The following is a 64,527-nucleotide window of genomic DNA, read 5'->3' as shown; positions in this document are numbered from 1 at the left end:
AGCAAGCGCCCGCAGTATGCGTCGCGCTCTCGACATGTAAAGGCGGGGTGTCGCTACTCTTGAGAAAGGTTCTCGAAATTGAACCGAAACATGTCGAACGCTATATCGACTTAATACGTGAGTAACCCGCTTAAAATATTTTTAAATATGTATGAGTCTCACGGGAGTTTTATAGTTAAAGTACTGACGATATCCCACAGTCGACTTCTGTGATACCCACGGGAAGAAAAGGGCTGGTGAAATTATTACCCAGTCACCACTTGGGATAGACGAGGTATTTAAAAAACTATTTTAATAAATACATATGTATAATAAACACAAAATTCAGCACCAAAAACCCGGGGTGTCCTTATCTAGTTCCGTAACTCACGTGTGAGTGTTTTATGGGACACATTCTCTCACACTAAGTTGCCCTTGAAGCTGCATGAATACAACCGCAAAATTAAATACCTGATAGTAAGAACGATATACTTAATACGGGACTGACAAAGCCCATACAAAAAAGCGTACCGCTGAAATGTATGGGCTTTTAGGCTTAAAACCAGATGGCGCTGTTTCGCAGCCTGGAAGTGACTAAAATCATATTTTTGCGTGTTTTTATTTTTCATAAGAACAAATGACATATTTCTTTTTTTTAATATCATGATATCACATCAATACACATTTTGAAAAAAATAAATTTGTAGACATCATCAGTGTAGTTATGATAGTTTATTCATTTCATTTATGCAGTATTGCATTGTCATGTACATAACAAATAATAATAACAATACTTACAATATAAAACTTAATAATAACTATACAAAACTAAAATACGAGTATAACTATTTATTCTCCATGGACATCTGAAATAAGTTAAATACAATATAAAACTTAATAATAACCAAAAACTTGAAAATAACTATACAAAACTAAAATATAACTAATTATACCTACTAACTAACTTAAAAATAAACTTATAATAAATAAAAATAATACTAAAAGTTAAATAATAGGTACTAAATAGAAGAGAGGAAAAAAAAAACAATCGCAAAAAGAAAACCCCGTCCAGTGAGTCTTCATGCGGCAACGACCCCAAGACGCTGGCCGCATTACCTCTCTGAATTGCCAGAGAAATACGCTGGGAGAGGTAAGCGCTAAATACATAGGTAGGTAAGTAACATCTAAACACCCAGTTGCTGAGAGTACGTCGACAATCGAATCACTGCCGCAGAAAAGACATGTATATGAATTTTAAGTGGCTGTACGTCGACAAGCGGAGCATTGTCAGCGAAAGGGCTAAATTAGATCAGTGACGTTTAGTTGGTGCCGTTGGTGGAATAAAAACAATATTAAAAAAATCTTTCCAATCGTGACTGAGAAACAAGCGTTCACTATTCTCTTCTCATTTTTTTGTGCTCATTTTTTTCGAGATTGTCTGAATTTTTTATCTTACCATTAAAATGACCTAAAATATTCTTCAGTTACGTCACGTTTTACAAGATTTTTTTTTTCACGTGTATGCGAGTGGTTACTACAAATTCCATTTACATTTTTGGTACCATAATTGAATCTACCAGTGACTCCGAGCTCGAAGAAACCAAAAATATCAGGATCTGTGAGAATCAGTTCTTCGATCTTTATTTTAGAAAAAGCCCGGCTCCTTGTCAAACAATTTACAAAGGGGTGACAGTAATTGAAAGTAACGGCCCAGCCACGATATTGGTCTAAGCGCGACAGCGGTGAGCGGCAGCCATACGTGCGAATGAAAAGTCCCATCGCTGTGTCTCACTCTAATGTATGGCCGCCGCTCACCGCTGTCGCGCTTAGACCAATGTCGTGGCACTCGTGGCTAAGCCGTAACGTTATTGTGCAGGCCACCGCTATCCATTAACTTCGCGTCCCGCTACTGGGCCACACTTCGACTTCGAACCTCTTAAAATCATAATGACATCTAAAGGATATTCTTAAAATATCGTGCATTTCGGTCGCGCTTGGCTGCAGCTGTATTGGTGCGAGCTAGACGGGCGACAACTAAAAAGAGCTCAACAGCTAGACCAGCAGTCGAGCATATTCCACCGTCTCCATACTCTCTATTCTACCAACGGACTTTTAGACACACGGCCAGTTTCCATCCTTACTTTTTTTAGACTACGTCGGTGGCGAACAAGCATACGGTCCACCTAATGGAAAGCGGTCACCGTAACCTATGGATGCCTGCAACTCAAGAAGTGTCACATGCGCGTTGCCAACCCATTAGAAAAAACCTGTACACTCCCTTTTGCTGTGATAAGTACACAGCAAAAAGGAGTGTACAAGTTCCAAGGAGGGTTCGGGTTGCCGACGACTCAAAGGACAATAGACGGAACAAATTTAGTTCCGTAGATACTTCCGTCACCAACACACCGCACCCTCATTGAGCTCTGGCAGCCTTACTCGCCGGCAGAACACAACACTATCAGTAGGGTTTAGTGCTATTTGGCTGCGGTCTTCTGTAAGGCGGAGATACTTCCCCAGTTGGGCTCTGCTCTAGAATCGAGCGAGATGATATCCGCTATACTGTGCCCTACCACACAAAGCGGAGTATCATTCACTATGACAAGATAATAATTATATAAATTTATTTATATATGTATGTAGTCCATTTGCTCACTTTGATTGAAATTGGTCGATTGAAAACACTCCGTTGGGTCGTAATTTAATTTATCGCCACTCGTTCTGGACTTCCTCTTCTCCGCACATATATTTTATGGAATCTAAATGAAAATTTCAAAAATTGGACTTTTTCATAAATTTTGACCACTGGAGAATTGTATTTCTTCGGGCGAGACTTTCAACAAGATCACTTTCCAATGTAACATAACTAAAAAAAGTAAATGTGAAGTGATTTTGCGCAACAAAAATTGTTAAAATATTATTTTTCAGAAGTCAACTAAAAATCTGGTACGATCCAGATCGTCACTAATTTGAAAAAAACTTGTATCTTCTTCTGTCAATGAAGAGAAAAATGTAGTATGTGTGAAATGAAATGCATGAGCCGTGGCAAATGCCGGGATAAACCAAGGAGAATGATGATTAGTCTTATTTCTAGAGCCATAAGAGCGTGTCATATATCTGACACACTTCTTTCTGTACCTATAACATATAAAATGAAAATGGAATGTTTTAATTTTCATAAATCTTAGCCACTACCATGAGAGTCAACCCGCGGCAAGAGTAACATGAGTCACGATTTTATAGCATGTTCAATTTATTCACGATGCAAGTTCAAGTGATAGTTTATCTCCAAATAAGTGTTACTTTTCCGATACATATAACTTTATACCTATGCATAATGTACAGCGGGGCAATTTTGGCTGCGGGACAAATGCAACTGATCCATTGCCTGCCGTATTGTACAATGTTTGCATTATTATTTAGAGTGTCCACTGGTTATGTATGGCACGCGTGTTCAGTGGATACATGTGGTTTTTATTTTTTTTTCTTAGTTAGGTTGACATTTACTTACAGTTATAACTTACTAATAAACATTTAATATATTAATGTTTAACATTTTAATATACATAATATATAATTTACTAATGGATAAGCACATTAATAGGTATTATATAGGTATTATTTTATGCTATAAAGTGTCTTGCCAATTAATAGCTGTTTTACTTTGCGACGGAATGTGTTGAAGTTGGTCTCAGTTTTTATTACTTTTGGCAGTTTGTTGTAAAGTTTTTGCCCTATAATTTTAGGACACTTTTTAGCAACTTGTTATCTGCATTTGCTTTGTCTTAAGTCGTCAGGATATCTCGTTGGTCGTTTACTTACATCACCAATACGATCGAATTCATTTGGATTATTCCTTACATACATTATAATTTCTAGGATATATGTCGATACAGATGTCAATATTTCTAACTTTTTAAAAAGTTCTCTGCAGCTAGCATCGTACTTTGCGTTTGCTAATATTCGAATTGCTCGTTTTTGCATTTTTAATACACGTTCACATTCCGTTGCGTTTCCCCACAGTATAATCCCATAAGACAAAATTGAATGTATGTATGAAAAGTATGCTTCCTTTAGGTGGTGATTTGATATGAGAGGTTTCAATTGTTTGAGTATATATATGCCTTTTGCTAGTTTTCCACATACTGAGTTTATATGATTTTTCCATGATAATGTTAGATCGAGGTTGAAACCAAGTAGTTTCACATGCTGTACTGTGTCAATAGTTATGCCATTTGATAAAGGTACGATTATTTTCTTAGCGTCTTTTAGTCTAGTGTCAAATTTCATAATATTCGTCTTTTCAGGGTTAAGCTTAAGTCCATTAATTCTAAACCGCCACTCTAATTTCTGTAGAATTATGCTTACTTTATTAGTTAACTTATCATCACATTCATCATTTACAATAATTGTCGTGTCGTCAGCATATAATATAATTTCTCCGTCAATGTCAAGTTTGTCAATGTCATTTAAAAATATGGAAAATTGGGTGTTTCCCAACGATGATCCTTGTGGCACGTGTCAGCCGTGATTGTGACCTATAGTGCTTGCCATTTTCTTTTATTTCTACAGTTTGTTCTCTCTCTGACAGGAACGATTCTAGTAAATGAGCACCGTGATCCGTAATGCCATATATTTTTAGTTTTTCTCCTTACGTCTATGTATTGACGATTTTCATTTGAGTAATACTTAAATGTATTCATACTCGTATGTATTGTTTCTATAAGTGTGATTCTGTAATTGGCTTTCCATCTCTTATTCATTAGTTTTATATTGTGATAATAGCTGTTGGATCTCCATAACCTAAATAAATATTGTAACTACTTGAAACTGTACATTATTTGTTTACCTTTATTTAAGTACCTAATACCTAAAAGTACAGAGTGTAGGTTTTCGTCTCCGTTACTTCCTTCGACATTCATTCATACCTTTCTCGTATCATGTAGCATATTATTAAAACGTGAAAGACTCGTAGTAGGATCTGTTTTAACACTGGCTGGGCCATGACGGGCTGTGGCTATGGCAGTGACACCAGCTGACCTCCATTAATTATAGGACAGTTGCAATTTGCAGGTGACAGGCCATTACGACTGAACGCGGGACTTACTTAATTTAAATATTTTATGTAATATCGCTCGCAGACGTTTCTGCATGATAAAAAACAAACGCAGGACTTATTATTTTTTTCTAGGTACGGTTAATAAGTTCATAATTATGGAGAAGTGGAGGGTAACATATTGCGATTTAGTACTGACGCAAACTCTATATGGCCCCTAAGAACCAGCTCAGGCCGCGGTGGCCCAGTCTTTTAGCTGTACCTCTTGCGCGTACATTTTCTTGCAGACACTCCCCAATTTTCCGAGCCCTCAGGGATATTAACGCGTTCCTGACATCAGCTCCTGACTAAGGTATGTGTTTGATAGACTGATAGTAGATGGGTGAATGTGTGTCGTGATTGTTTGAGATACTGTGAGACGATGGATAAGTGAAAATAAAATGCTGTGACTGTTCATCGCATTTTTTGACATGTATTGTATAAAGTCTTTTTAGGGTTCCGTAGTCAACTAGGAACCCTTATAGTTTCGCCATGTCTGTCTGTCCGTCCGTCCGTCCGTCCGTCCGCGGATAATCTCAGTAACCGTTAGCACTAGAAAGCTGAAATTTGGTACCAATATGTATATCAATCACGCCAACAAAGTGCAAAAATAAAAAATGGAAAAAAATGTTTTATTAGGGTACCCCCTCTACATGTAAAGTGGGGGCTGATATTTTTTTTCATTCCAACCCCAACGTGTGACATATTGTTGGATAGGTATTAAAAAATGAATAAGGGTTTACTAAGACCGTTTTTTGATAATATTAATATTTTCGTAAATAATCGCTCCTAAAGGAAAAAAAGTGCGTCCCCCCCTCTAACTTTTGAACCATATGTTTAAAAAATATGAAAAAAATCACAAAAGTAGAACTTTATAAAGACTTTCTAGGAAAATTGTTTTGAACTTGATAGGTTTAGTAGTTTTTGAGAAAAATACGGAAAACTACGGAACCCTACACTGAGCGTGGCCCGACACGCTCTTGGTCGGTTTTTTTGTTTCCAATTGTATATTGTGTAGGTATTTACATGAATTAATCATAATTACTGTAATTATTCTCACAAAGCATGTTTAAATTTGCCGCTTTGGTGCAAACTGTAATGCTGTGACAAATTATATGAATAAAAAATAAAATATTAATGGCTACATGCCCATCATTAGTTCTTAATAATTATGTTACCTACCTACGCGATAGCGTGGTCTCACGAAAATGACATTGTGTGGAGAAATTGAATAGCGCTCTCAAAGGGCTGAGTGGACCCTCGGAGCTGAGCGTCTGGCGGGGCGTGCATCTGGGTGAGCGTGTGTCTGGGTATGCAGCGTCGACTCAGGCCCCGTAGCCGAATGGCATTTCTGCGATGCGAAACGCCGCAGAAATGTAGTCTGGCTCAGTCACGCAACAGCGATAGAGATAGATAGCTACGAAAGAGATATTATCGTGAGCGTTTATGCATTCGGCTATGCACACAGGACACTTTGTGCGAGCTTCAATTGTTTGACGTCCCGCTCCGCTGCACGCCCAATATCAGCGTGCGTTACACTGACACTCAATTGGTTACGCGTTTGCCTTTGCACTACTACAAGAGATTCTATCAGAAAACAAATTGTGATATATGATGAAAAACAAAACTAGATCTAGACTAAACTGACCTCCAACGTTTCAGGGACGGCGTTGTCCCCGTGGTCTCGGAGAAGACAAGATATTGAGTCTTCTCCGAGACCACGGGGACAACGCCGTCCCTGAAAAGTTGGAGGTCAGTTTCAGTAGTCATACGCGATCAAGTCCCGATTTAAAAAATGAATATGTGTAATAATCGTGAAAGTTTAAATCAGTGTAAAACTAGATCTCTCGAGTGGAGTTACTTAAACAAAACTTCGCTGGTCAGAAAATGCCCTCGAGACGATGGATAAATGAAAATAAAATGCTGTGACTGTTCATCGCATTTTTTGACATGTATTGTATAAAGTCTTTTTAGGGTTCCGTAGTCAACTAGGAACCCTTATAGTTTCGCCATGTCTGTCTGTCCGTCCGTCCGTCCGTCCGTCCGTCCGTCCGTCCGTCCGTCCGTCCGTCCGCGGTACCAATATGTATATCAATCACGCCAACAAAGTGCAAAAATAAAAAATGGAAAAAAATGTTTTATTAGGGTACCCCCTCTACATGTAAAGTGGGGGCTGATATTTTTTTTTCATTCCAACCCCAACGTGTGACATATTGTTGGATAGGTATTTAAAAATGAATAAGGGTTTACTAAGATCGTTTTTTGATATTATTAATATTTTCGGAAATAATCGCTCCTAAAGGAAAAAAAAGTGCGTCCCCCCCTCTAACTTTTGAACCACATCTTTAAAAAATATGAAAAAAATCACAAAAGTAGAACTTTATAAAGACTTTCTAGGAAAATTATTTTGAACTTGATAGGTTCAGTAGTTTTTGAGAAAAATACGGAAAACTACGGAACCCTACACTGAGCGTGGTTCGACTCGCTCTTGGCCGGTTTTTTATATACCACGTCGGTGGCAAACAGGTATACGGTCCGCCTGATGGAAAGCGGTCACCGTAACCTATGGACACCTGCAACTCAAAGGGTGTCACATGCGCGTTGCCGACCCATTAAAAACTTATAACTATTGTTCGTGAAAGTATAAGCTATACTTTTAATTTTGTCCCCGTGACCCGTGATTCTATTTACTTTTATATTTCGTACAAGAACATAGGTAGCGCTACCTACTTCAAATATTACGAACACGGTTTTATACCAAACTGTAAACAAGTGTTGATGTGGGAAAATTTTTTTAAAGTATTGGAGCGATTATTTCCGAGCGATAATTTTAGTAGCCCGTATTCAGTTTTAAATACCTATCCAACAATATATCACACGTTGAAGTTGGAATGAAAAAAAAAATCCGTCCCCACTTTACATGTAGGGAGGTACCCTAACAAAACATTTTTCACACCAACTGGTAAATGCTTACTTTGCTATTCGAAAACAGATAGCAAAATTGTAATTTATCCACAAGAGTGCAAAGTAATTGCATACAAATTTTAACTTGATGTCTTAAGCTGGTTGGTAGAATTTACCTATAAAAGACTATTTTGAATCATAAACATTGAATAAATTGATGGATTCACGTATTGAATTTACCCCCGTATTAGCACACATTGTAGGTATTATAATGTCTGCGCCATGATCGGATTGTCTTAGAATATGGCATTCGTCCAATATGGCGCCGATAAAATAATAATATGTACTATCAAACTAATTGTACGGTTTTATCGGAATATACCTGAGAATGCTGAAGACCGGGCCAAGAGGAGAAAATTGAGCAGGAAAGTGGACCCTTGCGCTAGGCCGGGAAAACGTATGTAACATATTATGTACATACATACATACATACAATCACGCCTGTTTCCCAGAGGGGTAGGCAGAGATCACGGATTTCCATTTACTACGATCCTGACAAACCACTTTCGCTTCACATATTATGTCAGTGCCAAAAATGGGCATTTTCGCGAAAATATATTCAAAACCTATTTTTTTTTCAAAAAAGGTAAATTTAATGTTTTTCCTACTCAGAATCACGAGCCCTTTCGATCCTACTAACCAGGTAAGAAAAAGCGTCCCAATTTTAATTTTTCCACTTCGTTACCATTTTTCAAAGATTTTGTACAGCGGTTACAAAGTGGAAAGTATCAAACTAATAATAAAATTAGGACCATTTTTTTGTCTCTTGTTTTTTGTCCAGGATCGACAGGGCTCGTGATTCTGAGTAGGAAAACCATAAAATTTAGCTACCTTAGAAAAAATATGTTTGGTGATTGTTCTCGCGAAAATGCCCAAATGAGACTTGCACTCGCTCCAAAAACAGCCGTAAAATAAATAAATGGGCTTACTCTTGGCCACAGACTAGCCGAAGGCAAAGACGTGGCCTACGATAGAGTAAGCTCGCCTGTACACTCTTGATTTTTATATGAGCTTGGAAATATAGCCGCCTATATTATAGAAATATAGTTGCTTCTATTACAGCTTTAAGTAAGGATTCACTATTAAAATCAAGCATGTTACACTGTCGAGGTCTTAATGAAATAATTGAATAAAATAATGAATTGTCATTTATGAAAAGGTATTGTAATTGTAATTAATAGCTAGCACAATTATAAGTTAAACAAAAGTACATTTGACCTAAGTATTTTTCTTAAAATTAATTAATGGATAATATAATTCAGCATTTTACTGTGTATCTTTAACATGTAGTACTTTCTGTGATAACCTGCCTTGACCTGTCTAATGTTTTACTTTTACCAATAAAGAAATTGAACTGAACTGAAATTAAAAGAAACGCGACTCGGTGAGCATTGTTCGAATACAGCAGTTTCAGTCCAAGCCTACTTTGCAACTTTGCGATAGCAAGGTGAGGCAATGTCATCATAAGATTTATATTCAAATTCAATAACTTCTCTCACTAATTAATTATTCTTAAAATCTGGGCAAGGTACTTAATTAATTTTCGCTGGCTCAGCGACCCATGCATCTATCCTCCGACGCTTACCTACACTTCGCCAGACTTCGCTCGTTATCTGCCGGCGTATCATGCTTCCAATTCATCATCATGTCATGTATCATGTCTGTCTGTGGCATCGTAGCTCCCGAAGGGATGAACCGATCGTAGCTCCCGAACGGAAGCCGAGTTGGTCAGGAGTGTTCTTAGCCATGTTTCATGAACATCGGTCCACTATGTCGGCGGTTTTTTCAAAATTTTAATTTTGTGGTTAGATTATTATATCACTTTTCTATGTGGATAAAGTATCCGTCACGCTTTGGCAAGTATGTTAGTGTGAGAGTGACAGATGTCTTATCCACGTGGATAAGTGATAAAATTGGAAGCACGATACGTCGGCTGGGCAGGGATACCGATATACCTACTTTATTATTTTCCTAAAATGAAAAACTTCTAAAAAATTTGTAAAAATAGAAATAATGAGCGGATGGTACAGTCGTCAACACAAGTATTTTTATAGGATCAAAGCGATTTATTTAAACCTCGAAATAAGCGGAGGAAGGCCGTACGTGACGGGACCCCTGCCGTCCTATCACTAGAACCCCTCTAAGCTGCATATTACCAGTTTTCATTTGGATAAATATTCTTAAATAGGAAAGAATTCCCCATCGACTGGTCTTGGAATCATATTTTTATCATTTTTAGTTACCGAGATACAGAGTCGACATACCTCGCTAAGTGCACTATTTTATAACCCTTTTCAATAGTATAAAACCGCAAACCCACATTTGTCTTCTATAACTTATATTAAAGCGCTTAGCAGTTGTTTATCTTCATAGTTTTATCACACGATACATAACTATAACAACGTTACTTGACATAAGTTTCATAAATTCCCATTAAAGCCGTTTAATTGCGTTATTACATTTTATAACATTCACTTTTTTAAATAAAATACTACGCTTAAACACGGCTAAAGTCCTTTAACCGTGTATTTAAAGACTTTCATTGTAATTTCGGTTACAAATACATCACTAAAACCTAGTTACTGCGCTTTACGGTGAATTTATTACTAAAAAATATTCATAATGCCACACTGAAACAGGACAAACCAGCAAAGCTACGCTAAAACCCCGCTAGTTGTAAAAGTATACCTTCCAAAGTTATTGCGCCAGTCCGACAGTCGGCCGAGCGGCTCGCGCGTAGAAGGTTGTGCGAAGGCTGTAGTGACCGGTGAATGAACATGTTCTCCTTAAAATGTTACGAAACCGAAGACCAGGTAAGTGTTAAATATCTTTTTTTTTAAGGTTTTTTTCAAGCACAACTTGCGTTTTGCTAACGTATTATCACACGTTTGCCGCGACAAGTAAATACCTAACTCATAAGTTATTCGATCAAGAGCCCAGTTAAAACTATTGTGTACAAATAAAGCGTAAACAAAAAAGTCAAGAAAATACATTGTACCATCCTATTGCTATGTAGGCATTGCCATAGCCACATACATTTTGTAAGCATTTATTTACCTTACAATGTTTTAGTACCTATGTAGGTATGGATTACTTGCGCAACATTATATTACCGTCAAGCTGATTTAATAATGCAGTCAAAAATCTAATTAATTAATGTTATTTCTTTTAGGCTTGTTACGAACTTCAGGATACAAACGATAACAGAGATCTGCGAATAAAATGAATACCGAAAAACCGACCACAAGTCATCACACCAGCAGTAAGTTTAATAAATGTAGAACAGAAGGGGATTGCTCAACTCGATCTTTACCAAGGAACATTCTATCGTTGTGTATTGGTTCAAGAATTTTTGAGATTGATACCTCAGAATTCTTTGCCTAACTTAGCCACGTCGAACGTTTCTGCTTTAATTTTCAATGCTGACGAAAATACATCAATTTTAAAACTCCCTTTTACTGGTCCAAGCTAAAACCGTTGCTGACGATCATCGAATTTGGGTTTATCCTTCGTTGTAACAAAATCGAACAACGTTTACTTCTTTAATCATTCGTAAAATGCTTCTCATCTTGATATAAGGAGAGAAGGTTTTTGACTATTCCGTCGCAGACGCATTGAAACTACAAGTGATGACTCGAAAGAAGAAGAACTCTATACCTAGCATGTAAAAATTGTAAAATGACAACATATGTATCATCCAAAATGAAGCTTTATCTTGATTTATCCGCTCCAATTCATACAAACAACAGAGAAACCTTAAATTTAAGAGAAGACTTAAATTTAACCCAGTTAATACAATTTTAAGCAATGATGCACCTGATTTTACCAGAAATTGTTAACAAAGATCTCTATATTGATTCTAGTTTAAAGAAAAAAAAAAGATGTATGATATATAAGTATTCTGCTGTACCAATTCATTCAGACCCTTCAAATCCAGAAGTTTTACATACAGAAAAGGAGGACTGACCTACACATAAGTACATATAACCATTTATCGATGTAGAACCACCGTCGATATAGAGCACTACACTCGTAATATTAATATTAATAATACAACTGTCGAAAACCAAACGCACAAAAAAAGAAAAATAAATTTTAAGAAGAACGGAATCAAGCGGAAAGAGAGAAAATTATTATGTCAAACAATCCTAAATGTATTTTGAATTTTTGAAGTATAAAATAAATAAAGATTGCTATTTTCACTTGCTTGGCGAATAATAAATGAAATCCGTGTTTCTTTTTGTAAGAACTGCCAATGTCAACCGTTTTTAATTAACCTTATATAACTCGGTAATAAAAACATTATTTTAATAGTGTATTATAGTAATAATACGAATAACTTTGGATATCCAAGAGCGACACCTTTCGCCGTGTCGGTATAGCAAATTGATTTGTTGCAATGTAAAAAGCGAATTTTATTGTTTCATATTAATGTTATGTTAGTTTTCACTAATGTTAGAATATTATATTAAGTTTAAATATTATGTTAATTTGTAACATAACTTATAACGAGGTTTTTTATGCATGCAAATAAATGGTTACAATATCATACAGTTGTCTTTTATTCATTTAACAAATTGAATTGCTCTTGAAACTTAGTGCAGGTACTGCAGGTAAACGGGACATTGCTAAAATGATAAACTCCTTTTAAAAAGAATGACAATGCTAAAACCTAGTAATCGTCGCTGGTTTGTCATATAGCGGGCTTTTAGATTAGGAATGCATACAAATTATTTCGATGTTAGTAGTCATTGCATAGCTTAAAAACGGTTACAGCATTTTTTTAGAGCATATACGATAGTATAAAATTGTTTAGTGTCTTTGCGGTTATTAAGCTATGTTTTTAGATTATTATGCAATGCTCAGTTACGATTACTATAAACACGTAAATTTACTTTGCCGTTATTAAGCCATGTTTTATGTATTATTCAATCCTAAAAAACGGCTAAAGTATACTTAACCGTGTTTTAACAGTAAAATCATACATATTTTAGGAATTATTTGCATAACTTAAACACAAAATGGCGAATTTCTAATAAATTAAACAATATTTAATTAAATTGATTTTAAATAATGTTAGCGTGAATTTAGTTTTAATTTAAGAATAAAAGAAATCTGGACTAAATCGACACATTTCCTAGAGATATGGGTTTTTATGTTTTTTGCCCATATCTCAAAACTATCATTTGTGGGTTAGATGGGTTTTAGTGATAGGACGGCAGACCCTTTCCAAACACTTTTGGCGACTCGCATTGAGCAAAGACGTTTTCTTTTTCATCACAAATTGTAATCAAGAACGTTTCTAATCTTCCTAATGAAAAGTAAGACGAGCACAAAGGCGGACCTTTATTAGCTAGATTGAAAATGACGTTTGCAGATTTTTTTTATGTTCGTTTGGATTTATGGTTTTTGTTGTATCATCAGTGATTGGGGATTTGATTGCAACGCCGCAAGTTGAAATAGTAACATTGATAAATAGGTACAATCTTAAGTATTTGATGCTAGAAAATAATTATGTTTAAGTGTACCCACACGTATTTTTATATTATGAATTTACTAACTTAATTAGCTGGCGCGATAACCCAAAACGAGTTTTGGTTTCCAACACGTAAGAGCACGGCACTTTGATCTGAGTTGAGCGGTATCGCGCCAGTTTTCGCCGACGCCGAATTCACAATAAATCAAATTGCAGCCAAATACGCGATCACTTATTATTAGGGTTCCGTATCAAAATAGTATTTTATACAATCGTGATATAATACAAAGCTTTTCAGTCGAGTACCATGTTTAGGCCACGAAGCTTGCTGAGTGGCCTAATAGTACGGTACGAGAGTGAAAAGCTTAATTATATCACTATTGTATACAATACTTTTTCTACGAGTCATCATCTTTATCATCAATGGACGGAAATATCATCATTCATGCAAGTTAAAATTAATGTTAATAGAGTGTTCACCGTTGTATCAACATCGAATTACCTAGCAACCAATTGTTTGTAATAACCGTCTCTGATAGGCCGATAACGCGACAGATAAAAAAAATGTGTTTCAGATACAGGAAAATTTGCCAGGTATCGCAAATTAGTATAGAAATTGTATGAAGTTCTATTTTTGAAATTATTACAGTTAACTAAAGTCAACTATAATGAGCTTATTATAATTGAGTCGGAACTGCCATAGAGTATCCAACACTGAAAAGTTAGCACTTATAGTTTAGTCTGTGGTGTCCTAATTTACAGATTACAGTCGACAAGTAGAAAAAGGTACAAAAGGAACCCTTATGGTGCGACTCTGTCCGTTTGTCACATTACTAAAAAATCTCGTACTTTTTATGCTGTCGATATGAAATTTGAAATAGTTATTATTAAAAATTGAGGTTAATTTCATATTAGTTTAGTGAAGTTTATAATTTTGTTACATTATAATTTATTCATTTTTGTAATTAGTACACACTAATTAAATCACTCAACTTAATAAAATTCAATCTTTGTGGGCAAGGGTCTTATTTTGCGTCCAAATATTTTTAATGCCTTTAATATTTTATGTACTATGTTGGCATGAAATAAATGTTTTTAATTCTTCTTTCATTTCGGAGCTCAGTTTTGATAAAATATACTGTCTTTCTTGAAATAGCTAACAGTACATCTAGTTTTTAGGGTTCCGTACCTCAAAGAGGAAAAACGGAACCCTTATAGGATCACTCGCGTGTCTGTCTGTCCCTCTGTCACAGCCGATTTCTCCGAAACTACTGGACCGATTTACTTGAAATTTGGCACACGTATGTAAACCTGTGGCCCAAAGACGGACATGCAGTATAATCAAATGAAATTAAACGAAATTTAATCATAAGGGGCACTTTTGGGGGGTAAAATTGAAAATTAAAAATCAAAGTTATTAGAACTATATTGTTATACATATCAAATGAAAGAACATTTTATAAGCATTTCAGATATATTTTTTTTATAGTTTTTATTTTGGTAATTTAGAAGTTATTTAAGAAAAATTACCATTCCCCCCCCTTATCTCCGAAACTACTTAGCGTAAAATTTTCAAAAAAATACACGAGATAGCCCTCTACCTGTAGATTACAGGAAAACCTATTAGAAATCTACAGTCAAGCGTAAGTCGGACTTAAGAGAAAAAAACTCAAATTGAGATTTTCACTCACTGCCGCTGCAAGTACTTACTAAATGTTTTGAAATTTTGTGAGCGCCATGGACAGGTAGAAAGAAATTCATTTCTGTTTAGAAATTGTTAAAAATTTTAATCATTTGCCAAAATGACTTAAGTTCCTACTAAAAAAGAGGCGCTTACGACTGTTTAGAACTGCACTGACCATAATATTGCCCTAATAGGTCCAAAAAATGGTGTATATATACGAAAACAAAAAAATTGTGCCACCGACAACCAAAATCTGAAGTCTATTTGCTCTATCTCTTATAGTTTCCAAAATATACGCAAAATCTTTAAAGTACAAATCTAGTGTACGTTGCTATCACATGTCGTCAGGCGCTCATGACCTTTTTGTATGGAAATGTCGAAATCCGACTCGCACTTTACCGATTTTCATAGAAAGTTGTGTTTTATTATAGTTTTGAAGGAGGTTTCTTGTTTTTAACCACCAACGCAAAAACGACGGAGTGTTATAATAATAATAGGTTTGACGTATGGAATGTTAAATTAAAGGAAGTCTAACTGTCGAAGTAGAACAGTCGCAAAAATGACCAGCTGTCAGTGATAAACTGAATTTACAAATCTCACCGCTAGGGGCGCATATGCTGCTCGGGTGACTCGGACGTGACATCACATTAGACGTTATTGACGGAATGAATTGACGCTGTCAATGATAAGTATAAGTTATTTATGAATGTGAAACGTTGCAAAACATTATTAGGTAAAAGTGTTTAAGATTTCCTGAATGCGTTCACGCTAAGTAAAACCATATTAAAACTAGTCACCCCACGACCAGGCCCCTCTGCCACTGGTGGTATTTAGATAGCCGTCTTCTTGGGCAAAGCCACCGCTCTAGAATATGCATAATTTGTTTTCGGCATCATATAATTTAAATGAGCAATTCATGTATATATGTATGTATATACATACATAGGTAGCGACAGTTAGTCCATTAATCATGGATCAGAAGTAAGAGTTTCTTGAAGTGAAAGTCGATTTTAATTTATTTACAAAAATACACTTAGGTAATTTATACAAAAAATGTGGCTTTTCGCCCGCTGGACTTCGTCGGAGGTCGGAGAGTAAAGTGTCGTCGTTCAGCGTGCCTCGCTCCGCTGCGTATTGTTCTACTTTTAAAGGATTTCGGCAATAAATAAAAATACTGGTTCAACTTCGACGAGGGTGCTACAGGCTCCGGAATGCATTAAGTGTCCATCTCAGGGCAATATATAAAACTGCCCTTTTCAAGGAACCTGACCTAGAGTAGCACATAGAATGTTTCACTTTGTTTATTTTCCCGGTTCTGATCAGGGCAGTAAAGTTTCACTGTTTCTTTGCTGCACAGGTATTAGTTTCACTGTTTCTTTGCTGCACAGGTATTGAAGTTGTGTATAAACACCACACATACATACACAAACTCACGCCTGTATTCCCAAACGAGGTACGCAAAACACATGTGTGTATGTATGTATGTATATAAATACTACCTTTTTCCCGCGGCTTCGCCCACGTACTATTTTTTTTTTAATACTACGTCGGTGGCAAACAAGCATACGGCCCGCCTGATGTAAAGCGGTCACCGTCACCTATGGACGCCTGCAACTTAGACAGTGTCACATGCGCGTTGCCACCCCATGAGAAACCTGTACATTCCCTTTTGCTGTGTTAAAAATACAGCAAAAAGGAGTGTACAAGTTCCAAGGAGGGTTCGAGTTGCCGACGACTCCAAAGGATAATAGACGGAACAAGTTAGTTCCGTAAGTCCTCCTGTCATCAGCACACCGCACCCTCGTTGAGCTCTGGCAGCCTTACTCACCGACAGGAACACAACACTATGAGTAGGGTCTAGTGCTATTTGGCTGCGGTCTTCTGTAAGGCCTGGTACTACCTCAATTGGGCTCTGCTCTAGATTCGAGCGAGACGATATCCGCTGTGCTGTGCCCTACCACACAAAGCGGAAAAGTAATCTTATTCAAACTGAACTTTGGATCCCCATTTCACCCCCTTAGGATGTGAATTTTGAAAAATACTTTCTTAGTACTCCTCTACACCATATAAGGAACATACGTGCCAAATTTTGGATCAGCGGTTTCGGCTTGCGTTGATATGTCGGTTAGTCAGTTTCTTCTTTTATAATATAATAGAGGCACTAACTTTTGCCCGCGGCTCCGCTCGCGTTAAATTAGAAAATTACGGAATGCTCCATACAAACTTCCATCCCCCATTTTAGGAACGTGGGAGGTTGGCAAGGGACAAAAAATAGTCTATGTCACTCTCCATCCCTTCAACTATCTCCACTTAAAAAATCACTTCAAATTCGTCGCTACGTTTTGCCGTGAAAGACGGACAAACAAACAGACACACACATTTTCCCATTTATAATATTAAGTATGGATTTGTATATTTCAGGGATCTCGAAAACGGCATTTAAATTAAATATGGTATAAGGGGGTTTTGGGGGAGCGTTACATTATTGACTAACAAAATGGTTAGATGTTGCATAAACAGTTGCCAAAGTGGGCGTAAGAGGAAAAATAAGTCGCTTTCATTTTTCCGACCAACGGTATGTACCTAAGTGTCCTAACTATTTTTTTAAATAACTAATAACTTAAAATACTTATATAATTTCAACAACTCCCCAAAACTAGCCCCCATGTTCGTGTGAGGAACAAAGAGATACACACACTTTCGTGATCGTCAGAATGGCGGGTGTACATCAACCAATCCTTCAGGAGTATGGAATTCAATAAATATGTATATCTATAAACGCCTGCTGAAAAAAAATATCAAGACGCGTTTTACACAAAAAGGTGATATATTTTATTTCAGCAGGCGTTTATAGATATATTTATTCAATTCCATATTACTCTTGAACGGCTCTCGTCTGAATTAGTTTGTGCTTCATACATGTGGAAGCACATTGCGAGCACTAACCTTAGGCAGTACTTTCACTCTTGAGTAGGTAGCCATTAGCTAGAACTGGAAGTGCACCCGCCGACCTGACGTCAGAATGGCGCGTGTCATAAATTTCTGAAATTTATCTGGAGTTTAAAGAGTACATTGCCCGCATTTTGGCGCACATTTGCCACACTGATAGTACTAACTCCTGAAGTATACGGCACCAGGATTTCTTGATGTACACCCGCCATTCTGACGATCACACACTTTCCCATTTATAATATTAGTATGGAAATGGATTTGCTAATCGGGTCTGAAAGAATAGGCTGCCTAAAATCAGTACAGATGGTGCTTTTTTACACACTAATGCGAGAAGTGGTTCATTTCCGGTCAGGTCAAAACTTCAGCGGGCCATCTCAGCCCTCTGTACTGAAAAACGTCGTAAGATAATAAGTGCGTAAAAAAGGAAGTTCGAAACGAGTGGCGATAAATTAAAACACGACCGATGGGAGTGTTTTAAATCGACACGAGCTGTACCGTAGTGTACTATTTCACCACATTGCGCTCACTTGATATTTCGAAAACATTGCAAAATTGAATTTTATCCACAAGAGTCCAAAGTAATTTCATACAAAGTTTAACTTGATGTCAGCTGGCTTCCAGAATTGTAATAACGCTGCTCAACTTAGACTCCAAAATTTTTAGCAAATAAAATACTATAACATTTAATGACACATGGTTTTATTACAAAATAAGTAGGTACATTCTGTCCAATTAAAACGTAGGACAGTGGTAAGGAATCATATACCGAAGTAAGCTGAATAGATAATATGAAAATAATTCTCATGAAACGTAGTAAATCGTGTTAACAGAATACATTTTATACTTATCACTTTTGGAAATAAAAATGATCTCAATCGGATCCCACCACAATAGGTAGGTATATTATTCACAAATATTTGGTCGAGGAGACATAATTAGATGGCTTCGTCTAATGAATCACAAATAATATAGGTAATGAATAAAACAATTACTAAGGTGACGGACCCAATCATGGACAGTTTAAGAAAAAAATTCGCCTGTTTTTGATATTTCACTGATAAATGTACAAATTCTACGGCTAAGCGTGTTAAATCTTGAATGTCCTATCCTTCTTTTACATTTCAAGCGTATTGCAGAATAGATACTCCTATTGGTTTCTTCATAGTTAACAAATTAAAACTAGGTGTTTTTTCTCCAATTATGGACGGCAGTTCTCCAGTAATGGATCCCCCATTATGGACAGTGAAATTAGTTTAAAATTTTACTTTTAAAGCCAACTGATACGCAATGAGTCAATTTTATACACCATAAATACAATTAGTTTGGGTTATTTTAACATAGGATTGTTTCTTGTAAATTTTGGTTTTGTGAATTGTTCCTTGTCCATTATAGGAGGTACGCAGTTTTTCGGGTCCAGTAATGGACACTCGTAAAATAACGTCATTTCTTTATATCTTTGGAGCAACAAACTAGTATGTTTTATACCTTATCTCATGCTTAATGCAGTAAGTAAAACGCATTCAAGATTACACCGTGCGTTATTTTTTTATTATTTTATACATGAACTCAACTCTCTTAGCAACATTACTAAGAATTCGTCTTGATATTTTTTTCAGTAAACTGGTGAATTTTATCTTGTCGCCAAATCCTTCAGAAATAACCGAATTAATTGAAACTTCAAAATGAAACAGCTCTACAACTCTAGTTTATGGTACATAGCCGTCAGTTTTTAGAAACTTATTTTAGATACTTATTTTTAAGGATTTGTGTTTTTTTGTCCATAATGGCATCACCGTCCATTATGGGGTATTTTACCTTATAGTAATAAACCACAGTACCTACTTCATTGCATTTATAAATAAACAAATAAATATTATAGGACATTCTTACACAGATTGACTGAGCCCCACGGTAAGCTCAAGAAGGCTTGTGTTGTGGGTACTCAGACAACGATATATATAATATACAAATACTTATATACATAGAAAACATCCATGACTCAGGAACAAATATCTGTGCTCATCACACAAATAAATGTCCTTACCGGGATTCGAACCCGGGACCGCGGCGTAGCAGGCAGGGTCACTAACTCACTACCGACTGCGCCAGACCGGTCGTCAAATATTATATTATACCCAATAAACAACATGCAACTTTAATATAATTACCCAACGCCTTAAATTATAACATATACGTTTTGACATGACTCAACAACACGCATTGCATTAATAAATTAGTAGGCGCAAAAATGCTTAAGTAGCTCAAGTTTTTAAGTCTACTTCTTGGTTACTTCTTTACAGACTCCGGCACGGCTAGAACTTTGGAAAAAGACATTGGGATTTTCTTTGAAAGAAAGTGACTATATTTGTAGTCTTCATTTCAAAGAACAGCATATAAACTTATACAAGCAGTTGACAATTAAAGGAGAACTTAAATATATTCCGCTTGAGAGAAAAACGCTGAAGGAAGAAGCTTACCCCACTGTTGATCATCAGTTTATTCCTAACCCAGATTATAATATTCATAATATTATGGATATACAGGAATCTTTTGAACCACCCCCTAATCAACCACAGCAAATCAATGCGGAATACATTCCGCTTAGCAGAAATACGCCGAAGGAAGAAGTTTACCCCACAGTTGATCATCAGTTTATTCCTAACACAGATTATAATATTCATAATATTATGGATATACAGGAATCTTTTGAAGCACACCCTAATCAACCACAGCAAATCAATGCCGAATACATTCCGCTTAGCAGAAATACGCCGAAGGAAGAAGTTTACCCCACAGTTGATCATCAGTTTATTCCTAACACAGATTATAACATTCATAATATTATGGATATACAGGAAACTTTTGAACCACACCCTAATCAACCACAGCAAATCAATGCCGAATATATTCCGCTTAGCAGAAAGACGCCGAACGAAGAAACTTACCCCACAGTTGAACTTCAGTTTATTGCTAATCCAGATTTTAACATTCATAATGATATGAATATACAGGAATCCTATGAATATGAATCACACCCTAATCAACCACAGCAAATCAATGCCGAATATATTCCGCTTAGCAGAAAGACGCCGAACGGAGAAACTTACCCCACAGTTGAACTTCAGTTTATTGCTCACCCAGATTTTAATATTCATAATGATATGAATATACAGGAATCCTATGAACCACGTCCCAATGAACCACAACAAATCAATGCCGATTATTCTAATCAATTAATGGATTGCGAAGTGATACAACATGAGCTAGCAGAACCATTGTTGAGTCAATGTCAGGACAACGACATAAAAATAAACCCAATGGATGTATTTAAAAGTAATTTTCGGACATTTTCGTTATTGCCGCCTTTTTGGCTACACGCAGAAAATTCGGATGGGGTAGAATTTATGCGAATTGATCCAACGACGCGGCAGATTAAACATCACTTACGTTTAAACGCTGATCAATCAGTCACTGTAAGTGTTTAACTGTTTATTAAGATTCCGGCTTCTTTTCCATACAAATATACAGATAGAAAATCAGTCCTTATTTCCCCACATCAGGGACGGATCACTCCGCGATTCTATCGCTACGCTACAAAGTACACCCTGGCGGCCGCGAGTTTGCGGCCTATTCAGGGGTTGGCGGCACTTTTATCGTTACTTTGCGTTGCGAGTTTTTTTAAGCATCAAATGCGATGTCCGAGCGTGGAATGACTAATAATGCTTACATTAATAAAATAAATAGGTACCATAGGATAGTCTTACTCTTCTCTTCTTCTTCTTTGTCGTATCCTCATGGCTGAGGGACGTGACGAATGTGGACACTCTTCACCAGTTGTCTCCACGCCACTCGATCCTGGTCTTACACAGCTCTACTAATAACAAGACCCGCGGAATAAGCTTGATTTAACCCTTAAATTGGCACTGTGCACTACCGTGTACGTTACTTTGTAAAAAATCCTGTCATTAATATATTAAATTTCTGATACTTTTTTTAACAAAAACTACTAAATTATTTTATTGTGAATGGTAGAAAAAATATTTGACATGGCAACAATTTCAAATTAACGTCAGTGTCAAAAATGAGTTCGACGCGGCGACGCCTGCCAGTACCTCGGGTAAGTTTTATTAAAGTTTTAAAAGTTTTTTCTATGCAAGTGGTGCTTTTTATGTTTCGATTTTTATAACAAAATGGTTGAAGAATATAAATAATGGGGCATTTTGTGTGTGTAAAGCATGATAAAAATGATAATCGTGGATAAATTGGAATGTACACCACCGTTACCGTTGCCAAGTTTGTGGTGAAGTACCTATATTTATCAACGGTAACCACCGTGTACGTTGCCAACCACACGGTAGATTACCTGATACAAACAACGGTAACCATGGTGTACATTGCCAATTTAGCTGTACTTTTCTTTTGTGTTAAAACTAACACTTTAACGTTTAATTTTGCAATTAATTCATTTCATTTACTTTTTTTATATTTCTTTGTCTGCAGTGTTTAACACAGAGTCGATCGCATAAGATTTTGGCTTTGATACCCGTAGAAAATGCATGGTCTGATGATGGTTCTGATTCGGATGAGGAAATTAACCCACAAGCACCCACAAAATTCGATTCTGATGATAGCTCTGATCCGCCTTCTCTAAATTCTTCCTTGGAGCGGTTAAATTTGCTAGACTGCTTGTCGGACGGGGATGAGGTTGACAAATATAATGAAGCACGATTTGATTCTGATAGTATGCACGCTACTTCTCTTTCACCCATTATAGAAGAAGTTCTACCCTCCCCATCTACAGTTAATTATGATGCATTGCCCACATTAAACTCGGTTCAATCCGTAGCCACACCATCTACAGTTGATCACTCGCCGCCACTAACTACAAGGGCAACACGAGCTTCATATAAACGCATTAATGCTGCACCTGCTTCTCATATGAGTACAACACCGCACTTACCTTCACCATCTCCGTCCTCCCGTGATGCTTTACCTACCCTAAACTCTGTTGAAAGTGTATCATCACCAGCTGCTCCCGAATATTCACCACATCCAAGTATAAACACACCCACAACTAGGGCTGCACAGAAACGCAAAAAACCTTTACCCACCCTAAGCTCTGTTGAAAGTGTATCATCACCAGCTGCTCCTGAATATTCACCACATCCGAGCATAAACACATCCACAACAAGGGCTGCACAGAAACGCAAAAAACCTTTACCTAAACGTGTTGCAAAAAAAACAAAATTAACAAGAATGGATCTCAACTACAAATGGTCAAAAGCTTCATTCAAACACAATAGCAGTATCGACGATGAAATGTACAAGCCACAAAAAACAGGATTAGATGCACCTTTAGATTACTTTTACCTCTTTTTTACACCAGACATTTTGTCAGATATTGTCAACCAGACAAATCAATATTCAGTGCAAGAACAAGGAAAGTCTATACAGTTTTCGATTGCTGAATTGAAAACCTTTCTTGGAATGCAAATATTGATGGGTATATTTCAAATGCCAGCCTACACAGACTACTGGGCGAGAAAAACTCGCTACCCTTTGATAGCAGATCAGATGCCCCTAAAGAGATACCAGCAAATACGTCGATACCTCCATTTTGTGGACAATAATTTCCAAAATAATGACCGATATTTCAAAATTCGACCGGTTATGGAGAAGATTCGCCAAAATTTTTTAAAGTTAGAGGAAGAGAGCCATTATTCTATAGATGAGATGATGATACCTTATAAAGGTTTTAAAGCTGGAAGCCGACGACAGTACGTCAAAAATAAACCAAAAAAGTGGGGGTTTAAGAATTTCGTACGGGCTGGAGTATCGGGGCTTATTTTTGATTTCGTAATGTATGCTGGTGATGACACATTACGAGCATACAGTTTCAACGAATCTGAAAACTCAACTGGCTTAGGCGGTAAAATAGTTATTGGTTTGTGTAAAAGTATACAAAAAAAGCCTGCTTATGTATATGCTGACAACTTCTTCACATCTCCTGAGCTAATGTACATTTTGAGGCATGAATACGGCTTATTCGGCTTAGGCACAATCAGAAGCAATAGGCTGAGAGGATGTCAAGATTTGCTGCCCTCTGACAAAGAAATGAAAAAGAAAACAAGAGGACACAGTGCTCAAGCTGTTTGCAACACAAATAAAATAGCTGTCGTAAAATGGCATGATAATAAAGCGGTAACCCTGATAAGCTCTTTCGTGGATTCTCATCCTATGGAAGCCATCAAAAGGTATTCAAAGGAGGCGAAAACCAGAGTTGATGTTCCATGCCCTCAGATAGTCAAGCTATACAATAAGCATATGGGTGGCGTGGACTTGGCTGATATGCTTATCTCACTATATCGAATACCATTAAAGACTAGGAAATGGTATTTGGGCATATTTGCTCAACTGCTCGACATGTCCATAAACAACGCTTGGATACTTCATAGAAGGGAAAACCCCAATGCGATGTCGTTGAAGAACTTTCGGTTTGAGCTTTTTGAAGGGCTTTGTAAAGCCAAGAAGATTGTCATTGACGAAAACGGAGAACCTGTGCCAGAAGAAAAGAAAATACAAAAGGCTGTGAAAGAGCGTCCTACAGACTGTGTTCGGTTCGACAATATAGGGCATTTTCCTGAGAGTGGGCAAAAAAACGTACGCTGCAGATACTGCAAGGATGGAAGAACAAAAGTTTATTGCATCAAATGCAATATGCCTCTTTGTTTTGTCGTCGGAGAAACGAAAAAACGAAATTGCTTCCGGCAGTTCCATATGAAATAATGATTTTTCATATAATTTTCCTTTTATTTTTATATAAAATATTTTACTGCATTCTTGGCAGCGGTAACCAGCATGTACATACCATAAAGTAGCTTATATGCCATAGAATTGGCAACGTGCATGGTGATGTACATAGATTTTCCAAAAAACTAATAATGCTGGATTTTTTTTAACATTTTTTTGTAGACCCTTAGACAGTACTAAATAAAGGTATTATACTGTATCACTCGTTTTTCTTATTTTTTACTCTTGCCAATTTAAGGGTTAAATTTAAACATAATTAATTACTATTTAATTGTAGGTAATTTTTCCTAATAATGAAGAATTACCGCTAAAGGAGAAAATTTATTCATATGACAAAACCTACGATTACTTAAAATCTGTTGAAAAATGGCCTATGTGCGTAGGCACTCAAATTAAAGACAATAAGTAAGTTGTTTTGCTTCACTTTAATTTACCAATTAAATTGTGACAATAGTATAATTTAACTCAACTTTATTTGGAGCGCGGCTGATTACTGATTAACTATTTTCAATTTCAGATTTTGTAAACGTGTAATTATTGGTGATGATACTTACGAAAGAAATCAACAGTTCCCAAGATGTAAATCTTGTCGAATATTGCGAAATCGTTTACAGTCCCGTAAATATACATCAACTATTTTAGAAAAAAATAGCAGCGAAACGGCGCGCTTCCAATCTGGTACAAAAATGGAAGCGTCTGAAGAAGATGGTAAATCCTATCAAAACATACTAAGTATTTGACCGAAACGATAGCGTAGTTTTAGTTCCCCGATTTAATTCCTCTGTAATACCTAATTTAATATGTCTACAGCTCAGAAAACCACTATAATAGTTTCTGTAAATTTTCACTACACCAACTGATAAAGGCTCTCAAGATTTGTTTTATTTTTAGATGTGTTTTATAATTATTTACAGAATATCCGACTGAGAGACAAAATTTCTGTGGCAAAGTCGCAGTGTGCAATAAAATCGGAAACCGTATTACAAGCAGCGATTTCAAAATTACCGGAAGAATTCCATAATGCTGTGAGAGAATGTTTTGAAGCGGCCAAAAAGAGAAATTCAAAAGGTCGTCGGTATACCTTAGAATGGATTTACGAATGCTTGCTTATACGTCTCAAAAACAGGAATACGTATGAATTTATACGTAAGAGAAATATCTTACCACTTCCTTCTACACAAACACTGAATAAATTTATCAGGAAAATCAGCTCCTCAGCATATGGATTCCAACCATCAACTTTCTTTAGTTTAAAAGAAAGATGTGAGGCGATGGACAAAGGGCAGAAACGAGGAGTGATCTTAGTTGACGAAATGAAGTTGAGTGAAGGCGTCCACTTCGATCCATCAACGATGAAATTTAATGGTTTTGTTGACTTGGGGCAACACACACCAGACAACTTAAAAAATACAACCGCGGACCATGCCTTGGTGTTTAAGTATGTGCCTTTTCAAGGTAGATGGCTTCAGGCATTAGGTTGCTTTCTGTCCAGAAATTCCTGTAAAAGCCAACCGCTTCATAAATTAATTTTGGAGTGCATAGTACTAATGGAAAACAGCGGACTTTGTGTCGATGCTGTAGTAATGGACGGTGCGCCGTGGAATCGGGGAGTCTGGAAAATTTTCGGAGTCAGTGAGGATGACATCAGCTGCGAACATCCCTGTGACAGCTCTCGTCGGCTATGGATGATTTCTGACTTTAATCATCTGATAAAATGCTTTCGAACATCGACTTTACATGATAAGATACAAGAGTTCAAGGTAAAGTTATTTATCATAGATCATACAGGAATAAGTAAGGGAAGAGCTGTAACCATACACCAGTAAATTTGACACCTTATAAAAAAAAACAAAGTACCCGCCTCGTCTCCGTGTGTGGGCCTCGAAAGGGCCTCTACGCGTTGGCTTCGGCCCCGCGCACGCCTCCCAAAGGTCCGGAACACCATTGTTCCGTGATGGGAAAGACATACAAATATAATAAATATTATAGGACATTCTTACACAGATTGGCTGAGGCCCACGGTAAGCTCAAGAAGGCTTGTGTTGTGGGTACTCAGACAACGATATATATAATATATAAATACTTATATACATAGAAAACATCCATGACTCGGGAACAAATATCTGTGCTCATCGCATAAATAAATGCCCTTACCGGGATTCGAACCCGGGACCGCGGCGCAGCAGGCAGGCAGGGTCACTACCGACTGCGCCAGACCGGTCGTCAAAAGTTATAAGAATAATTAGTTGAAATTTTGTTTGAAATAGGTACCCATGACGATATTATTTTCTTACCGAGTCAGCCAAAATCCCACTGGCTGAGAGCTTTAATCAAAAACGTCGCTCAAACCGTTTGAGTTAAGGTATATCAAAACCATCATCTTCCTCCTCCTTGCGTTAACCCAGCATTTGCCGCAACTCATGGGAGCCTGGGGTTCGCTTTGACAACTAATCCCAAGATTTGGCGTAGGCACTAGTTTTTACGAAAGCGAGTGCCATCTGAGTTCATCTGACCTTCCAACCCGAAGGGTAAACTAGACCTTACTGGATTTAGTCCGGTTTCCTCACGATGTTTTCTCAGGTATATCAAAACCAGGTACCTATGCCGAAATTGTGTCTCTCTAATAGGTCTACAAAATAGTCTGCGATGGTATAATTATGCCTATATTTTTAGGATAACTTACTATAATCATTTTTATGATAATCCCCAAGCGCAACCGGGGCGGGCCGCTAACATAACAATATTGTGAAGTTATTCTAGCCGTCTTTTTTTCAGACCCCTTACGGAATTGTTAAAAAAGACACTGGGAAGCCGTATTGGAAGAGGAGAACTACTGCCAACCGAATCTGAAAATTGCTTATAAGTTAACGCCGGCGCATTTAAAACCTAAAGGTTTTCAAACAATGAACGTTCCTTTGGCGACAGAAGTATGTACCTTACCTAAAAAATATTATTAATCCCACCAAAAATATTCTGTAAAAAACCGGCCAAGAGCGTGTCGGGTCACGCTCAGTGTAGGGTTCCGTAGTTTTCCGTATTTTTATCAAAAACTACTGAACCTATCAAGTTCAAAACAATTTTCCTAGAAAGTCCTTATAAAGTTCTACTTTTGTGATTTTTTCCATATTTTTAAACATATGGTTCAAAAGTTAGAGGGGGGGGGGGGACGCACTTTTTTTTTCCTTCAGGAGCGATTATTTCCGAAAATATTAATATTATCAAAAAACGATCTTAGTAAACCCTTATTCATTTTTAAATACCTATCCAACAATATGTCACACGTTGGGGTTGGAATGAAAAAAAATATCAGCCCCCACTTTACATGTAGGGGGGGTACCCTAATATAACAATTTTTTTTGCGCTTTGTTGGCGTGATTGATATACATATTGGTACCAAATTTCAGCTTTCTAGTGCTAACGGTTACTGAGATTATCCGCGGACGGACGGACGGACGGACGGACAGACAGACATGGCGAAACTATAAGGGTTCCTAGTTGACTACGGAACCCTAAAAAACTAGTCAAGTCTCAATTAAAAATACGGCGAAATGGTTCCAGTAAAGGATGGTACGGCAGTGTTTGCTTCGCGCTCGACTTGGCGGGGGCACTACTGTGCCCCCAGATTTAAGATGGAAGTGCAACTAAGAGTGTACCAGGAACTCTTGTTTGCCGTAAAAAAATGTCCGGTCCCATACAATCTTGGAACTGGAACACAACTTATAACTATGTTCGATTTATTTCATAGGACGTTAATTAATGTCTACAGGTATTTGGTCACGAAATTTCGGCTGCCATGGCCCATTATCAACCCAATTGCCAAGAATTGAGCGATTCAACACCATCCCAAAAGTTCATTGATTTACTAAGCAATTTGATTAAAGCTATGTCTTCCCGCGTGCCAAAAGATGCTCTATACGTCAATGAAAATTGCAGTCGAAGAAAGGTGTGATACCTAGTCAATATGCATATCTACATGTAGATTCGTCTAGATCTAGAAATTTATTTATTATAGGATGTCGTTAGACTCCTTAGTTCCTTTTAGCTTGGATCTGATGTAAGGCAGAAGCTAATATCTAGTTTTACGTTTGTGTAGAAGCGGCTACCCCATATCCTCTTAATAAGTATTTCTTTATCTATACATTTCAGTCCATACTGGATTTTTTACAATTTCTCGGAGATTGGGAAAAATTAGAAAAAAAAATACCAGTGTCGAGAAGTACGATAACCGGACTAAACGTAACATTGCGCGCAACGCTGGAAATTTTGGACATGCTTAATGCCACATGCAACTACAAATATTTGATGACAGCAAATCTGTCCCAAGATCCGTTGGAGGTAATTAATCCAAATAATATTATTAAAAAAATGTAACTAGTGTACCGTTAGGTACTTCCTGTACCTACACAGTTTAAACAATAAATATTTCTGATTTCTGAATGATTATGTGCTATATATTTAAAAATATTTTAAGCGGGTTACTCACGTATTAAGTCGATATAGCGTTGTATGCGTCGCGCTCTCGACATGTAAAGGCGGGGTCGCTACTCCTGAGAAAGATCCTCGAAAATTGGATCGAAACATGTCGAACGCTATATCGACTTAATACGTGAGTAACCCGCTTAAAATATTTTTAAATATGTGTGAGTCTCACGGGAGTTTTATTGTTAAGATTATGTGCTAGTTTGAAGCAAATTCAAAGTGGCGTGTGTCGTATCAAATCCAAAACAGCTTGTACCTAAGCTATAAGGTGGGTACTGCATGTTCTCTTTTGCAAGGAACAACAACCACAGTTTATATACTTACGCCTATTCATCTCGTCAATATCTAAAGCTAAATTTAATTACGGAGCAAAAGTAATCAAAATTTCGGTAAATTTTATTATAAATGCAAAAGTGTGTTTGTCCGTCTCTCACTTTCACGTTTAAACCTCTGGACGGGCTGGGCCGATTTCGATTAAATTCGGTATGAAAATAATCTGCGACCCGAGGTCGCCTAAGGTATATAGGTATGGGATGCCTATACTATTTTAATTGAATACTTACACATTTTTACTTGTTTCAGAGATTTTTTTCTGTCATGAGATATTCATGTGGAGGAAATGATCACCCAGATCCAAAATTATTCGGACAAGTCTACCGATTAGCGTCTTGCTTTTCACTAGTAAAACCTCCGAAAGGGTGCAATGTTTCTGGAACGGATTTACTGAAAAGCATTCTCAATGCTAAGGATTTAGTCAATAATGATTCAAACCAAGATAAACAAATGTGGCTCGAAAGCCTGGACAATTTACTGGACAATACCGAGCCTTTGGTTGACGGTTCCAGTACTGAAAAAGACCATGATTACAACGTATCTGTGACCAGTGACGCTGTACAATCGTACATTGCTGGCTACATAGTACGAAAGTTGCGTAAGATCTTAAAGTGTACTAATTGTGTTAAACTCTTACAAATGAGACCAAGTGAGGGTAAACTCTTAGTACGGAGCGATGTCATAAACAAGATGGACCTATACGGAGGATTAATTTTTCCTAGTGATGAATTATTTAATCTCACTAAAATAATAGAACAAAGTGTATTGAGAGCAATAAGCAAAACTTTGACCAATATGGAGACGATCAGTCAAATTACTGTCGAACTGCAAAAGGAGACCTTCGTTAAAGTGGGTTGTGTTGAGCATTGCAAAATATTGACAAAAAAAATTATTGATATGTATGTGGTTATGCGAGCCCACTTTCTCGCAAAATACGAGAACAAGCGCTACGATGCAGCTAAAACTAAAACAAAAATGAACCGAAAAAATGCAAAATTACTGTCATGAAGTATTAGTATCTTCAGCTCAAGTACGCCTCCCATATATTAATCTTGTTTTTCACTGATAAGCCTTCCAAATGGATGCAATTATTCCGGCAAAGATTTGCTCGAAAACATACTAATTCATATTTGTTTAAACGAGGATAAACAAGCATGGCTTGAAAGTCTGGAGAATTTACTGGCTGGACAATGCTGACTGACTGGGCACTACTGATAAAGGCCGCCACGATTGTAACGAATCGGCGAAGAAAAGCAAAACTTTGACCAATCCGGTAACAATCAGTCAGGTTACTGTTGTACTACCAAAGGAGTCCTTGATAAGTTGGTTGTGTTGGCCATTCTAAACACATAGCAAAAAAAATAAGTATGTGATTATCCTAGCCCACTTTCTTGCGAAATATGAAAATAAGTGCTACGATACAGCCAAAACCAGTAAAATAAACAGAAAATGAATGCTGAGTCATACATACATATAATTACGCCTATATCCCACAAAGGGGTAGGTATATAGGATATATATTAAAAAAAAAAACATTTATTTCAGGAAACACAGAGATGTAGATCACATGAAACTATTTAGTTTTCAGTGCCATTCTTGGCAAACAAGAGGTTTACAGAAAACGAAAGCATAGAACATGGTCTCGATTTCCTACAGGGCGCGTAGCGTAGACATGGTGCCAATCGTTCACGCTTCTTGGCGTATCATAGTTGTCCACGGCCGATGAGAAGATACAGAATTACAGAGTGAACAAAGTTATAAGTGGTGAGAGGAGCATAGCTCAAGTTGCAGCGCGAACGGGAGCGGCAGCGCGAACGGGAGCGGCAGCTCGGAGCCAGGCGAGGAGCTCACGAGGAGCCAGTGCCTCGAGCTGCCTTTGTGAGAACTATAGCCTCTTCAAAGTGTTCTTGAAAGACTTGAAAGCCCTTTAAAGAAGCATATAATATATGCTTCTTTCCATATTATGAAAAAGCTTATGAAATACTTGCATACATTTGTACGAAATGAAGAAGAGAGAGTAAAAACCTGAAAGTTTTTTGATCATGAACGAATTCATTTCACATCCTTTTGTAATTTTCAATGAGCCAATCGTTCACGTTCCAGTCGAAGTGGAAATATACCTTGACTATTAGGGCCAGTTGCACCAACCACATTTGACAGACACATCATCGTCACTCAGAAGATTTCTATGGAACTTCTCATACAATAAAATTTAACGAACGCTTTAACGGTGCCAGACGGTTTGGTGCAACCGGCCCTTATTCCTTCAAAAACATTACATAATACGCTGTTTATTAAATATAGCAGATATATGCCACTCAGCACGTAATTCGAAATTTCATTTCATTTAATAACTATATTACATTGTATGTAAGTTTTATTACTAATACCTCGTGCTGTGTCGCACTATGTGGACCGAGCACCTGTGTTGGGTATTTTCATATTTTATGCTATTGTGTGTTTATTATATTAAATTCATATACTTATATGAATAAAAACCTAAACAGAAGTTCGTGTATCATATTATTTTTAGAGATCGACACGACATAGGTACAAATAAAAGACATAGGTACAAATATAGAATATTTGTAATATATTACACTCATGTTAACGTACCTACTACAGGTCTTACAATATATATATACCCTAGAAAAGTATTGCAAATATATATATCAGCTAAAACAGGATACCTAAATATTACAATTGGCCTAACATAATATTCTTATTTGTTATACCTAAGTGAAAAATATTAAGAAATAGTTTTAGACAAAGCACTAGATGATGAGGTTTATAATTTATTAATACATAACTCAGGAAAATATCTGGAAAAAAAATCTAAAAATCTTTGCAAAAAAAAATCCCCCTCTCGGGGTTTGAACCCGGGACCTCTCGCTTCGTAGGCGGGGTTACAATCGAGAAGGCTAGAGAGATTGTCAAACCCATGTGTAGCAGTGATTGCAGCGCCACCTATCTACGGTATTAAATGTGCACTTCTGATACTTAAAGCTTTCGCTCCTTATATTTCTAAACTCCATAGTTTGACGCTTGACATGTCTGTCTGGCATCATAGCTCCCGAACGAATCAATCGATTTTGATTTAGTTTTTAATGTTTAAGATGAATTCGTCGAGATATTTTTTTGTACCACGTAGGTGGCAAACATGCATACGGTCCGCCTGATGGAAAGCGATCACTGTTACATATGGACGCCTGCCACTCAAGGAGTGGCACATGTGCGTTGCCGAGTCGACTCATTAGAAACTTGTACAAACCTATACTTAGAAGGCATCCACGACTACTTTCCTAGGTTTAAAGATTGATCAGGGCTTAAAATGGGACCAGCAAGTAGATAAACCGTGTGGTAGTCGGGGCAGTGCGTGCTTTGCCTTAGGTCGAGTTGCAAAGTCTGTGGCTCCAGAAGTAGCCCGGACATGCTATTTCGCCACTGTCCATTCATTAATACAGTACGTTGCGGAGGTCTGGTCTGGGGATGTTGTCCTGAATGGGAGAGGGTCTTTCGCTTTCAGAAACGAGCTGTCAGGATCGTTGCTCAGGTACCTCTAGACAGTAGACACTCCGGCCAAAAAACTCTTTAAAAAATAAGAATCCTTAAGCTAGGAACACACTACGCGGACGTCCGTCGTAAATCGACCGCGGACGGGGATCTGGACAATGAATATACACTTAACCGTGCAAACTATCGGTCGACGGACGTGGACGTGGCCTTGAGCGCATGGACGTCCGTTCGAAATCTGGCTCGCTGGATGTTTTGTTCCGTGCACACTGTTCGGTCGCGGTCGCGGTCGATTTACGACGGACGTCCGCGTAGTATGTTCCTAGCTTTACACTCATTACACTGCCTGCAATAGTTATCATGCAGGTAGCCATTTATGTAATAGAGAACTTGGCAGCATACAAAACCAGGGGCGGCTCACTCCGCGATTCTATCGCCGCGCTACAAGTACATGTCAGCGGCCGCGAGTTCGCGGCCCATTCATTAGCGACGACCTTCGCGCGGCGCAATAATAGTTATTTGTATAATAGTTATTTGAAGAATCATGAACTTGCGAGTTATTTATAGAATCCTGAACTTGCGAGTTTTTTAACACACGAGAAGTAAATTACATTTGCACCCGAGTGTAACACAAAACTTTTTTTCCCCTCACTGTAGCGAGGAAACTACAACGCAAGAAATGCGTTTATCACTGCTTCCAGTAGTTCCACAGGTGGTAAATGATCTTTATTACTAGATTCACCTACTTTTATCAATTTTAAAGCAGTTCATTTGAATTTATTCAAGGTCAAATTACTTTACCCACTCACTAGTGGGTAAAATGCGTTTTTACCCGCTGGTATTAAAGGACAAAACACGTGTTTCCGAGCTATTAGTGAGGGGAAAAATTCAATGTTGGCTGCTCGCGTGCGGTCCGTTTTAATGTAGGTAAGAATTTAGAATGGCGTCATTTTGTGAACATCAAAAGAGCCTTCTGTACTTGTACTATTATACATAATATATTCTGTGACAAAACTAACAACATGTGTTCCAAGTACAACATTCGAAATGCCGGAAAGTTAGTAGGTATCGACCGGAAATTGGCGAAATCCAATTTACGGTCAAATTAACACATGTGATGGACCCTGCCGTCTATAATAAATTGCCGCAATATGTGGTTGAAGCGCCTAGTGTGTCGAACTTTAAGTACCTATCGCTTAAAAAATTGGCTGGTCGAGCACCCGTTCTACACTAATGACAATTTTTTTATTACCTAATTAGAAAAATATTTTTGTGCATTTTTTATGTGAATATTGCCTAACTTTTTGTAATTTCAATCTTCTGTCTATTTATTCATTAGAAAACCCGACGTGCTGAAGGTAATTTTCTTGAGTGAAGTTATTTCAAGTTGATAAATATAGTCTTGATATTACGACCGTATCAGTATGCATATCGCGTTTGCTCGTACGAATAAAAAGTAACGTACGAAGATAAAAGTCACAAGATGCACTCCAAAATATGAATGATCTTAATCCACTTTCATGTTTAGATTCCCCGTGTGGTGATGGGTTAGGAATTTCATCATTCCCTTTTGTCCCGTGGGTGTCGTAGAAGTCGACTGTGGGATATGGGTTCAATTGTGTTGTAGGCGACGAGCTGGCAACCTGTCCTGCAATATAATAATTTCGTTAAATTTAAACCCTTAATTTCTAAAAGCGGCACTGAAACTTCAGTTTCATGTCCCCTGATTACAACATTTGGGAAAACAGGCGTGAGTTTATGTATGTATGTTTCGATTAAACTTCATGATCACAGGAACACCCACGACCTATCATTACTTCCGTATTACCAAATGACCAATTAAATGTAAATAAAAATAAAACAATAGATATCGCCCTCCGTTATATTAATTAGTTTATCCTTTAAAATCTATTAGTTAAAGTCATTGTGGCATTCAATCACGACAGAGTACTTCATGTGATACAAGGGGATGGACTCTTATCATAATAATCGACTCGAAATCAATCTAAGGGCCCATTTAGACGGTACGAGAACTCGCACACCTACGAGTTTTATTACATAGCGGTATTTGATGGCTGTGCAAAATTGCATGTAACCTCAACAACCCGCAATGTAACTATAACTGCATGCGAGATCGCACGCCGTCTAAATCAGGCCTAAGAACTAAGATCTACCACGAAATCCGATTTCAAAAACTCATTCCTTCATTTTACAGATCTGCTACTAATATAGCGAGCAATAAACACAGAAATAGGCCGGTTTCGTTTGAAGTGCTCGGCTATAGTCTGGCGAGGTCGGTCGGCAATTTTGAAACTTTTATGATCTTGGTAATGAGGCGATAAATATCGATCTGATATCTTATTTTGAATAATATTGAAATGAGAGATGAATGATTCACGGAATTATGAATTGCGAGCTGATATAAGTAGGTATTACCTATTATAGATTAAGAAAGAAACGTTTAAATAACAATACAATTAAATAAATTGCGGATATAGAGAAATTGGTGGGCGGACCGAAAATCATCGGAGTAACTAAATCCCACAGACTTCGCTGGCTCGACCACCTACTACGTTTTCACATTATCTGATCCGATATCGGATGTAGGACCGATATCCCATACATTTAAGCCGCCATCTTTGATTTTTGCCTTTGAAATCCTTCCGAGATCCGATATCGGATCGGATAATGTGAAAACGCACTAAGAATGAGAGGGATCGGACTGCTAAGAGAGTAGATTTAGGAAGACCAACTGCTGGCCGCCCGGTGGGTCACCCAGATACAGCTGGGGAGACAATGTGGTAGCAGATCTCAGTCAGCTACAAACCGATAATTGGCAGGAAGCGGAGCAGGCTTCTTTATCTAGTTAAAACTAGTAACTAAACCTACCCCGGATTCCCACGGGTTATACAAAACTATAACATGTTTGTTACTAAACTTGCCTAGCACTTTTGATACAAATAGGCGAAAACCGCATGAATATCGCGGTGAGATATGCCAAATATTCTGCTATAAAAATAAAACTCAAATTATTTTTCCACTCCATGTTTAAACGAAAGAAAAGAAATCGTTTGCTATTATCAAAAGACAGCGCTGATTTGTTATTCTTATGGCATTGTCTTACGACATATGTTCGGGAATATTTGTATCCCATTTTCTCTATGTCATCATGGAATGTGTTCGGAACAAAAGTGCGAGAAAAGATTTCAAGAATAAAATCTTACTTGAAGTTGGGGGTTGCAATCAAATCTTGGGGCAACCATTATCTGAGGATGCAAAAGGTTTATATAAACTTGTTGCGTTAGGATTAAGTAGACGATAAAATGTATTGTTTATATGTGTACAGAGCGACATCGTCACAATAGTGACAATAAAGCTCTTTAAATAAAGATTTAAAAAAAATCGCCGTCAATAGAAATAGCGAACAATGTAAACAAACTGAATGGTTGAAATATCCATCCAACACTCTTTTATTGTTTTTTTCTACTCCCGTATGTTATTCGTGAGTTACAAGGTCGTACATAGAACTTTAAAACCCTGCATAAAAGATGTCAGGACAAGTCTATCTAGTCTATACCCTAAAAACATTTTGTAGCAGTAGCACGATATAGCTGTTAAAGTTCTATAAAACATTGCTACCAACTTAACAAACCACTCACTTCATCGTAGAAAATTAAAATATTGTATGAAATCGAATTCAAATGTATGAGAACTCGATTCGACGCGGCTCTATTCGTCTTAGTGGCCAGTATTCAGAGAACCATACCATAGACAGTTTTATTTTCATGTTTGTACTCAAACTGCATATTCAAAATGGTAGGTGGTGTGTGGTCCACTAGATAGCTAAGATGACTGAAAGTAGGTATTCGTTGAATTTATAATTTTCTTTCAAAGTAAGTGCTGGGTCGTAGAAAAAGTATTGTATGCAACGGTGTTTAACTGAGTCAAAAATAGCTCGTGGCGTTTTTATTAACAATTTTCGGCTTCGCCTCAAATTGTTACCCACGCCACTCACCTTTTTTGACCTCTTTTAACCACCAGTTACATAAAATACTATTAATGCAGCTTTCGAAATAATATTATTCAATAGTCGTATTTCACAACAGCAATACTGTGCCTAATGGTGTCAACGTGAAAATTATAGAAAAATAAAGTGAATTGATATGGGTCAAAAAATAAATATAACCGTAAATAAAACCGTAGGTATCCTAACTACATGTGATCAAGCCCATGCTGAGAATAAATTGGGCGACCCTCGTAACTCGCGTCTCGGTTCAACATGTCTCATTTAAAAGAAACAAGTTCAAATGAAAGTCACTTTTGAGATGAAAAAAGGTCTGGAGGCTAAGTCATTTTTGCATGTGGACATCATTTTAGGTCATAGTGTCTCAAGGGAGCAAAATGATGGACAAGTGAGGGATACCAGCGTTAAAAGCCCAAGGTCGTGTTTTAATTTATCGCCACTCGTTTCGAACTTCCTTTTTTATGTACTTGTATCGTAATGTACTATTTCTTCACTCCTAGCAGGGAAGACAGATGTCACTTTTATCCCTCCTGGCAAGGAAGAAAAGTGCCCTTTCCGATTCGGGGACGTCAAAAATATTTTCTTAGATGATGACTATTTGTTCTTCTTCGCTCGTTTGATGTATTCGCGCCATTATTATACTTATGTATGTACCTGTGCGTATAGAACAAGCGACCATCAATCGTTCACGCTTCGGAGCAAAACCGATTGTCTGCTAGACGCACCCATTGTGCGTAGCAGAATGCACAAACGCTCACAAAACGCTCACGAATCTCACAACAATATCTCTTTCGTAGCTATCTATCTCTATCACTCTTGCGTATTGGCGCGACAGAGCCAGACTGCATTTCTGCGGCGTTTCGGTAGCGTTTCGTGTCGCAGAAATGCCATTCGGCTACGGGGCCAGGTATTCACAAGAACTGGCCTGGCACAAATGTACTTAATGAGTGAAAAATGGTGGCTCTGACTGTACTCCGATACTGGTGTGTCACAAGTACGATGAAAAATTCGTTGATTCCGTTTGTTCCAGCCTTAGTGAATATACCTACTTATAAATCCTACCCAAGGGAATGGATATAATAGATGATTATTGTCTGAAATTTCTATTAGTCACAGTTAAGTGAACTGTGATAGATTAGGGACAGTGTCTTATTGGAGCAGCAAGCTGGAAAATTAGTCCATTTGCGAACAAATGTCTGTACAGGAGGGTACATAATAATAATGCAGCTTTTACTATGTTACCTCTTATTAAAATAAACGATTCAGCATGAAGTTTATTGCAAAATAAAGGAAAATTTTATATTTTCGAGGGAAAATATGATTTCTTAATAAACTCGGACATGAAGAGGGGCTCGTCAAACCAGCTAAATTGTTTCCAAGAAAAATTTCGAGAACAAATTTAAATTTTCGACTGATGAATAACTATCATGAGTATCATGGCATTGTATCGAATATTTCCTTCATAACAATATAGTACATTTCGATACAAGTGCGAAAAAGAGGAAGGTCGAAACGAGTGGCGATAAATTAAAACACGACCGAAGGGAGTGTTTTAAATCGACACGAGTTACGAATTCCCTTTTCGCACGTGTATCGAACGACGTTTTTCAGTACAGATGGACCTGGTTTCGACCTGCCATATAATGAACCACTTCTCGCACTAGTGCGTAAAAAAAACACCATCTGTATTGAAAAAGGTTTAGTAAATTCGTTTTTTTTTTGACTTTATAATGAAAATATCTTTATTTACATGAACATATTTACGTAATTATATAAGAAACTAAGGCTAAACTTTAAAGCTAGCTAATGTCTAAATTAGGCCCTTGAGGCATTGTACCACGGATACTGGCGACATTTCCTCGCTGTATCGCAATGCTGATACGTTGTGCGAGGAAGTCGCCAGCTCTTCGGTCACCAGTTACCTCAACCAGACGCTTCGCGATTTCTGTAAATTAGTTGTAGTAGAAGGAAAAAATCCCAAACAATGTAAATGATTTTGTAAAGACACATCTCATTAATATGTACTTATATCCATAGTGGGTTATTTCATTTCTTCTTAGATATATTTCACCTCGAGAAGCCTTTACGCTCGACTGAACAATTTTCAACTTTATATAGATTTCTGTCTAAAGTCGCATAAGATACTAAATAATTATTATTCAGATAGACGCAATTGTTATAAATGGAAATGTTATACAATACAAGAACATTTGTGGTTTAATTTATGCTGTAAGACATTATTAGGAGTACCTACAACTTAGCAAAATACCTATCAATATTAAATTCCATTTACATCGTAATAATTTCCCTTCAGTCAAATTGAGGGCACATTAAGGACTCACGAAGTTCCCAATAATTTAAATGTCACAGTTGTTGGCTACTTTAACCTCTCTGGCAGCTTTATAAAGTTAAGTTGTTATTCTTTGACCAAGTAAGTGCAAGTCTCAACTAGGTTTGAATCGTTGTCTCTAGCTGTCATTTTAACTTTCTTACCTACCTATTAGTCAGAAAGTGATAAAAAGTAATTGTGCCTTGAAATAACTTTGGAAAGCTTTTACCTGAAATACATGAACAACACGATGACGTTTCCCCAGCAACCCGCAGTGGAGAACAGCAGGTATATGCCTCCAAGCGTCTTCTGCAGCCAATCAGGGGGCGGCGCGAACTGCAGCCAGTGCTCATTGATCAAGTCCAAGTAGTCGTCACTGAAGTACCCACTCGCGCGCCACCGCGCCACTGGCCACATCCGCGTGAAGTTGCTCACGAGTACAGCGTGAAGTTCGCGCTCATCAGAACCGTTAATTTTAAAATCCTTCTCCGCAACCCGACGTTCCACCCCCACTGTTTGATTTGCGTCACGCTTGGACCGTAATTGCATTCCGACTTGTCGATAACCGCGTAATAAACAAACGGATAGCGAGAGCGGAGATATATCCGTTTTTCCCGTAAAGTGATTCTCGAGGTCGCCGTTGCAAATAACGATCGCGAGGATAAATTTAAATATGTAAATTAGTTTCATTTTGATTGTTAGCGCTAGACGTCTGCTTGGCGGGTTTGTTAACTGTTTTATGGACAGTGGAGCAAGACTAGCTCCAAGCAAAGCGCTGGCAAGCCGCGATTCTCAAGGGACTGCTTTATTTCTATACTTAAGTGGATTAAATTGGACGCTTTGAACGAAATCCTTACCGCAATTGCTAATAAAGCCATTTATTAGGTTGATTGATTGATCGCATATTGGTACTTTATGCAATTGGTTTCAATCAACTTATGTTATTCGCCTAATTTGTTTCGTCAATATCCTTATAAATAGCTGAAGTTTTACCATGATTTTTGAAGATTTATGAGTGAAAGAGATTACTCGATGACGTGAAGGCTACGAAATATTGCTTTACGGTGGAAAATATATGTAACTTTTGTTTTAGTCAGTAACCTATTGGGCACTGCTCTGTTTTTAACCCCCGACGCAAAAACGATGGAGTGTTATAAGTTTAACGTGTATTTCTGTTTGTTTGTCTGTCTGTGTGTGTGTGTGTGTGTGTGTGTGTCTGTCTGTGGCATCGTAGCTCCCGAACGGATGAACCGATTTAGATTTAGTTTTATTTTTGTTCGCATATGTTAATGAAAATCGCTCCACTATGTCGGGGGCTTTTTCAAAATTTTCATTTTGTGGTTAGGTTATTGCATACAATAAATGTGGTTTTCCGTAACGTTTACACTATTAGGGTAATTGTGCGTTTTCACATTATCCGATCCGATATCGGATGTCGGAAGGATTTCAAAGGAAAAAATCGAAGATGGCGGCGAAAAATATAAATGAGATATCGGTCCGACATCCGATATCGGATCGGATAATGTGAAAACGTACTAACGTGTTCTATAATGTTTCAAAGTCGTGGTAGAGGTCCTAATATTTGATGTTATTATTACATTATACTTTGCGTGACTAATATAAGTTAGCAAGTAAGTTATTAGATTTTTGAACTCATACAGCAAGTGAATGGCAATTTTGTACTAATATATATATATATATATATATATATATATATATATATATTATATATAGATAGCTGACAATATTGATTAAATAGGTAGCGGTTTAAAGAGTGTGTAAATAAACATTTTAGTAAAAATCAGACGTGCCAGAAACAATTTAGACTAGTGGACAACTTCAAATAATCGACATAATGTTTCATGTTTTTAACCCCCGACGCAAAAACGACGGGGTGTTATAAGTTTGACGTGTCTGTTTGTGTGTGTGTGTGTCTGTCTGTCTGTGAGTGTGTCTGTCTGTGGCATCGTAGCTCCCGAACGGATGAATCGATTTGGATTTAGTTTTTTTTTGTCTGAAAGTTGAGTAAGTCGGGAGTGTTCTTAACCATGTTTCATGAAAATCGGTCTACTATGTCGCGGTCGGGGGTTTTTTCAAAATTTTAATTTTGTGATTAGGTTACACACTATAGTACGTGCTATATGTACCCACCGAACACGCTTGTGACACACTCGACACTCTAGGTCACTAGTACAAAAAGTGGAAAATATTTCGATTAGTTGAATTTGCCCCCAGACGGCATTGTGTTGGTGCACCTTACCTATTTATGTAATACTAGCTTTTTCCGCGGCTTCGCTCGCTTTAGAAAGAGACAAAAAGTAGCCTATGTCACTCTCCAACCCGTCAACTATCTTCACTTAAAAAAATCACGTCAATTCGTCGCTCTGTTTTGCCGTGAAAGACGGAGAAACAAACAGACACACACACTTTCCCATTTATACTATACTACCTAGCTTTTTCCCGCGGTTTCCCTCGCGTTAGAAAGAGAAAAAAGTAGCCTATGTCACTCTCCATCCCTTCAACTATCTCCACTTAAAAAATCACGTCAATTCGTCGCTCTGTTTTGCCGTGAAAGACGGACAAACAAACACACACACACTTTCCCATTTATAATATTAGTATGGATTAGTATTAGTATTAGTATATAGTATTAGTATTAGTACCTATTAGTATCAGTATTAGTACCTATAGTATGGAACATCATCTCCTCCTTGCGTTATCCCGGCATTTGCCACGGCTCATGGGAGCCTGGGGTCTGGGGGCTCAACATATTGATATACTAATATAAATCTCAATTTTATTAATTACTCATCTCTCTCTATGTATGTAACCGCTTAAGATCATCTGCAACCAAGTCCCTAACAGTTGTTTGATTTAGAAGAAGTAAAGTTGTTGTGTAACTTTTCGTTCTAATATTAAAACCCGAGAGTACGATTCAAATATTGATTGAAAACTGGAATCTGGAGTATTACGATGGTTTCAAGGTTTAACAGTGAAATAAATTTTACTGCCCGATTTTATTTACATACATACGTACATATACACAACCATACCTGTTTTCCAGAGGGGTAGGCAGAGATCACAGATTTCCATTTGCTACGATCCTGACAAACCACTGTCGCTTCACACTTTCATAACGTTTTTCATACACGCTCTTCGGTTTCGAGTACTTCTGACCTGGCCTTTTTGCACCTACATACACACACTGTAAGCTGTTCTTTCCCGGCGTCTGACGTAATGTATTATTTCACGCACTAGTGCCAGAAATGGTTCATTTCTTGTCAGGTCGAAACTTCGGCGGGCCATCTGTACTGAAAAACGTCGTACGATACACGCGCGAAAAGCACCATCTGTACTGAAAAACGTCGTACGGTACGATACACGCGCGAAAAGCACCATCTGTACTGAAAAATCATATTTAAGCCGCCATCTTTAATTTTTGCCTTTGAAATCTTTCCTACATCCGATATCGGATCGGATAATGTGTGCACTGAAGCTTCACGCACTAGGTTAACTTCGAAAGTATGAAGTTCAAAACTATGTTGCTTTTCATTTCACAATTATTGATAGCCTTTACGAACTGTGTGCGTAGCCATTCCGCGGTGCATTCGCACAAACGCTCACAAAACTCTCACGGTAATATCTCTTTCATTTGGCGCGACAGAGTCAGACTACATTTCTGCGGCGTTTCGATGGTGTTTTATTTCGCAGAAATGCCATTCGGCTATGGGGCCGGTGTGAAAATTATTTACGATAGGTACATGAACCCCTAACCTATCAAGGTTAAGTATTTGCCACCTAGCTTCACCTTAGGGTTGCCTGAACTAGGTATTTCGAAAGTTCGAAGATCGAAAATGCTATAAATTATATCTCATAAGTTAATCTTCGTAGACCGATACGAGGTATAAATTCATGTCACGTGGCAACTTTACCGCAGGAATAAGTTGTTAATCTGACTTAAGGAGCTAAACAGGCCCCGTGGCCAAATAGCATTTCTGCGACGTGAAATGCCGCAGAAAGGTAGTCTGGCTCTGTCGTGCCAATACGCAAGAGCGATAGAGATAGATAGCTAAGAAAGAGATATTATCGTGAGCGTTTGTGCATTCGGCTACGCGCACTGGGCTGGTATTTATAGGTACAAGTCGAATTGAACCTGAGTCAAACATCTCTTTCAGACATTTGGATTATAAGTACCAGAGAGAAAGAGAGCGAATAGCATCTTTACGTTTGTAAATTTGAAAGAACTTTCGAGAATAGTGTTTCGTAGGTACGAAAATTGTTAAGTCACTGGATACAGGGTTCGACCATGACTGAAGACTTGAAGGTCTAACAACGAGTAACGAAAATAGAATAGTTCTGTTATTTGTTTTACAAGGGGACAAAGTTGTTGTTTAATCACAGTTTAACCGAACGTGCCAATATCGAGAAAGCGAAAGGTCCAATATTGGAATTAATAATAGTGGAATCTTGAGCATTGCGAGGGTTTCAAGGCACGAAGGTTAAACAAACTTTGCCGCCGATTACAGAAACACAAAATTTTTCACCACACCAAACAAAATACGGACTATAAAACATCAAACTAAATTAAATCTATCAATTTATTTTATATTTATGATTCAAAATCGTCCTTTATAGGTAAATTTTACCAGCCAGCTTAAGATGTCAAGTTAAAATTTGTATGAAATTACTTTGCACTCTTGTGGGTAAAATGCAATTTTGCTATCTGTTTTCGAATAGCAAAGTTAGCCTTTACCAGTTGGTGTGGTGAAAAACAATTTATGGTTTTATTTGACCACAATTTATGGTTTGGTTGACGACCGGTCTGGCTCAGTCGGTAGTGACCCTGCCTGCTAAGCCGCGGTCCTGGGTCGAATCCCGGTAAGGGCATTTATTTGTGTGATGAGCACACAGATGTTGTTCCTGAGTCATGGATGTTTTCTATGTATATAAGTATGTATTTATCTATTTAAGTATTGTATATAGTCGCTTAGCACCCATAGTACAAGCTTTGCTTAGTTTGGGGCTAAGTTGATCTGTGTAAGGTGCCCCCAATATTTATATTTTTATATATATTATATTTTTTATATTTTATCTACGTAGTGCCAAACACAAATACATAGAAATAAATGTGTTATACTAATTTAGTAAGTCTTCTAAACCTGAGTACCTTTTTGAAAAACTCATTTGGCGCTCAAACACTTTAAAAAATTATGGTCTCAGATCAATCAGCAACAAATTAGCAGCTTCACATCACTCCACGACCGCTTTTCGAGGTAGTTTTAAATATCAGGCATCTAAGTGCTGGAATAATATTCCTCCTCCATTACAGACTTTGAACCACTCGGAGGAAATATAGACTGGAGTAGCCTTTCAGTTACTTACCCCTCTGCCAAAAAACTTGAACAAATGTTCATAAAGTCACGTAAATACAATTTCACAATCGATTCATGCTCATTCACAGAATCGCCACGACACATATCACTGGTAATTAAAAATGCCCGCTTGTGCTGTGAACACTTGTAATAAGCGCTCAAATACCTCAAGTTTGCAAAAAGATGGCATAATATTCCATTTGTAAGTAATTTTAATATTGTTATATTACTGTTTTTATTATCTAAATGATAATATTTTTGTCATACGTCATCGAATATCGATTTATGTGATCGAATGCAATCGATTTGAAATTTGTTGGTGGGTAGAAATTACGTCACGAACACTCCCCACGAGACTTCGATTTTTTGCTGTTTAAGAAGTTACCTAATGTGGTTTACAATAGGGTCGATATTTATATATCAATATATTCATAAAAAGACGCACTCCCCACGAGACTTCATTTATATATTTTGTAAGAATAAACCTAATTTCAATTAGAATAGAGCATATATTATAATAATATTGACAAGGATAATAAAATTGAAAATTAGAAAAATCATTTGACCGAGACTTCGTCGTAGAGATGTGGGCATGGTCGATGAAATACCAACTATCGATAAAAAAGTATGATTTGCAAACCTTGATCACACAATTCATTTGAAATATATTTGCAATTTTCCGAAAGAGAATGATTTGAGTTTTATTACATGTACTTAATAAACTTTACACTTTGAACCAGTATTGAAAACAGTTAATGAAGACTAAACCATTTCTAGTTTATTTATTTAACCAAGTTTGTCTATAATGATTTAGTACCACCAACCGCAGTAAACGTTGTTGATTAGTTAGTCTGGAAAAATAAATTAATGTTTTGTCAAAATGTCAAATATTTCTTTACCTACTAATCCTATTATCCATCGCTAGTCCACCCGCGTGATACCTACTACCCAGGATTGTCATAAGTGAATCTTAATATGATTATAATAGTGCCAAACATTAAACAGATCTAGAAAAAACAACGACATCATTAAAATTATAATTTGCTTCATTAATTATTATCGACTTCAGTTATCGATGCCTGCCTCACCCCTATAGATTGAGACACACACGTGCGCATTTAGTGTCCATATACACTGTGTTTCTACGAAGTATTTCCATGTGTGATATGTCTGTGTGCATCATAATGAGCATGTGTTATTTTTTTATCATAATGTGCGTGTGTATTGACAATAATATTTTTTGCATTTGTGAGTACTCCTTTACATGTGTTATTTCCTCACCTCCCGCGAATCTTGGCAGAATTATTTGTACGTAGACGCAACATGAAGGCTACTCCAGTGTATATTTCCTCCGAGTTGAACCATCTTAATACTTTTAAAATTAGACTAAAAAGACACCTTTTCCAAATTCAAATTAACCTACCTCTTGGCATTAGAGTAATACCCTCCTATCTCTGATAATAGCCCAGCCAAAGTATATAGCATAATTAAATAAATAAATAAATATTGGGGACACCTTACACAGATCAACTTAGCCCCAAACTAAGCAAAGCTTGTACTATGGGTGCTAAGCGACGATATAGATACTTAAATAGATAAATACATACATACCTACATAGAAAACACCCATGACTCAGGAACAAATATCTGTGCTCATCACACAAATAAATGCCCTTACCGGGATTCGAACCCAGGACCGCGGCTTAGCAGGGAGCCAGACCGGCCGTCTTAATATTAATATTGTACGCATACAACAGTTGCCTTTTGTTTATAAACGTTGAATATGTATATGTATATTGTATACTTGTATACACATATAGGCTACTTGCTTCCTAGTGAAATCGGCTTCTTTTTAAGAACTGTCAAGGCGAATTTGAACAACTTGCTAATATGGAGTTTATATGATGTCGAATTGGGTGACGTCACGGTCAACTCAGTTACTTTATATATTTCTACGTGACTTATTAAATAGAAATTGGATTTAAAAATAACTTCTGTCCATGTTTTTCTTATAATTATCTGATGCTTTATTTCGTGCATGGTATAAAATATTTTGTTTTGACTACAGTTCCCTATTATAGCGCTTTTATACGCGCAATCATACGCAATAGGTTCACACGCGCGCCCACACAAACGTACACGCACACACACACACACACACACACACACACACACACACACACACACACACACACACACACACACACACACACAAACTAGTTTAGGTTAATTAGTTTAGGTTTAGTGAACTACTTAGGGTCCGACTGAAAACCAGCGTTGCAGTAAAAATTACTGCAACATTATGCTGAGTCGCGGCCCTTTTTAATATCCATGTTTGACCTAATTATTTTAATTTTAACATTGTAACATTGTGAAATTTGTGATATTAAATAAAGCCATTCTATGTCTATGTCTAATTTATGTTTCACCCAACAGTTTGATACAAGCAATTATCATTAAAATGCCTGACAGGGGTCGAAAGCAAAAGCAAGGGTCCCTTCGTAAACACCCTTTTCCAACTTTATCCACCCACATCAATTTTGTTTTTATTTTATTTCCGTACGTCGGTACTTCTACTTAGACATTGATTAACGCCATGGCTTGCGTGGGCGACGGTCGCGCGATGGTCGCGCGACGGCTATGCGACGCATACGAAATCAAACCTTATCGATATGGAAGTATGAGACGCGACGGCGACGGTCTCGCGACCGTCGCCCACGCAAGACACGGCGTAAGTGTAGAAAATCATTGAAATCTTCTATGAGGCCATGCATTCATATGGGCATTTTCAAAATTTGGGACACCCCGATTAGAATAAGTTGTTAACAAAAATTTACTTGCTGTCAGTTCTGTGACGATAATTAAGCATAAAATCTGTCTAAAAATTTACTTTATGCACATTGTGAATGTAGATTATCGCTTAAAGTTTATGTGATTAACACAAAAACAATATTTTTATAGAAATTTCACGCTTAATTATCGTCACGAAACTGACAGTGAGTTAATAAAATTTTTGTTAACAACTTACGCTAATTGGGGGGGTTCTCAAATTCTGATAATGCTCATAATACATCATTATTTTATTTAATACTACGTCGGTGGCAAACAAGCATACGGTCCACCTGATGAAAAGCGGAATTATTACTTTATTATCATACATACATACAATACACACGCCTGTATTCCCAAAAGGGACAAGCAGAGGACATAAAGCTGCTCAATTTTACTTACAATTTTTTTTTATTATAAAGGGGCTTACTCTTGGCTACAGATTAGCCAAAGGCAAAAACGTAGCCTACGATGGAGTGAGCTCGCCCAGAAGATGCCTGGCCCCGTAGCCGAATGGCATTTCTCCGACGCCAAACGAAAGCGATACGCCGCTGGCTCTGTCGCGCCAATACGCAAGCGCGATAGAGATAGATATCTACTAGCGCTTCGTTTCGTGAGCGTTTCGTGAGCGATTGTGCCATTCGGCTAGCCACCCTGTTCACTCTTGATTTGAAGGTTATATGAGCAACTAACAATATATTGTAGATAGATAGATAGATAGATAGAATACTCTTTATTGGCACACCTCAGCAAAAGATACAGTGGAGACAAAACAAATGATTATAAGTAGAGGCAGACAACAGGCGGTCTTATCGCTAAAGAGCGATCTCTACCAGACAACCTTTAAGTAGCGGAAATAAAAAACATAATCAAAAAGAGTAGGCGCTTCGAAATAAAAAATCATAATTATTCTAATTTCCAACACACAAATTGAATAAACATACACATATAAGAGAAAATAAATAGACTTACATAAACATACTTAAATAGTAATATACAACAAGCCAGATATATAGTATCAAACCAAAAATGTACAGCAATTATATCAACCACAGAGTAAAAAAAAATAGCAATACGATCATCAATATAACAAGTTTTCTTCATAAAAATATTCAAGGTTATACATACTAATTTCAAAAACTTCATTAAATTTTATCAAGTCTGCTCAGCTATCGCTAGTACTCGTGTAAGAAGCAGTAATATTTAATGAAATCTAAGCAAGATTTTACAAGAGGCGACTCGACTAGCTCTAATGTTACGTCGTGACCACATTTTAGTTCTGTTAGAGCCACTTACGTTCCAGGAGAAGTGTAAAGCTAGGTTTACAAGAGCTTAGTATTTGTCATTAGTATAAGAGAAGAGGATCGAGTGTATATACAATTACTGTGACAGTAAAATGTGTAGTCACAGTGCAGAGACTGCCATCTCTCGATAAGGAATTAAACTGTTGATACTTGTAACAATTTGGACCATATTCTTAACTTGCTATGGGTTACAATTTACAAGTATTATTGACGAATACTAACAATTACTTAGCTGGTGATCTGGCCCCGTAGCCGAATGGCATTTCTGCTACGCGAAATGCCAGCGAAACGCCGCAGAAATGTAGTCTGGCTCTGACACGCCAATACGCAAGACCGATAGAGATAGATATAATAGCTACGAAATAGATAGGTATTATCGTTCGTGTCGTTGTAGGTGTTATCGTTTGACGACCGGTCTGGCCTAGCGGGTAGTGACCCTGCCTGCTAAGCCGCGGTTCCGGGTTCAAATCCCGGTAAGGGCATTTATTTGTGTGATGAGCACAGATGTTTGTTCCTGAGTCATGGATGTTTTCTATGTATATAAGTATTTGTATATTATAATATATCGTTGTCTGAGTACTGTAGTGATACTACATACATTTTATATGAAAATTAACCTCAATATCACCATCGGTTTTCGATGCCGTTTTTTTCCACAGAAAACATACACCGAAGCTTAATGCCCATATAAAATCGTGGCTTACCTTCTGAACTCCTAATTTTGCATTCCTTTAGGCCATCTAGAAGCCCTGGACTTTAGATATGCCGCGATATAAACACTAGGCTAAGTCAAACTTCTAGGACTTGGTACACAGTAATTACAAAACAGAACTAGACTTTGCGCACACCAAAATGTTCCTTTTTTAACGTAGAATTTAGTAAATCCGATCACATCCCACATCTTTTGGTATTTCCAAAAAAGTAATTAGATATTAGTTACATGAAATAGGTTAGAGAATGTACGGTAGAAATAAGTCAGAATTTGACAAATAGAAAAAGTTGGTGCGTTTCGTTTCACGTAGTTCGGAGGGGAGACACAAATAGAAAAAGGTCAAAGATTTGTTAAGAATTGCTATTAAATCCCGTGTGGTGATAACTATTATTAAATAGTATAAATAATGTCGATACGGTTTGAAGTTTAATTTATTCAAGGTTTTTTAATAGGATTGAGTCTGATATGGAGAGCGGACCGAACAAACGGAACGCAGATTTTCGTGGGTCGGTTGAGTTGACGGTTTTGAGGGAGGAGCACAGGATCGAACACGGGAACACGCGCGCTCCGTTAATTAATTTTTGATCCGGTCCCCGCCGCCGCCGCAGGCGGCTGATTGCGCCTTGACATGCTGCCAGGCGTAGTCCTTGTGTTGGTAAACTAAGAAAACGTATATTGAGTGTGAAGTGTGCGTGCGTGCAGTGTGTTGAAAGCCCGCGCGGCTTCCGAGTCTCCACCGTAGAGTACAGCTGGCGGGGGCGTGGGCTGTATGCCGAGCGCTGCTGCAAGGTAGCGCCGGCGACCTCGAGGTGTTTTACACGTCCCCCCCCCATCATTTGCCGGCGTCGTCGGACCGGCGCCTTTGGCGCGGGCGCGTCAACGATGCGCTGATAGCGCTGGCGTCTTTCTCCGCAAGCTACAGCTCCCGGACCCGGGCTGTGAGTCGCGCGGCGCCTGTTCCGCCGCCGACCAAGCTAAGGACTTCACGGGTCACACTCGCGACCTGAACTACAGCGAGCTCGTCGCCCACCACCGCCACCGACGTCCCGCCCGTACCCTGACGGTACCGGCGCTGCAAACGACGAGACCACGAGTTCGTGAGTGCACAAACATTTTCCCCCCGTTTTCTTTGGCCAAAGATACGCGTAGTCGTCTATCGTACAACACCGCGCGTGTAGACCATAAGCGGCTAGACTTTAAGTTTAACCGGCCTTGAGCCCATGTAATCGGCCCTTAGGTTTTTAGTTCCAATGAATTATATTTGCATGAATTAATATTTCGGCATTATTATTCACATCAACTCTATGAAACCCACAGCGTTAGATTAGTATAGCAAGAGGACCTTGTACTACAAAAGTCCGAAGCCTTACCAGAGTTCATTCCGGCACACTTTTCATATAACACCCATTTTATTCATTATGATACATTTTACAAAATAATAACCAAATACCCATTCTATACACTACAGTACCCACAAGTCCCACAACACAAGCCTTCTTGATCTTACCGTGGGACTCGGTCAATCTGTGTATGAATATCCTATATGTATTTGTTTATTTTATTTTTTTATCGTGAGCATTTGTGTATTCGGCTACGCATACTGGTGTAAATGTAACATATTATATCATCAATAGTTAAGGTAAGAATGGAATGCAGCTTTTTGTGAATCTTTAAAACGTAAATATATAAAGATATTACCACGGGTAGGGATTTACACCACAGATTTGCATACATAAGCGTTTACCCGTACCTAATTTATTTTACATAAATATTCACGTCAAATCAGTTCAGTATGACTTATTGAACAAAAATAAAGTAGCAATACTTTTCGAGCTGAATTATTTTGTATGAAAAACTAAAAAAAGTATTTTTTAATTAAATCATATGAAAATATGTCCCATAGGGCTTAATACTAACAAAGACATATTATGTAACTCCGTATAGACGGATAAAGTAGACGGATAAAGACGCACCTCAAAGCCCTAGAGAAAAAGGTACGGTGGCCTAGATGGCGTTACATCTTTGGGGAACGCTCGGCTAGATGGCGCTAATATTAATATTTGTCATTTTTACATATATCAAGCTAACATGGGCCAAATTGTCAAAACTGAGGTTCAACAGTTTTAAGCTTGTATCGAGAGATGGCAGTCTATGCACTGTGATTACACATTTTACTTTGACAGTAGGTATCTATGATACTCGATCCTCTTTGATACTAATACCCTTCAAATATGCGGTTATTATCAAAAATACATACTGTATATATACGCTTTTTAGTAACTTCCAATCACATACTACCACTGCCAATTTAAAGTTGTATATCTTATACTTTTAAACGAGCAATTCTTGTATATTTATTTATTTATTTATATATATATTTATTTACACTGACGATCTCGGAAACCGCTCTAACGATTTCGCAGAAATTTGTTATGTGGGGGTTTTTGGGGGTGAAAAATCGGTCTAACTTATCCTTAGGTCCCGGAAAACGCGAATTTTCGAGTTTTCATGCGTTTTTCTTCGCGCGCCATCTCGTGTGCAGTAGTTGTACTGTTAAGACAGAATTCTTTCGGTCGATGTAAGTACTATTTATTGCAAACACTAGATGGCGACACAGGTCAAGGCTAAAACGAATAGAAAATACACTATTTGAGTTTTTGTGGCGAAATGCGCGCCATCTCGTGTGGAGTAGTTGTGTTGTTAAGGCTGAGAATTCTTTCGCTCGATGTAGATTGTAGGTACTATTCATTTTTGAACTAGATGGCGACACATGTCAAGGATACGAAACAGAACCGAGCGAAGCTCGGTTGCCCAGATATTATATAATATATACACATAACATGTATCGAACCACCACAACAAAAGGCATGGGGACCTTGCAAACTAACTAAGGTATTAATAAACGCTCGTAATATGTTATATGACGGTATAGATATCTCTCGATGTTACCAACACTCTTAATTGGATACAATAGCGATTAATGTTGTTGTATTATTAAATTATAGTTAAAATAACCTAACCACAACATTAAAATTTTGAAAAAAACCTCGACCGCGACATACCATACCATATAATAGACCGATTTTCATGAAACATGTCTAAGAACACTCCCGACTAACTCAGTTTTAAGCCAAAAAAAAGTTAAATCTAAATCGGTTCATCCGTTCGGGACCTACGATGCCACAGACAGACAGACAGACAAACAGACAGACAGACAGACAGACAAACAGACAGACAGACAGATACGTCAAACTTATAACACCCCGTCGTTTTTGCGTCGGGGGTTAAAAACTAAAAAACACGTTTTAATAGCAATCAAACTAAAACCTATTAATCGTGGTCAAAGTTCATTGCAAGACTTTCCGGCTCCATCATCAGATCTTCGAGAATACCAATAATTGTTACTGTCGAATTAATTACTCGAAATAATTATTATTGTGTTGTCATTAGAACTAGGTACATACAGATACCAGTTATCATTACGCTACAATGGATACTTGGAAGATGGTTAAATTAGTTTTACCTCATATTCCGGGGGCCGATTTTTGAGTCTCACTGTTACTAAAATACCGGTTGAAAACGGTGACTTGCCTATTATTTTCAGTGACAATTTTCTGAATTCGAACGCGTGAGACTCAAAAATCGGCCCGCAGGTCGACTAAATAAAAGCGTGTTAAAAATAAAAGCATTATACAATAATTGTGACCCTGCCTGTTAAGCCGCGGTCCTGGGTTCGAATCCCGGTAAGGGCATGTATTTGTGTGATGAGCACAGATATTTGTTCCTGAGTCATGGATGTTTTCTATGTATATAAGTATGTATTTATCTATTTAAGTATGTATATCGTCGCTTAGCACTTTTAGTACAAAATTTGCTTAGTTTGGAGCTAAGTTGATCTGTGTAAGGTGTCCCCAATATTTTTTTGTTTATTTTTTTAGGGAATTTAACAGAATTCTAATTTATTATAACACTTATAAAAAGCTTTAAAATAATTGAAGTTTAATGAGATTGTTATTCCATCGTTAATTCCATTGTTACCTCCAAGGAAAAGATGCCTAAACAGAAAAGTTTGAACACCTAAAATCCTTCAAAAGAAACCAAAACATCTTCTCCGTAATGAGAGGTTACATTTTGTATGTCAGAAACACACACCTTAGCGTCTTTGCGAAATCCTATTGTGATTCAACACTGTGTAACGGATTTTGTTCTTCCTTCGATCTCCAAGAGCTCTCAAGATAGAACTTGAAGATTAGAACCACAGATAAAGGAAAGGAGTTCAGACGGGCCGGGCGACTTGTATTGAATACGCCCTTTTTTTTAACGAGGGGAAATGCGTTACGCATACCATCCCAGGCACACGGACCGGCCTGGGATGGTTATATGGGACTCCCATATAGCCTAATGAGACCCATGGTTTACCCACTAAAACCCCTCGATTGCCGCCTCAAGGCTATAGGACGAGGTCGCAGGCACGTGTCGTCATCCCTCCGCAACTTGTATTGAATACGCCTGTCGTAAGTTCTTCAACGCAAACACATTTGTGAATGGATGCTCCTATTGGGGTATTGCGCAATACACGCGCATCATTTCCATGTATGTATGCGAACGACCAGCGAGTCGAGTCATCACGCACGCACACAACGACAACTGTGTAATAGCGAACTGCGACAAGTCTGCCGGTGGCTTGTCCGCTCTCTCTTCTATTAAATGTTCTAAGTACTTTCCTTCTTGATCCGATTATTATTGGCTAATGATAGTGATAAGGCACATTTGTGTGTGTAAAATATGGAAATGTGTTATTTGTCAGTCAATGTGCGCTAATTACAAAAAGGATAGGCAAAGTCACATCAAAACCACGTTGTTACAGAATCTTCCTGTTCCTCACCCATTAGGTGAGAGTTTCTTTATCGGCACCCATTCTGAGCACGATATCGCGATAAGTATTAGGTAAAGAATATGATGTATGAACAACATCATGTTGCTTGTTATGCCTGCGGTTGTTTGCGCTTATTACAGAAAACAATATAAGTAAGTACTTATTAATTCAACGGAGCGTTAGCGTTGGTCTACGGTTTATTTAACCGGATGCTCCTCTACAGGTTGCAATTGTCAACAGATTCTTGTGAAAGTTTGTGATTAGATTCTATGATTGAATTATTTTTGTCGAGCCAGTTATTGGAGTTTGTTCAAAATGCGAAAATTACCATACTTAAATGACTTAGCTCCAATAACGCGGGTATCGTGACTTGACTGTGATAATGATTTCAAGAACTAAGTTTTTTCACTTTTGGGTTTTCTAAGACTATCGCGAAGGTCTACAACTCACGGAAACACCATGTAGTTACATTGTATTCTATTTTGTTACATACGGTCATTAGATTATTTGATTTTGACGCTACATTCATCTCACAAAAAAACAACCGCAGCCTATATAGAGATCTCTACCGTGAGATCCGTTTGAGTGCGCATTTTATTTATTAATACCATTTTTCGTGACGTTTATGCTATGTACCGAATAACGTTAAACATTCATGCTGGATCTCGGCTCGGGCTCAGTATGACAGAGCCGATAACAATACAGCACTGACGGTTTTTCGAATCTTTTATTTTAATTTCTCCCAATACCGATGTAATGGAATGTTTCAAGTTTATTTTAGATGTTTTACCGGGAAAACAAAACTAATGAATTCAATTGATATTCATAAAACAAAGCTATGGAGACACGGAACGAGAGATTTTCCTGTTTTCGTTGTATTATTACCATTGGAAATGTGTATAATCTTAAGTTTCCACTCCACAATTCAATTACATTTATACTGGGCTACTATTATGAGGCGTAATTTGTGTAAAAATATCTTAGCTTATATTTATTTATATATTCAAACTTTATTGCACAATACAAAAAAGTACAAATGGCGGACTTAATGCCAGATGGCATTCTCTTCCAGTCAACCATGGGCTCAATCGAAAGATCAAGTTGGTGCAGGGTCCTAGTACAGTTATAGTATAATGGAAAAGAATTCAATACAAGAAGATACAAACAATATCGATTTATGCTACATATAAATATATAATATACAGACCTACTATTATACATAAATATATAAATATGCAATACTTATATATAATATAAAATATACCCATTGTGAAAGATTATTGAGGGTGACTATCGAACCTTGTCAAAAAGATACGTATACTTACGCAGCATGCGCTTGAAGGCGAATTTGTTCCGAGCCTGCCTAAAGGTGAGAGGAAGATCATTCCACAGCCGGATTGCCTTATAATGGTAGGCGATCAAATATCTATTGTGAAAAGGTACACATTTTTATGAACAACTTGAATTCGGAGTATTTTGGAATTTCTTTTCTTTATTGATCTATTGTCCCGTAACTGCAACGTTCTACCTACATAAAATATCGTCAGTAGGGATGTCATTATCATTACCTGCACTATCCTAAATAATATATGTACTATGAGTAAGGACGTGATTACCCTCAAAAACTCATTCGCTCGTAAACGACAAAAGTAATATCCTGCTGGAGAGTTTAGGGTCATGTAGGGATTCGCGGTCATTGAGCATGTTGCCATGGGTATTAAAAGGTCACGAGCGGCCGTAAGTTACGACCAGTAACAGCCCTAGCCAACGTGACAATCGTTGACGCTATGTGGTCGAAACGCAGACTGATGGCTCTGTCGCACCACTACAGATGATAGGGAAAGCTAAGAGCTACGATATAAATAATAAAATAAATAAATAAATATTATAGGACATTCTTACACAGATTGACTGAGTCCCACGGTAAGCTCAAGAAGGCTTGTGTTGTTAGTACTCAAACAACGATACATATAATATATTCGACGCTGCGCGTGCAAATTTCGCTGTGTTTTTAACCTATATAAATACTTATATACATAGAAAACATCAATGACTCAGGAACAAATATCTGTGCTCATCACACAAATAAATGCCCTTACTGTGATTCGAATCCGGGACCGCTGTTTAGAAGGCAGGGTCACTACTAACTACGCCAGACCAGTCGTCAATGCTTGCTCGTCAATGCTTGCGAAGCGTACCTATTGCGACATTGACTAGCAAACCTTGAAATATGTACATAGTAAGTAGCATAGAGGAATAAATAAAGGAAGAGTTGGAACTCCATACATTAGTAAATGCGGGTTTATTGTATAGGCATAGTTAAGTGACATCTAGCGACAATCATGCGTCAAATAAATAAATAAAATAAAATAAATAAATAAATATTAGGACAGTTTTTACACAGATTGACTGAGGCCCACGGTAACCTCAAGAAGGCTTGTGTTGTGGGTACTCAGACAACGATATATATAATATATCTTATACTATTAAACGAGCAATTCTTGTATATTTATTTATTTATTTATTTATATATACCGACGATCTCGGAAACCGCTCTAACGATTTCGCTGAAATTTGTTTTGTGGGGGTTTTCGGGGGTGAAAAATCGATCTAGCGTAGCCTTAGATCCCGGAAAACGCGAATTTTCGAGTTTTCATGAGTTTTTCTTTCGCATTTGTAAACGTAAAATATGGTCCTTAATTTCGCCGCGCGCGCATCGATTCCGCTTAGCTCAGTCGCACGAGGTCGGTCTAATGTACGCAAATAGATCGTAGGTGTCAGGGTTTCGAATCCCGGTCAGAAATTAAGTTTTTGTTTTTTGTCTTTTTTTTTTGTTTTTGTATTTATAAGAGTTTTTTTTTTTTATCTAAAGACGTGATATATTAAAATAGAACCGAGCGAAGCTCGGTCGCCCAGATATTAAATACTTATATACATAGAAAACATCCATGACTCAGGAACAAATATCTGTGCTCATCACACAAATAAATGCCCTTACCGGGATACGAACCCGGGACCGCGGCGCAGCAGGCAGGGTCACTACCGACTGCGCCAGACCGGTCGTCAAATAAATAGCGTGAATTATAGTGATACTACTCGATACTAGGTGTCACAGTGTCCGACTGCCAAACATTTAAAATTAGAACAGTTTACAACTTTTATTACAAGCAGAAGGAATTGAAAACAGAATTCTGATTTTTACTATTGTATTTGCTAAATATTGGTGAGAATTACACTCTCCGTTCGTTGCGACATCTATAGATAAGTTGCAGTACTGATAATTTAGACTAGTTGACGAGTGATTGTCGCTAGACGTCACTATAACGATGCCTATACAAATAACTCGCTTTTACTGATGTATGGAGTTAACTTTAACCTTACTTTTTTTTATCGTATGGCTATAAACTGGTCGGTCACTAACAAACTATTATCAACTTAAGGACTACAATTTTATATCTAGCTTCTTCACCCAACGGCGGGCTGCGTTCACATCAGGGCTGAGCAAGTCTAGGGAGTGGCCAGTGTATTTCCTCTTTGGGCAGTCATGAATTAATTGTGTTGTATTGTCTGGGCAGATGCTCCGCAGTCACATGTCGGTGAGTTTCTTCCCTTACTTATTCCTCTATGTAAGTAGTAACTTCTTGGCAATTAACAAGGCCGATTCTAACTTAGAATGATATCATTAGGACATGAAGGATGTCATTTGGATATCTTGTATTTCGTTCGTGCTTGTCCCGTAGCTGTATTGGCGCGGGCGAGACGCACGCTAACTGAATCACATCTTGAAAATATTTCTGATTTTGGTGTACGTTGAAATTGGCTTGTCATTGTGCGTAGCCGTCTAGCCGAATGCACAAACGCTCACGATAATATATCTTCCGTAGCTATCTATCTCCATCGCTCTTGGGTATTGGCGCGACAGATCTAGACTACTTATGCGGCGTTTCGCTGGCGTTTCGCGTCGCACAAATAAAACGCTATTCGGCTACGGGGACAGACGTCGTTATAGCGGGAGCAAACACAGGCTTGTCAAAGAACGCATGAATATTCATTAAGACTACATTTCAGTTTGTATTTCATGAGTAATTATCGTGATAACCGAAAAAAATATTAGGTGTGAACATTTTTTTAGGTATTAACTTATCTCATGTACCTATTACAAATCCAACATTAATGAGCTCTCACAAAAAATGTTCTAAATTATTTTGGTAAAATAGCCAGACTTCTTTTATATAATTAATCATACCTACGTAATGAAAACGAAGGTACACCTTAATATTAACTCATATTGTAGCCGCTTTTTCTTTACTAGGGTCCTTTTTCACTACCTTTTCATGCCTTACACGCTAGGATTAATATCTTGAAGTGACTAATGTATTGGTCTACCTAAGATTAATCATTTTACGAATATAATAGCAAAGGCCGGCTCTTCTTTAATATATTATAAAATAAAAATAATTTAAAATATAATTTAAATTTGTTACACATATTAGTATTACGCCTGCCAGGCGTAGACGGTTTGAAGAAATGTAGTTGAGTTTAGTATAAGGTACCTACCTAACAGCGGGACAAATCTCGACCGGAGGGCAAATTATTTATTTATTTAACCTTTATTGCACAACATAAAGTACAAATGGCTAACTTAATACCTTAAGCCATTCTTTACCAGTCAACCATTGGACCAAACAGAAAAAAAACAGAAACTTCCAATTGGCAAGGCAAATGTAACTGGTCCATTTTTTTCATGTTTTACAATATTTGCATTATTATATAGAGTGTCCATCGGTTATATATGGTAGTGGATACACGTGTTCAGTGGATACATGTAGAACTCAACATCATAGTGTAATAATGAAAAAAATGGGTTAGTTACATTCACAGACCAACCCCTATAGACATCTATTACAAGACGACTCGCAGTGGCCAGCCTTCCTAGTATTTGCACTGATATAAGCGCGGGCGCTCGCCGTGCCCGATCAGTATCGACCAAGTAACAGACCCGAAAGCAGCGCGTGTTTTTCGCACAAAAAAATTGGAAAAGGGTATTTTGATGCCTTAAAGATGTCCACCTGTAGTGTGAAATGGTGTGGAAAGGTAACAAGAAGCTCAAATTTAAAAACAGACGGCATTACATTCCACAAATAAGTCATATTTATAATTTATTCAGAGCCGGCATAGGTCAACTTACATTGGCCACTTACGCGTCAGTAGAGGGACAGTCATACTTCTGTCCCTTTTCATCTGGCGCGACTGCCCGCCGTCCTTGAAACGGCCAATCACAGCGCGCTTAACACATTCCCCGCCCGCTCCTCGCACCCCAAACACTGGCGACTCGTATCGCGCACAAAATATACAAGATTTCTACTCTATAGGAGGTTCTCTGTGGTTACATTAAATTTGCTCCCCAGTCAAGATTTGCCCCGCTGTACCTTAGACAGAGTAAGCTCTAATGTATGTTATGTCTGATAAGGCTAGGCACCTTTGACCAACTCTGCGTTTTCACATTATCCGATCCGATATCGGATGTCGGCCCAATATATCATACATTACAGGCGCCATCTTGGATTTACTCTATTGAAATCCTTCCGACATCCGATATCGGATCGGATAATGTGAAAACGGACTAAGGGCAAGCAATGTGTGCTTGCACCTCTTTTATGACACCGACACAGTACAGATAATTTTTGAAGTATATTAAACTGCAAATCGGGCCGAATGAATCGGTACCACGTGCACTGTCAAACGCAGATCAAGGTCTAACCCCGAAGCTAATTTGAACTCACAACTTTCAACTCAAAGGTAGGAAAATACAGCGATCTCGGGGCGGAATATATTTTAATTCCATTCGGCGTTGAGACCCTTGGTCCGTGGGGCCCGGGCGCTCTGAGTTTCTTCAAGGACTTATCGAAGAGACTAAGAGACGCCACTGGCGACCGAAGAGCTGGCAGCTTCCTCGCTCAGCGTATTAACTTGACAATCCAGCGAGGATATGCTGCCATCGTCTTCGGTACTATGCCACAGGGGCCGTTTTTAGATTTATTTTAGTTTAAATAATTTTAGATTTATTTATTTAAATTTTAATTTTTTATTTTAATTTTAAGTTTAATTTTAGATTTAATGGTTTAGTTTTATTTTAAAATAATATTATGTTCTTTGTATGGAATAGTTATGATTTTTATGAAATTATGAATGACTTTTATGAACATTGCTAACCTCTAAAAATTTAAATAGTTATTTAAAAATATATTTGCAATCATAAATGGCCAATCAAATGTACAACTTTTGGTCAGACACTGGTTTAAACTTTCACGATTCTTACACATACGAGTACGTAATATTGTAAACGGGACTTTATCGCGTAAGTAACATTACGATACAAGTGCGAAAAAAAATGAAAGTTCGAAACGAGTGGCGATAAATTAAAACACGACCGAAGGGAGTGCTTTAAATAGACACGAGTTACGAATTTCCTTTTCGCACGTGTATCGTACGGCGTTTTGCAGTACAGATAACCCTCCGAAGTTTCGACCTGGCATATTGGCAGGGTGCAAAGCGGGTGAAGGGGGTAGCTAAAACGATCACAGCGCTCACTATGGCCAAAATTGACATCTTGGTCGCTGACTTACGATGTCAAATTCATATTGGAGTAACATTTTCATATCGTTTTTGAAATAAATTTTAATATGGACCTAGTAAAATTTGTTATGGTGAATTGTAATAACTCCAAGAAAAATAGCGACTAAATTCTAGCAATTTCCAAGACCGTGGTGGAAACGAAACCACCGTTTAAGTGGATAATTGCCGTAAGAAGAAAAGTGTCATCTCACCTCTGAAGTTTTACTTAAAGTGCGTGATCATTTTATACAAGTATTGAATTGAATTTACGGTGAATTTGTAGTACAAACTTTATTGGAGGTAGAAAAGCCGATGTGGAAGCCAATCCCAGGGTGCGTAGCCGAATGGCACAAATGCTCACGAAACGCTCACGAAACGAAACGCTAGTAGATATCTATCTCTATCACTCTTGCATATTGGCGCGACAGAGCCCGACTAACTTTCGTTTTCGTTTGGCGTCGGAGAAATGCCATTCGGCTACGGGGCCAGTTATGTTCCAAAATAATTTGAGTTATTTTCTCATGTGTGCTCCTGTGTACAAATCGAAACGGATTAACGAAAATGCGTAAATATCGAGGTTTCAATGGGACGAAGGAGCAAGAGAACAATAGAAGTAGAAGCAATCCACTGCAGGCTTATCACATTTTAAATACAATTCCTGAGAACTTAGGGATTTCATCGCATTGATGATTACATATTTGATGTGATATCTGGTAAACCTCCAATATTTTCAAGTAAATGAAACAAGTTTTTGTAATGTATATTATAATTAAAAGTTATTATAGAGTTTGTTTTTATTTGACAATAAACCCTGTACCCTGTAAATGATATATACTTACAGTTAGCCTATGAAATTGACATAGCATAGCAGTGAACTGATCAACAATTTCAAAAGCCAATGATTTATTTATACTTTATTGCACATAAGTACAAATGGTGGAATAATGTCTTCAATCTCTAGAAAATGCCCAGCTGGCACCAATTTCTTGCATTTATTATCGTCTCTGGTTGGAAAATGATTTCGTGAGTGATGGTATTACGAAACCCCGTTTTAGTCACCAGTTTGTTAATTTCTCACTGGAAACAACAATTTTAATATTATTGGCGATAATGTTATAACCACCATCGTCCAAAATTGTCTAATATAGTAAAATAACACAAAATTTCATTAATTTTTTCACAATGTTTACTTATTTCTCGCTTGACCGCGGCGACAATATTGTCCATAATGGTCACCTGTCACGTGGCGTTGTCGTCGTGCACGGTCCCAATAATGAAAATGAACCACTTCTCGCGCTAGTGCGTGAAAAAAACACCATCTGTACTGAAAATACTCGTGTCGATTTAAAATTTGATCGCCACTCGTTTCGAACTTGCTTTTTTCGCACTAGTATCGTAATGTACTATTTTAACTAACCTTCGATGTTTTAAGGATGTTTAACGTCGGAGTTTAGTTAAAAACTTAGTTATACGTAGTTAAGTCTGGTTTACAATAATCAGTATTGAAAGAAAAAAAAATACACTTAACGCAATAAACTTATAAGGTAACGGACCCAATCATGGACAGTTTAAGAAAAAAATTCGCTTGTTTTTGATATTTCACTGATAAATGTAAAAATTCTACCGCTAAGCATGTTAAATCTTGAATGTCCTATCCTTCTTTTACATTTCAAGCGTATTGCAGAATAGATACTCCTATTGGTTTCTTCATAGTTAACAAATTAAAACTAGGTGTTTTTCTCCAATTATGGACGGCAGTTCTCTAGTAATGGATCCCCCATTATGGGCAGTGAAATAAGTTTAAAATTTAACATTTAAAGCCAACTGATACTCAATGAGTCAATTTTATATACCAGAAATACAATTAGTTTGGGTTATTTTAACAAAGGATTGTTTCTTGTAAATTTTGGTTTTGTAAATTGTTCCTAGTCCATCATAGGAGGTACGCAGTTTTTCGGTTCCAGTAATGGACACTCCCAAAATAACGCCATTTCTTTATATTTTTGGAGCAACAAACTAGTATGTTTTATACCTTATCTCATGCTTAATGCAGTAAGTAAAACGCATTCAAGTTTACACCGAGTATTATTTTTTATTATTTTATACATGAACTCATCTCTCTTAGCAACATTACTAAGAAATGTCTTGATATTTTTTTCAGTAAACTGGTGAATTTCATCTTGTCGCCAAAACCTTCAGAAGTAACCGAATTAATTGAAACTTCAAAATGAAACAGCTCTACAACTCTAGTTTATGGTACAGTCAGCTGCAGAGAAAAGTAGACCCCCCTGCATACAAATTTGTATGCAAGAGGGTCTACTTTTCTCTGCAGCTGACTGTACATAGCCGTCAGTTATAAGAAACTAATTTCAGATACTTATTTTCAAGGATTTGTGTTTTTTTGTCCATAATGGCATCACCGTCCATTATGGAGTATTTTACCTTACATAAAGAAAATTAAACATAAAAATAGGTATACATTAACCGCTAAAACTGGACCTCACTCAGCATGTCGATTAAAAATTATGCCCAAAATAATATTGCGTCTACAAAACACGTAAACTTTCAGGATGAAGAATTTAATAACACTCAGCAAACTTTGTCCTTTTATAAACTGGGCAATAAGGAAGCAGAAAATGGGTCTCTCGGGCAAGGAAGTGGAATTTGCCTTCGCAACAAAAGCCTCCAACTTATACGATCCTCGTGGCTGTGTTTACGGGTCGCGTAAACAAGGAGGGTGTTCGTGACTTTTACAACTATGACGTTTACTACTAGGTAGTACAATGTTTTACGTCAACTATAAGGCGTGGGTCATAAAGGACACGTACTGAATGTGACGTCATTTACCGCAGTGTTACCACAGTATAACAAAGAGCACTATCGTACAGTATCGTACAGTATATACTTTATACCTTATCTCATGCTTAATGCAGTAAGTAAAACGCATTCAAGTTTACACCGAGTATTATTTTTTATTATTTTATACATGAACTCATCTCTCTTAGCAACATTACTAAGAAATGTCTTGATATTTTTTTCAGTAAACTGGTGAATTTCATCTTGTCGCCAAAACCTTCAGAAGTAACCGAATTAATTGAAACTTCAAAATGAAACAGCTCTACAACTCTAGTTTATGGTACAGTCAGCTGCAGAGAAAAGTAGACCCCCCTGCATACAAATTTGT

At 37.5% G+C, this 64,527-nt stretch overlaps 1 protein-coding gene across 5 annotated transcripts; it reads left to right on the top strand.

Annotated features, from left to right (window-relative positions):
* The first annotated feature begins 20,491 nt into the window (after positions 1-20,491).
* Positions 20,492-32,211, top strand: LOC125224761. 5 transcript variants are annotated; one of them, XR_007176916.1, is made up of 5 exons: positions 20,492-21,620; positions 25,872-26,717; positions 27,733-27,884; positions 29,104-29,292; positions 30,019-32,211. XR_007176916.1 is itself a non-coding variant. In XM_048128212.1 (5 exons), exons 3-5 carry the CDS (start codon positions 27,861-27,863, stop codon positions 30,775-30,777), a joined length of 972 nt encoding a protein of 323 aa, XP_047984169.1. In that variant the 5' UTR covers positions 25,502-25,665; positions 25,872-26,717; positions 27,733-27,860; the 3' UTR covers positions 30,778-32,211. The 5 variants fall into 5 exon arrangements, 3 of the variants coding, with proteins under 3 accessions (XP_047984169.1, XP_047984170.1, XP_047984168.1); XM_048128212.1 differs by lacking the exon at positions 20,492-21,620 and adding an exon at positions 25,502-25,665; XR_007176917.1 differs by lacking the exon at positions 29,104-29,292.
* The last annotated feature ends 32,316 nt before the right edge of the window (positions 32,212-64,527 follow it).

This window comes from Leguminivora glycinivorella, chromosome 3 (genome assembly GCF_023078275.1).
Source record: "Leguminivora glycinivorella isolate SPB_JAAS2020 chromosome 3, LegGlyc_1.1, whole genome shotgun sequence".
NCBI classification, from domain to species: Eukaryota; Metazoa; Arthropoda; class Insecta; order Lepidoptera; family Tortricidae; genus Leguminivora; species Leguminivora glycinivorella.
Note: the sequence above shows the minus strand (reverse complement) of the source record. Positions and strands in the feature narration are given on the sequence as shown.

Excerpts from the sequence above, each read along its gene's own strand:
- LOC125224761 (XM_048128211.1), top strand. The coding sequence starts at position 28,841 with ATGTCTTCCCGCGTGCCAAAAGATGCTCTATACGTCAATGAAAATTGC. Across the intron at positions 28,901-29,103 it reads AAAATTGCAGTCGAAGAAAG|TCCATACTGGATTTTTTACA; the intron begins GTGTGATACCTA and ends TATACATTTCAG. Across the intron at positions 29,293-30,018 it reads TGTCCCAAGATCCGTTGGAG|AGATTTTTTTCTGTCATGAG; the intron begins GTAATTAATCCA and ends TACTTGTTTCAG.